We start from the raw sequence: 70045 nt of genomic DNA, 5'->3' as shown, positions 1-70045 counted from the left end.
AAAAACAACCTATAAAACCAATACACTAGAGAGAACCATTAGCTTCACCTATCATCAGAAAGTGCAAATTACGAAATGCAAAATCAGATTGTCAGGCGCTCTCCCTTTCTGCTGGGGGGAGTGTGAGCCTGCCCGGCCGGCGCTGGCAGCCGAGTCAGCCCCTTGCCCGCCCGCCGGGCACTTGTGTGCTGCCCTGAGCCGTGTTGATCAGGGAGGCCCTGCCTCCCGCTGGGCGGAGCTGTCCAGGAAGGCGGCCACAGACAGCCACGCGTGGTGATCAGGTGCTTGAAACTGGCCGGTGCCAAGGGAAGTAAACTGGAAGACGCACACTGGATTGGGGGGACCATACAGAAGTAAACACTCTTATTTGTAAGTATTAAAATGATTACATTTGAGATGATAATATCTGTACATATTGATAATATAAACTATGCCGTTAAAATTCATTTCAGGTCTTTCTTTTTACTTTTTTGATGTGAGTCCTAGAAAATATGAAATTATGTATGTGGCTTGGGCAGTGTTGGTGTAGCCAGGGCTGCCTGGGAGCTGCAAGGCCTTTCACATGTAGACTACAGCTGCTCCCAGGGCTTTTTGTTTTGTTTTAAACAAACAAAGTAATTATATTGGTCTTATCTACATGACCTTTATTGTGTTGTATTTTGTTTTCTTTTATAATGACATATTTATTTTTATTTTTTGTTTTTCTTAAATGCATGGAGGAAATGGTAGTGTAAATAAGGATTATTTGTGCCTCACACAAAGGAGGCTGGTAATGTAGAGCTCCATGGGGCTTCCACAGGCCTGGGCAGCACGGATGGTCTCCCCCTGCCGCTTGGTGAACTGTCAGCCTGGCCCCGTCCACTACCCACAGCCCCGCAGCCCCTGCTCCCCACAGCCCCTCCACCTTGCCCCTCTCAGGCTGGAGCCCTGGCCGCTGACATTCTTGAGGAAGCTCGGGCAGCATCCTGCCAAGCGCAGCAGTGGCTGGTATAGGGCTCTGCAGCAAGGGAGGGGCCCTGGGGCGTCAGAGGCACCGGGACAGGCCATTCTTCTCTCATGTCTCTCTGGAAAACATTTACTTCCCTGAACTGTACTGTCAGCCTGTCCCCGCCACAGGTCTCATGGAACATCTCCAGCTGGACACTCCCATCACTGGCCCAGTGACCAGGAAATTCCACATGACCTGCCCAGTCCCATGGCCCTCTGGGCAGAGCCCCTTGGCCGCCCTGCCATCACCAGTGCCACCCTCACCTTCATGCTGCCTCTAGGGAAGGACTCCGCCTGTAGGCCGCTCGTGCCCGGTGGGGCGGGCGAAGGTCACCTTCCAGAGGCAGACAGCTGCATTTTCTCACTGAGCAGGCATTGCACGAAGCATGGTCTTCAGAACCCCAAATGCTTCTCAGGTTAAGAACAGAAAGGGAGGCAAAGCTGGGCAGATCTGAATGCGTGTTCCTTTTGGTTGAGCACCTCTATAAAGCCTCTGCACGGAAGGTCTAAGTCCTGTTTGTCACGGCATTTCAGTGCAGACGACCTGTGACTTCTCAGAGTGACTTTAAAAGGCCGGTGTGGACTGGTCTCTGGACTTCAGCGGGAGGAGAAGGGGCATAAGGAGCAAATGGGCTGGGCCTCCCCTCCCCCTCAGCTATTATCTTGCTCTCTCCTCATTCAAAACCCCACAGTTTTTAAGAAAAATTTCTTCTTAAGGCATTCCCCACTACCCATGAAAACACAATAAACAAAACCAAGAAAGGATGAAGGTAGCAGCCCCTGGGAGTCACAGTTACAGAAGGTTGAAAGACCCATTTGATTTTCCCACTGTGGGTCCAGGTGTGCAGGAAAGGGGAGGTCTGCATGCAAACTAAAAATAAAACCCTAACTGCTCCTATCATCCCAACCTATGGAGCAGACCCCCGCTTAGCCAAGAGGACCCCAGAGAAACCTGAAAGCTGAGTCCCCAGTCACAAAGGTGGGGGGGCGGTCAGACACACCTCGTTACACCCCCTTCGTTGCGGAGTCTGGACACAACTGACCAGCAATGTTGAAACAGACCATGATGTTGGCAGAATGGACTCTGTAGCAAGAAGACACCAAATTACAAACAGGACCTAGAGCCATTCCATGCAAAGGCTAAGTCCTGTACCCCTGCATTCAAAGAATAAATGATGTTCTACTTGCCAAGGTTCTGTTTTGTTTTTTTTTTCTCCTTTTTCTCCAGCACTTAACACTGGCCTTGAGATAAACAATGTTAGAACAGCTGCATCCATCACACACCAACTGGCCCTGTTGTATGAGCCATCTGCAGCTTCAATGAGACAGGGGACTGATTCCTGGGATCTGCTCCATGGGTGACCCTGACGGCAGACTAGTCCTGGTCAGTCTCACAGAGACTGCTTTGCAACTGCCTTCTCATTCCCATGACATGCAGAACCTCATTGTAATACGTCTCCACCCAAGGTAAACGCGAGATGCAGGTAATGTGGATGTTTACTCACCACACAGAACCCCCATTACACAGGTGTAGGTGGCCACCTGTTCAGCTTTAATCCCTACTCCTCCCCTTCCTCCCTGAAATGCTTTTGCTTTTGGCTTTTAGACAGGGACTGCACTTCCTGGCTATAAGTTACAATCCCGTTCTTAAAAAACAAAACTCTTCTCTCCAAATTTGTAAATTATGTAACTTAAATTCATAAGACACAGAGACACGGCGGGACCCTGTGAGCAGCCGGTGTGGGCCAGAGTGTGTGTGCCCTCACTGTCCAACCAGCTCACGCTCCCTGGGAGGGAAGCTGGGGGCTGAGGAAAGTAAAACAATTTTGTTTTTCTGGCCCAACAGAGATGCCCTGGTTAACCCACTATCCGTAGTAAAGTTAGGATTGAAAATGACTTTGGAGGGTCACCACCACACAGTCAGGGAAGATGGGACCTTGGGCAACAGTCATCACCACATAGTCAGGGGAGGATGGGACATCGGTGACAGGCTCAGGGTACAGTTAACTAATGTTTGTGGGAGGTGAAGCAGAAAACCACAAGGGAACTCACATTAGGGAGTGCAGGACTCCAGGAGTCGTGGGAACAAAGAGAGGCCCTGAGGGCCTGCTGGACACAATGTCCCCGAGGGCTGGGATGAAGGGACCGAGGCGTGGGTGCCCGCCTTCCTTTGCACCCAGTGTTCTTATTGAAGAGTGGACAGCATGGACGTTAGGTGAACTCTTCACTTTGGCAGTGCTTGGGCAGGAAGCCTGCCCAGTCCGAGTCAGGTAGGCACAGGTGATGGGGCAGGAAGGCCCTGAACCGCTGTCAGCGAGGACACAGTGGACAGGGCCAGGGTGGAGACTCGAGGCTGAGGTGCTGCTGCTGGATGAGGGCTTGAACATCTACCGTCTCTTGGTTGAACCCTGCATACATGGCAACTTTGCCCACCTCATGGGCAAGTGGCCACCCGGAAGCACTTGTGCCCAGCTCGTCTCTCAAACCACAGTGGCTCCTCCCGTTTCTGCACTGCGTGACGGGCCAGCTTGGACAAGGGCCTGGTCCTCTGAGCTGTTTTCTTGCCAATGCCAACACTGTCTTCTCCTTCTACCCCCTCTCCAGCCACTGGAACGTCCATTCCATTGCCCCTGATATTCAGCTCCTCCCACCATCCTTCCACGGAGCCCTTCCCACCCCCTTGACATGGCCTCTCTGAGGACCTCCTGCAGGCCACATGTGCTTCAGGGCCAGGCTGAGTTAAGAGGGCTGCAACCCTGACCCTGCTGGCCTCAGTATAGCCATCAGGAACCAGCCACTCGTGGTCATCTGCAGCTATTCTAGCCTTTGCCATCCCTCCGAGCCCCCACCTTCCCACTTAGGAAGCCAGACACTGTCAGCTGGCTGGGCTTCACCTTCCTCAGACATGCCCTGTGACAGCACCTCCCTGGTCACCCTGACCTAGTCCATAGGCACTGCCTCCCACCTCTGCCTCCCGCTCCACCCTGCTCCTCCCCAGAGGCTGCCCGCCTCTCCCACCTGGACCTGTGCTTCCAGCCCCTTCCCTCCCACTCCTCCTCTTGGCCTACAGATAGGCAGCTTCCACCCAGCGCCCTGCAGCCCTGCTGGCCATCCACATGTTACACCATGCCCAGCTGCCCTCCATGCTACCTCCGTGGCCAGGGCTGGCTCCCTCCCCAGCTCAGTGCACGGTGCCTGGGAACCATCACATCTATGTGGGGTCACACCCCTGAGCCCTCCTGCTGTGCCAGCGCCTGCCTGGCCTGAGTAGCATGACCAAGTTGGGCAAAGACACAGGGTCAGGAGCTGCTCCAGCCCGACCCCCTCTGAGCAATCTGGCTGGCAGCTTCCTGGTCCATTCTCAATAGAGTCACACACAGAACTAAACAACCCAAACCTAAGTCTGGACAGGAGCAGTCACCTTGTCCACCCATCAGAGGCTGTAGGACAATGTTCAGTGGCCCTAATTGTAGCTGCACCACAGAGCATCAGTTCCCTCTTCAGCCTGTCCATTTTCACAGAAGTCATAGATATTTTCAGTTGATTTTTACCATCTGATGTGGCAAGGTCATGAGTATCATTTATTTTATTTTCATAATTTCTCTGAAAGAAGAACACTGAAGATGGGTTACATCACAACTTCCTCATAAACAGGAAAACTTGACTTTGAGTCTTAATATTCTCATCTGTAAAATGGGTCCTAACACCACTTACTACATGGAGTCCCCTGGAGGTTGTAGGAGAAGAGCACACAGGTTTCACACATACTGGAGCCCCTCGGAGAAGAGCAGACCCGAGAGGCAGGTGGGGCTGAGTGGTTATGTCCAAGTTGGACAAACAGCAGTAAATTGTGCAAACAACACAAGGCAAGGGGGCTCAGGGAGGGCAGTTAGTCGTGGAGAAGGAACTAAGGAGATGAGAATGTTCTTTCCCTTCTGGTTCAGAGACAGCACCTTCCACAGGGGAGTTGTCACCCTAATGAGTGAATGAAAAAAAAATTGTGTGATTTTTTTTCAAGATGGGCTAAAGAGCATTTGATAAAATTAAACAGCAGTTTATCATTAAAACTCTCAAAAAAAATCTGGTTTACTGAGTACCTATAGTAAACACACTAGGTGGAAAGATTAGCCATATGACAAGTTAGTAACAGGAGCCAGCCTGGTCCGGGTTGCTGTCACGAGCCAGGCGGTATTGTGCATCTGGTGGGCATCTGTAGCCTCATTATAACCACCTCATTGATAAGTACATTGACACCCCTCAGCAACAACCTGGGGGATTTTCTGCGTTATTTTAGAAGGTGTGAAGGTGGATAGCCGATGGAATTCAGGACACAACTAAGATATTGATAACCCCCATCTGGACATGATAGCTTATAAATGGATAAAGGAAAAATGTCCTGACCTTTAGTCTCGTCATTCTGACTCTCACCCTGCAGTGTGAACTGATGCATTGATTTAAGATCTTCAGCCAGTGGCTCGGCACCCATAGCTCAGTGGTTAGGGTGCCGGCCACATACACCGGGGCTGGCAGGTTCAAACCTGGCCCGGGCCTGCCGAACAACAGTGACAACTACAACAACAACAAAAAATAGCCGGGCATCATGGCAGGCACCTGTAATCCCAGCTACTTCTTCCCAGGCAAGAGAATCCCTTAAGCCCAAGAGTTTGAGGTTGCTGTGAGCTGTGATGCCACAGCACTCTACCCAGGGCGACATGGTGACATCTGCCACCAGCACAGTACAGGAAAGGCCTCGGGCCACGTCCGCACTGACGGCGCATCTCCCAGTGTGCGCGAGCTCATACTTTGCAACTGATAGTGCAGTTTCCCAGGTGAAGAGACCCAGGAGGTGTCAGGACGTGCTGGACGACACACCTGCAGACGCAGCATGTCCCCCTTCTCTGGCCATGCCTCACTTCCACCTCCATCCTGACCTTGCTGTACACTCTCCCCGCAGCCCTGGCCATCCCAGGGTCCCAGCAACTTAGAGCTGCCCTATATGCTTAAGAAGGCAATGCTGAGGGCCTTGCCACCCTCTGCCCACCCCGTCCCCAGCAGGCCCATGTTCCTGTCTTTCCAGCCTCCTTTTGAGGATGCATCATGATGGGGGACGGGCAAGTTTCAGGGAGAAACGCTGCTGGTGAGGTAAACCCCACAGCGAGGCTGTTAATGGGTCCTCACCATGCACGATCTGCCTCTGGGAAGAGGATTATTGTCACAGGTAGAGACAATCCAGGTGCCTCCCACCAGAGGTGGGGCCTGCGCAGACACAGCTGTGTTTGGGGAGCTTGGGCACCACCAGCAGCCTCCCCAAATGCACACAGTCAGCAGAAGGTGAGGAAACGATATTGTCACAGCACCTATGTATAGTGGAATAATGCTTCTCTCCTGCCCCTGGACCAGGGCCCAGGCGGGTGGGGACGCTTGGCCACTTTGGACTCCTCAGGGTCCCTCAGGCACAGGGAATGGAGTCTGAGCCCCAGGAGCCACGTGGCCCCCTGCCCTCAAGCAGACCATGGTTGGGAGGTGCTGGTGTTCAGGAATCAAAGGGGTGACCGTGGGATCCAAAGTGCTGGCTTCAAACCTCCTCTATCCGATTCATTGCAGTGAGCTGCAGTTGAAGGGAGCCATAATTTTCATCCCCAAAGTGGGCATAATATTATCACCTATGTCACTTTTGTGAGAAATACACAAAGTAACCTAGACATAGCGCCTTCTTCCCAGGAGTCAGTCCTGGCCATCTTTGGGCACCCTGGGCAGCTGAGGGCTCCATGGGATCGGCCACATGGCCAGTGGCAACAGCTGGAGCACAGTGGGAACCCTGTTGTGAAGTGCCCGCTAAGGGGCAGGACAGGGGCCCAAGACTCCTGGGGCCTGAGGTCTTCCCAGGCCATCTGACCAGCATAGGCAGGAGCCACTGAGCTCCAAACGTGGGCCCAGGAGGTGGAGGGTCAGACCCTGCCCCTTAACACCCAACACACCAGAAGAGATGGGGAGCTTGATGGAGGAGAAACCTGGCAGACGCACCCTACACCAGGCGGTCAGGGCCCCCAGCACCAGCCAGGAGCTGCACTGAGGACCCAATAGGACATGATGAGAGGGGAGCCCTGCTCTAATCCTGACAAAACCCCACTTCAGGACATTCTCCAGGGCACCTGAGCAGTCCTCCCCACGCTGTCAAAGTCCTCAGAAACCAGGGGAGCCCGGTGATGGTCACAGGGGAGCCCGAGGAGACGAGGCTCCTGGGTGGGTTCTGGGACTGGTGAAAACCGAGAAGATCTGAATCAAGCACAGACTCAGCTAGCGGTAGTGTGAGGACGCTGGTTCCTCAACAGTCACAAACACTGACAAGATTGCACCACAGGAACGCTGGCGTGGGCTGTGTGGGAACTGTGCACCATGTCACAGCTTTCCTGTAATCAAAAACTTCTCTAAAATAAAAACTTATCTGAAAAGATCATGGGTAGTTTTCCAGTGATTGCAGTATGCACTGACCCCACAGGGAGGGCCAGAAGCTCTCTAATTTGGCCTCAGACTGCTGGAGAGGGGCTGTAAATTCTAGCCCTGGCCAGGAGAGAAGTTAGGTGAACATGTGTGAGCCCAGAGATGCAGGGGGCTGCCCACTCCCTGAACAGATCCTGGGGGAAGGAGGTGGAGAGGCAGCCACTGGGGAGCAGAGTGGGGACCCCAAGGTCTAAGCTTTCATGGGGTTCAGGGTGTGATATAAGCAGACTCCCACAGGGTATCCTAACTGTTCAGGGAGCAGGTTGACACTGTGGCCAGGAGAGGGTGGCTGTGGCACAGCGGGGGGGGGGGGTCTGTGCAGGGTTGGTGGGGGCAGTTCCCAATAGGTCATGGCCATCTGTCCTATCAGGAGGGTATAAGCAGACCTGAAGGCTCACCATCTGGAGGAACTGGAGGACTGGAGGCTGTGTCCAGGACAGTGAGCCCAGTGTATAGCCTGAGAGGTGAACATGTGTTACAAATGCGTGCAGGGGCAGCAGGCAAGCAGGGTCCCTGAGACACAGTCAAGACCCAGGCAGGTGCTCTGTCAGGGGAAGGCCCAGGATCTGGGAGATAACAGCTGGAACAGCACAAGCATCCCAGGTGGGGCACATTATTTAATTCCAACACCCGAGAGCAGGTCCTATTATCTTGGTCCCTTCACGCTGGAGGGAACCATGGTGGGAGAAGTTGGTTTCAAGTTGCAGGTCACACAGTCTCTGAGGGAGCTCTGAGCCCAGCGGTCTGTGTCCCTGCATCCTGAGAGCAGAGCTCAGTCCTGCTTTTAGGGAGGCTTGCAGGACCCCAGCTATTCAGCCTGGTGGGGCAGAAGGTGGGTTACCCCCGATGCAGCACAGCAGATGCTGACAAGGTCAGGTTGGGAGAGAACAGATCAGACACAGCCTCATTCACTTCACTAAGCATTAGATCCAGCGAGCACCTGTCACAGGCTGACGGCACCCAGCCTCAGGGGGGCTCCCCCTCCCTTAACGCATATCCCTGGGAGACCAGGAGGCAACTCATTCTTTCTCATTGTAACACAGCACAGATCAAACCCTCCTGCCCTTGCAGTGAGCTGTGGTAAAGGGGCTCCAGCTGGACATTTTAAATAAGAAGGACAAAGTGTGTCCAGGAGTCCCTGGCTCAGGCCTGCAGCCATGGACCCAGGAGGGAGGAGGGAAGATGCCAATTTCCTCACCCATGGCTGGGGCTGTGCATCTGTGCAGGTCCCTGGAACATCTCGTTTCTCCAAAACTGCCACAGCTGTCCTCTGTCCTCTCCTGCAGCTCCCACTCCCTACTCCGTGGGGCTGGGGAAACCAGGCAGCCATAGACTCAGCAGCCACCTGAGACGCTGACCCCTGGCCCCTAACTGCTGCCTTCTGATGACTTTAGGCTCTGCCACAAAGGCCAGGAGATCCACGAAGGTGGCCCTCCTATGGCTCCATCTCTGCAAGCTTCAAGCCACACACCCAGGCAGGAGAAAGAGGATCGGACCCCAGGTGCCCTGACCCCAGGAGGACCCTTCATGGGCCTTGCCCCACCCCAGCTCCATGGCTGTGTCTGGGCAGGATCTGCAGGTCTCCTGCCCCCAAACATAGTGTTCAGGTTTAGAACCTCAGCCCAACCCAGGGACACAGGCAGTGGTCACTCCTAGAGTTGAAAGGGCAGGGGTTAGGGCTTGGCGCCTGGCTGGGGAGGGCAGTAGGCAGGTATGTGGTATTAATGGTGAATATTGGCACAGTGAGGACAGTGAGGACAGCTTGGCACCCAGTGTCGATGTCTCTGCCAGGCTCAGTCACCACTCCGGGGCCCTAAGGGTCCTGCTGTCCCATCTGATGACAATAACAGGAGCTCAGGAGGTCCACCAGGTGATGGCAGCCGGAGTAAACAGACCCACCCTCCATGCTAAGAATGCAAATAAGCTTGTTAATCATTAAAAGAGATGGAGACTTTACATATTTTGTATTAACCTGGATTGAGGTGGAACGCATTATTCTTAGTAAGGCATCACAAGAATGGAGAAGCAAGAATCCAATGTACTCAATTCAAATATGAAGGCAGTAAATGAGCTAATACATGGGGGGTGAAATAAGGAGGGAGGATAGGGGAATGAGGGAGCGGTTTGGGTGTCACAGTGTATGACACAACTTTTGGGAGTGGGACACAATTATAACATTTACCTAACAGATGCAATCAGTGTAATAGAATTCTTTGTACCCTCTATGAATCCCAAACAATAATAATAATAATAATAAAAAGAACGCAAATAAGCAAGGTTTCCTTGGGTGTGTTAAGCACAGTGTGGCATTGCCAGGAGGTCTCCAAATGGCCTTATTGCCCCAAATGAAGAACCAGCGACCCCTGGGGCTTTGGCAGCCTGCACAGAGGTGGGCTACCACCAGCCTTTCAGGCATGACTATAGTTGGCTCAATGCCATTTGGCATGTGGGGAAGGTTTGGGGTAGTGGGCAAAAGGCATCCAGATGGCTGCACTTGGCCCCAGGGGCACCAGGGTTTAGAGGCACTTGAACTCCAGGAGCCTGCATGTGGCTGTCCCAGGCTCTCAGGAAATGCTTATTTCTCCTCTCAGGGCCTGTCGGCCAAAGGCTGGCAAAACTGGCCCAGGCTCCGAGAATGGGCTGCAGCCCATGTTCTGAAGTAGACTGTGTCCAGCACCATCAGAGCATGAGGCTTTCTAAGCACACAAGTCAAGGGCACAGTGCAAACCTCTCCTAATCATACTGCACACTGCACCCACCCCTCCTTCTGAGACATGCAGAGTTCTTAGCAAATATGCTCAAGCAAACCTTTTTTAAATTATGAATTAATATGAGAGTACACACGATTAGGTTACATTATTTGGGTTTGTAAGGTAAAGTCTAAAGTCTGTGTGGTAGCTGAGTCCTCCACCCAGGAAGAGTGCCATACACCCCTCAATGTCCCTGACAGGCGGGAACTAAAGGAGCCCCCCTTCTTGAACTCCATTGTATTTTCTCTGCTGAGAGCCTGTACCGCTGGCTTACTAGTTTCAGATTCGCACTGAGCACATGGGCTCTGCTTTCCCACTTAATACCTTTCCTAGACCACATGAGATGCAAGCATCACCTCTGCAGATTTGGGGAGCTGAGTCTCCTAAATGACTCAGGAACTTCCTAGCTCATGCCAAATCAGGGCAATCACCAAACCATTCAGGTAAAAACTTTTTTCTTTTTAAGCTACTGAAAATAATTAGATTTCAGCAAATTTCATCCAACCCCATTCCTTCATTGTATGTTTGCCCACTGGTGGAAGAGGCAGAGGCTGCAACCCACACTTCTAGTCACTGCCTTGCGGGAGAGCTCACGTGGGGCTCAGACTCAAAATGAGTCAGCTCATCCTGCTCTTGGCACTCTGCACCCACCTCCCAGAGCTGAGCTGTGAGGGGACAGCAAATCAACTCCCTGGTCATCCCAACAAGACTCTTCCTTTCGACAGACAGGGATAGAAAAACACAAATGGAAGCATGTAACAGGACTGAACTGGTGCCTGTGTTTGGCTGAGTATCTGTGCGTGTGGACTTTATAAAAGAAATCCCTGGAGAGTGGAATGCTAGCTTGGTATGGTGGCTCATGCTTATAATCACATATAAGGCCAAGGTGGGAGGATCCCTTGAGCTCAGGAGTTTGAGACCAGCTTGAGCAAGAGAAAGACCCCATCCACTAAAAATAGAAAAATTAGCCATCCACTGTAGGTACCTATAGTCCCAGCTACACAGGAGGCTGAGACTAGAGGATCACTTGAGCCCGGGAGTTTGAGGTGACTGTAGCTGTGATAACCACAGCATTCTAGACCAGGCAACTGAGTGAGACTCAATCTTGAAAAATGTTCTGTACAGGGCGACGCCTGTGGCTCAGTGAGTAGGGCGCCGGTCCCATATGCCGGAGGTAGTGGGTTCAAACCCAGCCCCGGCCAAAAACCACAAAAAAAAAAAAAAGAAAGAAAAATGTTCTGTACAAAGTGGCCATGAGCCAAACTTGGCAGTTCATTTCTTGGATCTCTTCTCTCATCTCTGGCTCTCTACAACGTCTATAATTATTTAGGTATCTAGCATTGGATACATCATGATAAAGAACAATTGCTTTGGCTTTCTCAAGGGTATTTGTGTTTAACAGAAATGAATAGTCTGGAAAGATGGCTTATGATATGGGTTACAAGGTAAATACATATGTATTTCACTAGTTTTCATTCCAACCATCCATCAATTCAATTAATATTGTGTTTACTTAGCTACTGTTCTGTGCCAGAAACTCAGCTAGTTACAAAACGGCTTCTGGCCTTAGAGAGCTTTCACTCTGGGCAAACACCTGTTTACAAAGCATTTTCATGTTCATTGTTTTATGAGAACCTCATGAACACGCTGGGCCTAGCATGTCAGTCTGCAATTGTCATAGTGACACTAGGTAATAAATCTCCCCAAGCTCAGCAGTTTACAAGAACAAGTGTTTGTTGTAACTTGGGGGGATCTCCAGGTCAGTGGTGGCACAGCAGTCTGCTCTGGGCTCTGCTGAGTTGGTGGGGAGGCTCCAAGCCAGAGGCTGAACTGTCTGCCACACAGGTATCCTGAAGGAGCTGAAGGAGCTTGGATGCATAGGCCAATCTCTCCCTGGTTTTCTTCTGGTGGCTCCTTCCCCAAACCTAAACCACTTCCACCTTTTTACCCACTCCGTCTTCTTTTTCTGCACAGATGTCATTGCCTTGAGCCCCATGAAGATGATCACATCAGGGGAGCGTCTCTCCTTCCCTGACCTTTGTTTTCTGGGTGGACCTCCAAGTGCAAGAGAGTCAGCAGGAGCTCATGGGCCAGGGCTGGTGCACAGACTCCTCTGCCCACACTCTATTGGCAAAGCAGGTCCTAAGGCCACGACCGACATTGATGGGTGGGTCTCAGTCGAGAGGTGGGAGGACACTGCAAACCTCCTTGCAAGGACTAGAAGAATTGATCAGAATCAATAATCTGATCTCCCACACCTGGAGAAGCAGGACTATCCCTGTTTCACAGATGAGGAAACTGAGTCTCAGGGAGGCCCGCTTTGTTCAGCTGTGTGCGCACTAGTGCACAGCAGACCCGGGTCTGGTGGTGTCTAGCCCAGTGCTCTTTGGTTTGCACTATTTCAACGATATAACTACCCAGAAGAGCTAGATGTGTCGCTCTTCCCAAGTAGGCTGGCTCATTCCCTCCCTACATCCTTTCTGCCCACAGCAGAAAGGGGCTCAGGGGGGGCCACTTCCAGCTGACAAAGCTCGGCTGACAGCCCTGTCCCTTCTAGCACGTGTCTTTGTGAGTCCCTGAATTGCTGTCTGTCTGGGAGGTGGAGGTCACAGGGACTTGGGCCTGGGCGAATAGGGATTTGTCCTGCACTGTCATTCACCTTAGCCCTGGGGCAGGGCGTACAAATGGGCACAAAACCCAGAGCCCCATACCGGTCACCACGTTTACTCAATTAATCTGGAAGCCAATGGAAGTGCTCGTGTTGCTAGGATGAAGCTCGCTATCCAAATTATTTTTCTTCATGCTATAATCCTTTATAGGAAAAGGCCCAGGGCATCTGTCAAGACACGTTAACTCTAAAGCACAGCAGTCTTGAGGAATTTCTGACTCCTCATCATTTCAACTAAAGTGTTTATTTCCTCATGGCCACGTCGACACACCGAGTGTCCCCACGGAGGCAGGTGTGTCCGTGTCCCATCTCCTGCTCTGGGCTCTGCACTCCCTTTCCCTGCCTTCTACTTACCAGGGATTGAGAGACAACACGCATGTAATCAGGTCTCCGATAGCCAGGCACGGTCACTGGAGACAGTGCCCCCAGGTCCTAGTACGAGCCAGTACACCCAGCAACACTTAGGTTCTTTCTTCCTCCCCTCACCCTGTTTCCTGCCTTTTGGGATGGGCTTGTCGGGCTGAACCCTGCACACTCTCCGCAGCGCTGCTGACCAGAGCAACTTTAGAGACGCCGATAGGTGCAAATCCGTACCAGATAACAAGTTCTAACCCACCTGCTTTCCGGCAAACGTTCAGCCTCAGGAAGAAAGCCAAAAACATCGCTCTAAAAACTGAAACAAGTCCCAGATGCCTGTTGGGGCCGGGTCCCCTGGGAGCAGTGAGCTTCAGGTGCACGCACCGACCAGATACGGCACTCTGAACTCCCAGCTTGCACGTGGGCATGCAGCACCCCCCTGTCACCCAGGGCAGGGTGACATTCTCCCAGCGCCTCTATGTTGTACCATTTCTTCTGCTCCCATGATTTCAGAAGACACAATAATCTTGAAATAATTAGCATACTTTTATGTTGTTCAACAAAGAATTAGAAAAGTTTTAATTATTCAAATTTCAACTCAGTTCACTTTCACATTTACCTTTCAAAGGTGTCTATTCTCTGGTCGCTGCTCCTCAGAGGGTAGGTGAGTGCGCTGGGCTGCATCTATAGCTGGGTTGCATTCTGTCACTGGGTTGTATCTGTCACTGGGTTGCATCTATCACTCAGTTGCATTCTGTCACTGGGTTGTATCTGTCACTGGGTTGCATCTATCACTAGTTGCATTCTGTCACTGGGTTGCATTCTGTCTCTGGGTTGCATCTATCACTGGGTTACATTCTGTCACTGAGTTGCATTCTGTCACTGGGTTGCATTCTGTCTCTGGGTTGCATCTATCACTGGGTTACATTCTGTCACTGGGTTGCATTCTGTCACTGGGTTGCATTCTGTCTCTGGGTTGCATCTATCACTGAGTTGCATTCTGTCACTGGGTTGCATTCTGTCACTGGGTTGCATTCTGTCTCTGGGTTGCATCTATCACTGGGTTACATTCTGTCACTGAGTTGCATTCGGTCACTGGGTTGCATTCTGTCACTGGGTTGCATCTATCACTGGGTTACATTCTGCCACGGGGTTGCATCTATCACTGGGCTGCATTCTGTCACTGTATTGCATCTATCACCCGGTTGCATTCTGTCACCGGGTTACATTCTATCACTGGGGTGCATTCTATCTTTTTTTTGGAAGACGTAGGTGCCCAGTTATCTCTGTGGACAGGATTGTGGTGAGTGTGGATGGCAGGAGGGCATTTGATGAGGTCAACTGTTTGCCAAGCCACTTGGATGTTAGACAGGAGCCCAGGAAGGGCCATGCTCTGGACTGAGCCCCACGGACCAGATGGGAAATCAGGCAGTCAGGAGAGAGCAGCCTGATTTCCCAAACCATCAGGATTCAGTCCTAACGGCTGTAAGAATAAAGTTCCCTTCATAGTAATCATTACACAAAAAAGGTAGACAGACGTAACCAGATGTTAACGAGTCAGTTGTTTCTTTTCTTCTACCTCCCTGTCCTGCCTTCCAAGAGAAGCGACTGTGCAGTGGCCGTCCCCTGTGTTCTGAAGATCTCCTTTGTGTAAGGCCACCTGCGCTGCTCAGCTGGCAGGACACTTAGGAAGTGCTGCCTGGTTCTAACTTCAATAAAGCCAGTCGAGATCTTTAATGTTTAGCTATTGTCTTTTGACAGATACCTAAGGACACTGCTGCCGACCCTGAGACCCTCAGAGCAACACAGGAGAGTCCCCACTAACCGCTTTTTAGGAGGTCCCCTTTCTTCCTCACAGAGGCCCGGGGCCATAAGTCCTGCAGGTCTGAGCTCTGCTTTTCTGCAGTAAGCTCCCTGGTCCTTTGGTTTGGGGGTTAGTCGGTGCTGTAGCGGACCCATGGTCTTTTGGTCTGCAGTGACTAACGCGTCTCTGGCAGAAAAGCCACATCTTATAGGGTGACCAGCAGCTGCGAGAGGCAGGTGCGACTGCAGGGGCGGAGCGCTGAGGGGCGGGGCTACTTCAGGGGTGGGGCCCCTGCAGGGGTGGAGCGCTGAGGGGTGGGTCCACTGAAGGGGCGGAGCGCTGAGGGGCGTGTCTTCGCTTCTTCCCTTCCTGCAAGGAGATCTCAGAGCCCAAGGTCTCACTCTGAAAGCCCCATCCAACACGCAGCTGGGATCCTGGCTTCGCAAGATCTGAGGACTCCGCCTTCTGGCTATGTCTGCCTTTGACATGCTTAAGTATTAGACTTTGGAAGCTGCAAAAACCCATAAAACTGGTAAAAATTTTACTGAAGACCATTGAAAAGTATGATCATTTTCGGATGCAAAAGAAAAACGGTTTTTGTGGGTTCTCCCTATTTTTGTGGTGACCCAGACTGAATTGGAAAATAAGTCTGTAGGAAAAAATTCCAATAAAACAAAAATACACTTATGATGGCCTTTATAGGAAACATTCAGGATGAGCAACGCTGCACTCTGAGATTGGTCTTTCCCTCCCATGGGCTATTCCCTTCCTGTTTGTGTTCTTGTCCTGAGAACTTGGTTAGACTTTCTGTCTGCAGAAGGCAAGTGGGCGGGTCTCTGGGCCTGAACATGCAGGTGGCTAGTGGAGGTTGGGAGCCCCCAGAACAGCAGAGGGGAACACTGCAGTTGCACCTGTCTGTGGAGGGCTCCCCAGGTTTGTCTAACTCTTGCTTTCTTTCAACTCTTCTTGGGAGTGGCTCTGGGCCCTGGAGGGGTTTAGTGCAGGCACCCAAATTAGGTGCACCCAGGGAGGCCTAGGACTGACTGCAGAAGCTTCTAAAAAGATTTCAAATGTTTAAAAATTTTATTGCCTCTTTTACAAGGCTATTTAACAAAATAACAAACAAAAAGCTTAAATGATTAAGTGATAAGAACATTAAATCTACCCACCTTTTTCTTAGGTACTATCCCACCCCAAGATCAAAGATGAAGGTAGATAAAATATTTTAAAAGTTAGGTACTAGGGAGGAGCAGGCATGGAAAATTCTTTCTTTGGGATTCTGCTCTGAAGTCATTTATTTTATGAAGACCCAAGCAAAATGGAAAAGACCACCAATTGGTTAAATGTCCTCTAAAATACGACTTTCTGACATTTAGCTGGCTATTTTGAAACTCTCTGTAAAATAAATTTATATCTATGAAGGAAATCTCTCTATATCTAACTCACTAGACACTTTTACAATGGAGAAAACATTGGCTTAAAGTTTTCATAACAAAGCTTACCTTCGTCTAAGGCACTTTTCCCAGCCATTGTCTCCGCAGATCTACATTTTGTACATTTTCTACCTTGTTTCACCTGAGAGTCATGCTTTTGGAAGTGCGAATTTAGGGTTGCTTAGCTAACAATTGTTTAGGGCAGGGGTTCTCAACCTGTAGGTCACAACCCCTTTGTAACAATGAAAATACATGTGGCATTAGGAAGGTTAAGAACCACTGGTTTAGGGCAAAGGAACAGGTAATCGGCAGACGGGTAGTCTAAATGGGGGAGAGAGACTGTTTGCAAATTGGTAATAAGAGAATCTTACGAAAGCTGTAAGATCTGCGTCTGTCTGTATGTCTGTATGTCTATATGTGCTATGTGCGTGTAATATTTCTCTACAAAATATGTGAAAAAGCCTAATTAATTGGCTCAAAGGAAAAGTAAGTGCTTAAATCAAATATATTATCAAAAAACAGAAACTGAGTCAAGTACCGTTTAGCTCATATGACTTCAGTAGAGCTTTGGGTGATAAGAATAGTTTAATGTTGGTCTAAAGACAGAATATTAATTTTAGTTTATAACTTTGACAACTTGTTTTTACACAGTGCAGAGAAGTTTAATATATAGTAGAACCTCTGGCAGTTGACCACGCAAGGGCCTGTAACACACTAGTCAACGTATGGAGGTGGCCGACACGAGGAACAAGGCCTGCTGTGCTGACACGCAGCTGTGTTGCATGTCCAGTCCCTATGTTACTGTATTGGGAGCTGTTAATAAACATGAAAAAGGGCGGCGCCTATGGCTCAGTGAGTAGGGCGCCGGCCCCATATACCGAGGGTGGCGGGTTCAAACCCGGCCCCGGCCGAACTGCAACAAAAAAATAGCCGGGTGTTGTGTCGGGCGCCTGTAGTCCCAGCTGCTCAGGAGGCTGAGGCAGGAGAATCGCGTAAGCCCAAGAGCTGGAGATTGCTGTGAGCCGTGTGACGCCACGGCACTCTACCGAGGGCAGTAAAGTGAGACTGTCTCTAAAAAAAAAAAATAAAATAAAGTAAACATGAAAAAAGCGTTTTATGAGGAAGTATATCTTCCCAGAAATTATAAAATGTATACTTAAAGAACATTGGAGTATGACAGTTCTGAATTGCTTTCTTCCTAGGTTTTTTTTTTTTTTGCAGTTTTTGGCTGGGGCTGGGTTTGAACCCACCATCTCTGGCATATGGAGCCAGTGCCCTACCCCTTTGAGCCACAGGTGCCACCCATTTCCTAGGTTTTTACTAGAAATTAAGGTTACTGAGGGCGGCGCCTGTGGCTCAGTGAGCAGGGCGCCGGCCCCATATACCAAGGGTGGCGGGTTCAAACCCAACCCCGGCCAAACTGCAACAACAACAACAAAAAATAGCCGGGCGTTGTGGCAGGCGCCTGTAGTCCCAGCTACTCAGGAGGCTGAGGCAGGAGAATCGCCTAAGCCCAGGAGTTGGAGGTTGCTGTGAGCTGTGTGACGCCACAGCACTCTACCGAGGGCAATAAAGTGAGACTCTGTCTCTACAAAAAAAAAAAAAAAGGTTACTGCGAGTTAAAAATCTTAATTAACATAAGCAATTATGTATGCAAAACATAGAAAAAATGCAAGATACGTTTTCATAATAAAAAGTATAAAAGGACATATGTTTTTGAAAAGAATAGGATAATTTTCTACAATTTGGAGGTTACTTAAAGGTTGTTTCAAAATACAGATTTAGGAAGAAAATAGAAACAAGGAAAGAAATAGTAGGAAAAAAGGATGCAAAGAAAGTTATGAGAATGTATTTTTGATTTTAAAAAGTTGAAAAAAGATGGAAAATTTATTTTGCATAAGGGAGATGACAGCCTCATTTCCCCGACAGGCCATTCTCAGGTCTCACTGGCATCATAATGATGTTTTCTCAGCCATTGATGTAATTCAAGGTGAACTGCGGTCACCTGCTGTTGCCCAGTCCTTCATCAGCTGTTGTGCTTCCCTGCTCCCTGTCACCAGGCAGGTGCCTCGGAAATGACCCACCCTCACTCTCCAGTTCTCTCTCTGTAGCTCCAGCCTTTTCTGCTCAACTCATGGGAACATTCACTCTGTTTCAAGGCATGAAACGTTGCCAGGTTCTAGAATCACAAATAAAGCCAACTGAGATTTTTAAACTAAATTTGTTATAATTTTGCCTTTTGACAAGGGCATCTGTATACAATTACATTCTTTATCAACTGCTCAATTAATTTCTAGGTATTAATTTCTGGGCATTCTAGGGCATGAGCAACCCGACTGCATGGGTGGATCCCTGAAATGTCACAGCTTCCAAGCTTGAGGCCGGGCCAGCTGCTTCTTCTGTTATCAGTCACGCCACTCTGCGGCTGTGAAGGCTGTTTTAAGATGAGAGCTGGGAATTAGGCTGAGCTATTACTGAAACCATTTCCTGAAGAAAACCTCAGTTTACGGGGGGCGGCGGGGGGCAGAGGTCTGGGTATTCTGAGACAATTAGAAAGTGTAAACATTAAGAAATGAACAGGCCTCCAATCCATAGTAACCAAATGGATCCATCCTTGAGGACTGAGAACTTCGCGAAACAAAGATGCAGAAGTACCCAAAATTCATCAGTAAGGACCATGGGGACATTTATATTCTGAACACAATACTAATATTTGTGGGAAATCTTATTTTACGGTAAAAAAAAAGGGACATTTCACTTAAATGCCAGTTTCTAATCCCCTAACCCGGTTCATCCATAAATTAGAGAGACGAAATGCACAGACTCCAGTGGCACAGCCACCTCCCATGTGCTTTTGTCAGGAGGCAGGTATGCTAAGAATGAACAAAACCAGAAATCCTACAGCGGAGTTTTCTTGCCTCTGGTGAGTAGAAGGTGGTGAATGTCCGGGAGCATCCCTGGCACCTGGGGGCAGAGCCCTCGCAGCCCCACCCTTCCCGCTCTCGGGGAGCACTGTCCCTGGGCCAGCAGCCCAAGGTCATGAAGACACTCACACAGCTTAGGGACAGGCCCACGAGCTGGGGATGGCCAGCGGCCAGTGAAGAGCTTGCGGGGTCCCGCCATCGGCCCTGCTGGCCGCGTGGGCCCTGCCCAGGCCTCCTGCTGTCTGCCCCAAACCCTGAAAACACCTCCCTGATTGACCGTGGAAGTGTGTCCCATCACTCTGTTTGCTCATTACACAGGAGTTTCTGTGGTGCAGGTGGCCTACTGAACAGCAGGGCCATAGGTGGGATGAGGACAGAGCACACAGGTCTGTGCTGTCTCAGGCTCACTGGCAAGGTGGGCTGTCCTTGCTCACCTGCGAGCTGTGTGGTGACCTTCCCTACTCTCCCCTCACGTGCAGTGTCACTTCCATACCTCTCGCCCTGGCCGCCGAGCCCTCCATCCTCCTTATCATGGCCATCAGCTGCCTCTGCAGCACCGTCCTGCCCACTCGGGTATCCCAGCAGGTTCATTTCCTCCCTCCTCATTCTTTCCCCGGGAGCGTCTCCACCTGAAGGTGGTTATCGTGGGCCAGGCGTGACGCTGCTGCCGGGAGAACAGGTCTGCTCAGCTGTCTCAATGACGCTGGAGGCCAGGAAGCGAGTGGGGTGTTCCCACTAAACATGACTGCAGCTGGTTTCCAGTTGCGTGAGCCCAGAGTGTGAGCCTGTGTCGCCTGTCAAACACCAGTCTCTGTCCAATGTGCTTGGAGCTCACCTGCGATGCTGGGCCACATGAGATGAAGCCTCCTGCACCAGCTTTACGTGAAACCATCACTCACCTGTGGCCCCCGGGTAGCACATGTATTCCGGAGTCTGTCTACATTTGTAACTGTGGCCACCATGGTGACCACACCTCAGACTACTGTCCATAGTGCCCAATGTGTCCACAGGTCAAAAGACACATTATAGCGTCCAGCTGCTGTCCTCGACTTCTCCATTGCATCAAAATGAGGACCTGTTTTGCCTGGTTCCCTCTTAAGACAGGAAAGGAGCACATGGTTGGCACCTCAGGGAGCCTGGGCTGAAGGAGCTGAATTTACCATGACAGTGCCCAGTGTCGCTGTGCTCAGGGATACAAGCAGCCTCTCCAGCTATCCTAAAAACGGAACGCCTAACGGTCTCCACATAATCTATTTCTGATGTCAGGGGAGCTTTGGGAAGCAGGACGGTGACGGGTGGGACATTTCGCAGGACCCCTCAGGCCCTACTCACAGACGGCTATTGGCAAAGACTGTGCTAATAAGCTGAGTCCAGACTTACTGAGTCTGAAATAGGATTATTTTAAGCCAAGCATGGGTGAAATACGTGATTATATTGTACCATCTCGGGTTCTTGGGAAGGGGAGGGAATTACTCACCCAACCACGGACCAGCATAGCACCGCCGCCATGGGAGCCGTTTTCCTGGGCCACGTGGCTGGGCCTCCTGAGACACTGTTACTTCCCACCAGTGACAGCCCTGCTCTGTCTCTGGGGACCCCATGTCTCTGTGCTGGCCCCGAGGAGCCTCGCACTGGCCCAAAGGCTCCTGCAGACGGAAATCTGACCTGGCGGGTCTCTGCAGTTCGCAGGGAGCAGAGAACCGTGGGCCTCACTCCCATTAGCAAACAGAAGTGGGAAACATAGTTATTGGGGATTTGGGGCAAATACCCTGCTTCTACTCACGTAAGCCAGGGTGATGGCACGGTGCTGACTTCCTTTGCCGTAGTCAGTCAGCCAAGCCATTGCTGCCCTCCCTCCTTTTCTTCCCCTGGGTGTTCTGAGGGGAGGATTCACGCTGACGTGTTCAGAAGGACAAATGGCTGCCTGCAGGTCTCCCTCTGCAGAGCTAGCAGATTCCAGGCAATTCCTTATATGACCTAACTCGAGTCCTGGCCACTGCTGGAGATTCCAAGTTCAAAGGAAGGTGCTCAGGAAGCCCCGTGCTTTTGAAGATTCATTAGTTATTCATTATTGTTCACTTTAATCAAGAATCAATCATCATCTCTATTTCAGGTCCCTCTGAGAAGCTGGTCAAACTGTCACTTGATTTACCCCCAGCTCCTTGGCTGCCCTGCTGGATTTAAGTTTCACTGCCCGATCTGACTGTTATCAGACATCCAGAAGCTAACTACACATGCAGGGCAGGGGGTGAGGGCCGGACACCCAGCTTTGCTTTGCTGGTCACCCTCCAAGCAGGAGGCAGCCCCAGCTGAGAACGGAGAAGACTGACCTGCTGCCCTTGCCTCAAAAGGCCTGTCTGTAATTCATCACTCACACACCTCTCCCTCAGCCATTCTCTCTGCTCCCTCACAAGGTCCTATAAAGAGGCATCTCCCTTTATAGGGGAGGACCCTAAGATGCAGAGAAAACACGGCCTTGGACACACTGGTCTTCACGACACTGGACCCAAGGCTGCCCTGGAGCCATGTAGCTTTGGGGCAAGACATGGAAGGGTCCATGTCCACCAAACCCACTTGCCTTCTATCCTGGGTGCTAGAGGCTGGGGATTGATACCATTCCCTGCCTCTTCTGCCCGGCACATGATAGCTCCAGAACCTTCTGAGGAAGCAAGGGCCTCCTTGTCCTGCCTCATTCACCAGCGAAGTGGGGAGGACTTGAGGATCTAGGAGAAAAAGGCTGAAAGTATGGAGACGGGGAAGGTCCTGAAATGACCCTGTGGAACATCGCTTACCACCCAGGAGCGCTGGCTCTGACTTTTTCTAAGGCAAAGTTAACTTCTGCTGCATTAAGCCATGGAGGACTGTGGCTGCTGGAGTTGCTCAAACACACACAGCCTGGTTGCTCAACCCTTTGGAATTCCAAAAGGCAGGAATAGTAAGACCTGCCTTGCTGAATCCAAGCCAAGGTTAAATATGTGAAATATTTGGGCACTGCTGGACCAACTCTGGCCCTTGGGAGGTGCTTAGTAAATATTTGTTTCTCTGTTTGAACAGGGCCCTTCTATCAGTGCAGGAAGCACCCCAACTTGCCGTGACTCACCCGCCTTCTGCCCTTGAGGCTCTTTTCTGGCCGTGTTGCCCCAATTCTGTCTGGAATAGGGAACCAGAGTTGGAGCACCTGGCGACTGGAGTGTGAGCACCCAGCCAGTGGGGCCCACCTGTCAAGGCTGCACCTGTCATTATAATGAAACCTCCCCTGCTGGAGCCAGACAGAATTCATGTCCCTGTAGCAGGTTGTCCTGTGTCTCTGCCAATCACAATTCTGCCAGAAACCTGCTCAGTGCCAGTGCCTCAAAGGGAGCCAGGACGTGGGCCAGGGTTGGAGGTACCTTCTGTCCCGAGGAAGCCCAGGCACATTTGGTCTCTGAGATGCGCCATATACCCTTACGGGTCCCAGAGCAGGGCCCCATTAAGGGAACTGATTGGGAAAGGGGGAAATGGGAAGGTCTGTGCCACGGGTGAGACCCCTGGGGCCTGGCCGCCCATAGAGAAGAAACTGAGGGTTCGCATCGCACCCTGCGAGGAACAGGCCCAGCTCCACGTGGTGACCACAGAAGTGCGTGTGTGGACACATGGACATTGGACTCGCACACGGCCCTCTTACCAATCACTCACTCCATCCTGGCACTTGCTGGGTACCTCACATCACCTCCCAGGACACACACTGCACACCCTTTTGGGGCAAAGACCTTCAGGAGCCCTGTTGTCTGGTCAGGGGCTGCACAGCTCTAAATCAAATCATCTGGTTCAGGTTCATGGTGAGACACCACCAAGGGCCAGACAGTGCAGGGAGTGCTGTTCTCTGGGGCTCGCTAGGTCTGAAGCCACCTGGACCCTGTCCATACAAGTGCTCTTTGCATCCACCAGGCAGGAGGTGGAGATTCAGGGGAGAGGTCTCAGCCAAGGGGGAAAGTCTACCTCTTCTCCCCAATCAATGTGAATTTTGAAACAACCTTTTTGTGCTGGGACACAGAAACAAACTTTCAACGTAAATGTGAATCCATTGAATATTTGCAAATGGGCATATAGCCAGAAACAAACTTTCAACGTAAATGTGAATCCATTGAATATTTGCAAATGTGACCCTTTTTTTTACTGGTGGCTTGTATAAGCTGGGATAGGCAGCCAGAGCCCAGTGTGACAGAGAGGTGAATGAGGAAAGACCCCCACAGAGCAAGGTGAGCAAGCCTGGGAGCTGCGGGTTGCGGGGGCTGGAGTGGGGGATGAGACAGACTGTGTGGGGCCCTGTGGTGACAACCAGTGGGGCGTGGGGGCATGCTGGGGCTGGGGGTAGGGGGGCAGACGGACAGTGGTGAGGACCAGTACACTGCCCGGACTGGGAGCCCCAGAGAGGACTGGTCTGGGTAGAACATGCAAAGAGCAGGGATTGCAGTGAAGCCCTTTGCACAGTGTCTCATACCTCTGAATAAAAAGGGTGGGTGTGTGCAAAGCTGCAAAGTACAGACTGAGAGATTTTGGTGATTTTTCAAATAAGATAAATGTTTCTATATTTGCATTTACCACTGACATTGTACAAAATAAGTTGACTTCTAATTTTTAATTTCCCTTCTTAGAATGACTTTCAGTAGCAAATAAAAGAATACCGTGACAAGCAGAGAGAGAGACTGCAGGAGAAAGCGACAGGCTTTATAATTTCGTCCCTTAATGGCACCTGCTCCCCCTGCTTTTTGTACAAGGGGCCCCATGTCTGTATTTTACAGTGAGGCCCAAAGTTCTATATCTGGCCGTGAAGAGAGCTAAGAAGGGCCAACAAAGGTCATCTTCCCCGTGGTGTGGCCTGGGGGTGTCTGCCCGCTGATCTCCACCTGTGGCATTGGTCAGTGAGGGGGTCCCGGGCAAGTGATCATTTTGCACCTCTCCTTTCCATCTTTAAAGTGGGGATGATGACAGCCCAGGTGGCAGTTGGAGGCTTTGTGTCATGTTCTCACAACAGAGCTTGTCACAAGTTTGTCCTCTCCATGAAATGGGAGTCTCTGGGGCAGGGACTGGGAGGCAAACGTCAGCACCCTCGTGGGAGCCAGGGCTGGGCAGTAAGGCCTGTGGTGTGGTCATCCTGGGCTCTCCAGGCTGCTGAGGGCCTGCTGTGGTCTCTGCTGATTGACCGCTGTGGGTCCTGGCAGAGAGGGGAGGGGACACCTTGTCCAGTTAGCTCCTGCTGGTGGGCACGTAAGGAAGGAGAGAGCGGAGCTCTTCTCTTATCTGCGTGGTCTCACTTGTCTTCAGCTCAAACCATCCTGATGCCAAAGCGCTGAAGTGCACATGTTGGGGGTGGAGACTCGCGGGCCTTCTCTCTGCTAGAGCTCACTGCATCTGGGTCTACCGACGCCGCAGGGCTTGGAGAATGTTCTGTGCATGTGGACAGGCAGGAGCGACAGGGGACATGCACATTGTATGGGGAGCTCCCTCTGCTCACAGGTGAGCTGCCCTATGCCTGGGACTTTACCCAGGACATGAGTGCAGAGGTGACGTCACTAAGAGTGTCAGTGGGGACAGCAGAGCACCAAGCTGAGCCAGGGTCCTTCCCAGAGTAGGGCCAGGTGCTGTCCAGGTCGAGCCGTGGGGCCGCCCTGCTCTCTGCCTCCTTCTCACCCAGCCACACAGGCCAAATGCTCTTCCCCACACCACTGTCTCGGTCACCAGCGAGGCAGGTCCTTTCTGTCCCTTCCTTCCATGCTTACATGTTCTGGGTGAGCACAGTCTCACAGTGACGGCAGGGGGTCCCTTCTGTGCACAGAGGAATGCAGTCTCAGGAGCTGGTCCCTGACATCAACTCAGGCGCAGCCCACCCTAAGCCCCGGGAGTTCCTGCCTCACCCAGGGTGTGAAGGTGCTGGGAGGCTTCATTTGGAGCTCGCCAAGAGCTCATCAGACTCTGATCCTGGTACTGGGTCTGGCAGTGGGAACCATCCAATATGGCCATCAATTTGGGTGTGTCACAGGATGAAGATTCTTCCTTGAGTGGACATTCTGAAAGGCACAGACTGTTGTAACCCCCTCCAGCCTGCCGGTAGCATCAGGCTGACGGAGAAGCCACAGCCTCCCCCTGCCCTGCCCTCCCAGCAGAAGGATCCCTCATGTGCAGGGGACACACGCCCTTGGTTACAGGGAGGCTCATCCTGTCTTTTCCTTCTTGGTTTTCCTCCTGCTGCTGCCCAAGCTCCTGCCACCCATGTTGGGCCCTTTCCTTTTCACTGAATCTTAACCAAGGTGGGGCTCAAAGAACGACCCTCGCCAGCGAGTGCAGAGTCACCTGGGCGACAAAAACATTTTCCTCAATGATGCTCTTAGCTGATCTGCAGCCATCAGGTCTTGGTTCTGAGATCAACCAGGACAGGGCACCTGGGGCAGGGTGGACAGGCCTCCTTCAGTGCCGGCCAATGGTGCTGCCTGTGTGTTTGTGCCAGGACAGCTGCAGGTGCAGGCCTAGCACCTCTTTCTCCTTGTTTCCCAATGGGTCTCCTGGTTGCTCTGTTAAAACTCTGTGGGAGTGTCTGGAACCCCCAGCCTAGGGAATTCCTCTTGGGCCAGCCCAGCCTGTCACTCCACTGCCTCTTCCCCGCCCATTGGGAGAGTCCAGGGAAGGAGGGTCACAAACACAGGAGGCAGGGGCTCCCTAAAAGGCCTTTGGCAAGGCAGCTTTCTGCTTGAACTAGAGTCAGTCCTCTTCAGATCCTACTATTTTCCAGATGATTCTTTTTTTTTGTTTCAGTTCTAGTATTTTTTATTTTGGAGAGCCCCTCCCCAGGGGCTGAATCCACCCTGCTGCATAGCTCCTTCCTTCACACTTGGTAGAGAACATCTCTGTCTTGATTTATTCCATGGTTTTGGTAGAAAACGTCCTCCAGTAGTTTTTTATAGAAGAATGCATTGAGAGTGCATTCCTGCCTCCCTTCCTTCCTTCCTCCCTTCCTTGCTTCCTCCCTTCCTCCCTCCCTTCCTTCCTTCCTCCCTCCCTTCCTTCCTTCCTCCCTTCCTCCCTCCCTTCCTTCCTCCCTCCCTTCCTTCCTTCCTCCCTTCCTCCCTCCCTTCCTCCCTTCCTTCCTTCCTCCCTCTCTTCCTTCCTTCCTCCCTTCCTCCCTCCCTTCCTTCCTCCCTTCCTCCCTCCCTTCCTTCCTCCCTCCCTTCCTTCCTTCCTTCCTTCCTCCCTCCCTTCCTTCCTTCCTCCCTTCCTCCCTCCCTTCCTTCCTTCCTCCCTTCCTCCCTCCCTTCCTTCCTTCCTCCCTTCCTTCCTTCCTCCCTTCCTCCCTCCCTTCCTTCCTTCCTCCCTCCCTTCCTTCCTTCCTCCCTTCCTTCCTTCCTCCCTTCCTCCCTCCCTTCCTCCCTCCCTTCCTTCCTTCCTCCCTTCCTCCCTTCCTTCCTTCCTCCCTCCCTTCCTTCCTCCCTCCCTCCCTTCCTTCCTTCCTCCCTTCCTCCCTCCCTTCCTCCCTCCCTTCCTTCCTTCCTCCCTTCCTCCCTTCCTTCCTTCCTCCCTCCCTTCCTTCCTCCCTCCCTCCCTTCCTTCCTCCCTCCCTTCCTCCCTCCCTTCCTTCCTCCCTCCCTCCCTTCCTTCCTTCCTCCCTTCCTCCCTCCCTTCCTTCCTTCCTCCCTCCCTTCCTTCCTTCCTTCCTCCCTCCCTTCCTTCCTTCCTCCCTTCCTCCCTCCCTTCCTCCCTTCCTCCCTTCCTTCCTTCCTCCTTTCCTCCCTCCCTTCCTTCCTCCTTCCCTTCCTTCCTTCCTTCCTCCCTCCCTTCCTTCCTTCCTCCCTTCCTCCCTTCCTTCCTTCCTCCCTTCCTTCCTTCCTCCCTTCCTCCCTCCCTTCCTTCCTTCCTCCCTTCCTCCCTCCCTTCCTTCCTTCCTCCCTCCCTTCCTTCCTTCCTCCCTTCCTCCCTCCCTTCCTTCCTCCCTCCCTTCCTCCCTTCCTCCCTCCCTTCCTTCCTTCCTCCCTTCCTCCCTCCCTTCCTTCCTTCCTCCCTCCCTTCCTTCCTTCCTCCCTTCCTCCCTCCCTTCCTTCCTCCCTCCCTTCCTTCCTTCCTCCCTTCCTCCCTCCCTTCCTCCCTTCCTCCCTCCCTTCCTTCCTTCCTCCCTCCCTTCCTCCCTTCCTCCCTTCCTTCCTTCCTCCCTTCCTCCCTCCCTTCCTTCCTTCCTCCCTCCCTTCCTTCCTTCCTCCCTCCCTTCCTTCCTTCCTCCCTTCCTCCCTCCCTTCCTTCCTTCCTCCCTTCCTCCCTCCCTTCCTTCCTTCCTCCCTTCCTCCCTCCCTTCCTTCCTTCCTTCCTCCCTTCCTTCCTTCCTTCCTTCCTCTCTTCCTTCCTTCCTTCCTTCCTCTCTTCCCTTCCTTCCTTCATTCCTTCCTTCCTTTTGCTCTTCCCTTCCTCTTCCTCTTCTTCTTCTTCTGACAGAGTCTTCCGTCTTACTCTGTTACCGTGGGTAGAGTGCCCTGGCATTGTTATGGCTCACAGCAACCTCAACTCCTCTTCCTCTCAAGGGATCCTCATACCTCAGCTTCCTGAGTAGCTGGGACTACATGCCAGCAATGCCCAGCTAATTTTCCTATTTTTAGTAGAGACAGGGTCTCACCCTTAAGCAATCCTTTTGTAGCTGCTTGCTATGTGGGCTCTAGACTGACTGATGCCATAAATACTCTGTTTCCCCGAAAATTAGACGGGTGTCTTATTTTAAGGTGTGCTCCCAAAGATGCGCTAGGTCTTATTTTCTGGGGACATCTTATCTTTCCTGTAAGTAGGTCTTATTTTCGGAGGATGTCTTATTTTCGGGGATTCAAGATGATTCTTAAAGTTATCCTGTGAAAGCAAGTCAGCTTCCCTGAGCTGGCAGTCCTCAAACACGCCCTTTCCTGGTGCGTGCAGATGCACGGCAGTGAATGTCCGTTCCTGATGTGTGCAGACGCCCTGCGGTGAATGGCCTCTCCTGGTGCGTGCAGACGCCCTGCAGTGAATGCACTTTAGGACCCCAAGTGCTCTGCCCACCTCAGCAGGGCCTTCCTGGTGCATCTGAGTGAACGTGGCCCTTTGTGCCTCATCGGCAGCCAGTGGTCGGTCAGCAGCTCAAGGTCTGTGGAGGCTGCACTTGGAGCAAACTCACCAGCCCAGGGGCTCCCACTCGTTTCTCCCCCCGCTCACCCACCAGCGCTCCGGCCTGAGGGCCAGGGACCACCACGCTGGCTGAGTCTGCCCCTCTAGTGCAGGTGCCATGTCCTCTTGAGTATCTGAAAGTAAATCTTGAGCACAGGATTTGCAGCATTTGCAGATGCCGCAAATGCTGGGACTGGGGCAGGAGAGGAATGCAGTCACAGGAAACACGTGCCCTCTGCTAGTCTCCCGGAAAGGGGACCTTTTCTTTATGCTGCTGAAGAAGTCTTAGAGGCTTGAGCAAGAGCATCAACAGGGCCTGGGCTTATTTGCTCGGAGAGCTCTGTAGCACAGAGCACAGGCCGCTCCACCTAGCTTCACAGGTGGCGTGGGTGAGGGCAGCTTAGCACTTGGCACCTAGTCCTTTCCCCCACCCCCAGGGAAGACCCCACCTTCTAACACCATCACTTTGAGGGGGAGGAATTCAATATACATATCTGGGGGGCACCAAACACTCAGACCATTGCAAACTCCCAGGTGGAGGTTTGACCTCCAGGGTCCCCAGTCTGCAACTCACCACTGAGGCAAAATGAGGTGGCTCCTTCACTTCCTGGAAATGGGGAGATGGGGCACGCTTCCCATCAAGCAGCAACGACCGGAGGAACCAAGGTCGATTTTCAACCCTGTGATCCAGGACCACTGGCTTCAAAGTCACCTGGACGCTTGATTAAAACGCAGACCCTCCAAACCAGGCTCTGGTGCAGAGCTGCTGGACACGGGGAGAATCTGCCCTGTGAGGAGCTACCTCTGCCCGTGACCTGCTCTCTGACAGCTGAGAACCACAGGCCTAAGGGTCTAGGAGCAGAGACAGACAACTCAACGTCCCAGTGCCCATTAACTTCGTTTCCAAGGGAACCTGTGCTGATCAAAAAGAGGGCAGAAAATGGATGGAAGAGAATGAGTGAAATGGAAGTTTTAATATTGAGGGCATTATCATTGTTTTTAATTTATAAGTTGAGATTTCCACAGGGGGAGCTTCACGACAAAAAGACGAGGCTGATGGCCACGACCTTCCCCAAGGCAGGCCCAGGTGTACCCCAGGGACCCCAGGGACCCCAGGGGACAGTCAAGGCTGCCTTCAGCAAAAGCAGGTGCAAGAACAGTGCCTGCCCACTGAGAGGTCCAGGGCAGGAGCTTGTCTGGGAGGGCCACAGCCCGCAAGGGAGATACGAGAGCAGCACGGAGGCTCCTACTAGGGGAAGGAAGGCATCAGGAGGCCTGTCACTCTCTAGGGGCAAAATGCCAAGGCTTCCCAACCTGTCCTTGCCTTTCCTGGAGGGTGTGCACTCTGGAAAACAAGTTGGTTTAAGTGATACAGCAGACCTCAGAAAACAGTGTTGTTATTCTCCTGTACACAGTTGTTTGTGTGAAATTTTAGAATTTGGCTCTTGCGTGCCACCATTCAGCATCTCTCCTTCCACAGGGAGGTGACTTCAGGAGGCAGCTAGGGAACTGTGATTCATCTAGTTTCCTTTCAATCTCATGTGCTGTCCTCGGTGGGTGAACCAAGGTACGTCCACCTGCACCTGACTGCTGCCCACTCACAAGCCTCAGCTGGGACCTGGCAGAACAGGCTGGCTCCCAACTCCCACAGGGAAGGAAAGAATGTCCCTTAGGGCTGGGGCCTGCAAATTACAAGGACAAAGAACAGGTTAACAAAAGAATGCCAATGGAAGCTTCTTAACTCTGCCCTGGGGGAAGAGCAGTTGGAAGGAGTCAGGACTCAGACTTACGCAACATCTCAGGAAAGCACAGTCACTTTCAGAGAAGTGACAAGACGAAGGACAGGACTGGGCTTCTGGAGGTGACAGCTGGAGGAAAGTCTTCGCAGGGGAACTAAAGGAAGACGGGGCCGGTGAGTAAGGTTTGCTGTGTGGAGTTCAGGAACTGTATTGTCCCTGGTGCTGTGGCTGCAGCCACCCCCTCCTGGGACAGGAAGTCAGGGGGAGGGGCCTCATTCACAGGGGTCCGTGTCCTTGTTCAGGCTGACGGGAGGGCAAAGAGCTCACCTGCATCTGTTTTCTCTCAATTGCCTTCAACTCAAAATAACCCTTACTCCAGAAGGGCAGATTCTGGGGTACTGTACTCTGAGCTCCTTCAGAAGTAAGACAGGGATGTATTCAGCTGTGAGTGACATAAGCCTAGCTGGGAGTGGCCTGGCAATGCAGAGCCTCAGTTTTCTCAAGAACAAGAAGCCAGAGGCTGGCTGCCCTGGGCTGGTAGGGGCTCCCCAAGTCACCAGGGATGCAGACTTCTCCCCTGCCCAGTCCAGAGATTCTTTGCGACTTGAGACTCTTTGCAGCTTCAGCCTCAGGACTGCATCAGGAAGAGGGAAACAGTGAGAGGACAGGCTGGGGAGCCTCTCTAACCCCCGCCTTTTATAAGGGTTCCTGGAGGTAACGGCTGGTGACCACCCTTGCTTGCACAGCAACTCAGGACTGTGCGTATTTCGTCTGGACACATCAGACATCCTGAGGCTCTCTCTGTGTGTGAGGGAGGAAGAGTGAGTGGATTTGAACAGACACCTAGCAGTGCTGGGTATGTGTTTTGCTGCGTTTGGGAACCTGAAGCTCATGGTCACCAGGCAGGCTTCCCAAGCCCCAAGCCTCCCAGGGGGTCAGGCTACCCTCATGCACCTGGCAGCCCTGGGGCCTCACAGTGGCAGAGCTCCTGGACCCTCCTGCCGTCCCCATCCTGCCACAAGGCTTTGGGAGACACGATGTACACAGAGCTCAGCTGGGAAGTGTGGTCTGTCTCAGGCACTGGGCCTGCCACCGTTCCTTCATCTGCAGTGTCTGCCACCAGGCCCAGAGCGCACCATTCTTCCCTTTTGCAGGCAAGAGAATGGACACAGGGACACTTGCTAATGGCCGCACAGTGTGTACAGCACGACCTGCTCGCGGGCCCAGAGCTCCTGTGTTCTCAGCTGTGTCTGCCCCTCCTCTCAGGCGTTCAATTTATTCCAGGCTTCATATGCAGCTGGAAATGTTCACGGGACCCTACTGCTCTTTCTTCTTGTCTCAAGTTTAAATGAACAATTCCATGAGTAGCATTCTTTAGAATTTAGATTTGTCAATAATCAGGAAGAATTTAGCTTTGGCTAACTTCAAAGCAGAAAAAGATTATAGGATCCATGCACTGTCTGGGGCTATCCAACAAGAAGAGACAAACAAATACAACTCGTTCATTACATGCCTTCCAGCAGAAGGGGCCACCTGGCCAGTCGCTCTGCAGCTGAGGGCCGGAAGCGGCTCCAGACATCTCTAAAGGAAGCCACGTGCTTCCTGGTGGGCGTCCGTCACCTGCCCTGGCTGCCCTCTCGGGGCAGACTGATGTGGCCCTGTGGGCACAGGAGGCAACTTTACTCTTCCACAGAATTACAGAATTCACAACACAAATGTCACCCAAAGAGCTGTAATCTCTGGGAAAAGCTGCCATCTGTGTGATTGGCAAAACGTGTCTGTTTAGTTTTGGTTTTGGTTTTGGATTTTTAATTCATTCTAGTGAAAAAATTTAATGACTATCTTCGTGCTGAATTTTGTGTGCTTGAGCACACAAAAAGATTATTAATCGAAAAAGGGTAAAAGTGATCTCCTTACTGGAGAGTGCCATGAATTAGAGACTCGGAAAAATACTGTCTCTCAGTGAAAAACTACAGCTCTGATCTCCGAGCTGTTCGTTGTCTTTGAACTTGGAGAACTCCCTGTAATTATCAGGTAACTGGCATTTGTCTGCGTTGTCCTTCTCAGTAGAGATTTTAACTGGCTTCCTCCCCCGTGGAGAACCCAGTTTTCCCTCCATTTGCAATTCATTTCTTTACTTTAATAAACTGTTTTCACTTTTCCTTTGAGCCAGTTCTGACATCTGCCTGGTTCCCTCTTACCTATCATATGTGTAAAATAAACTCTTTACTCGTGTTCATGATTTATGGTACAAATCATGATTTTACTTTTTCTGAAAATTATCTTTTAGATAATGTGCAGATACAGTGTGTGGAACATGCTGTACGGTTTACATTCTTGATCCACCACTAATAGTCTGCAGTTTGTGAGTCACTATTATAGAATAAGGGCCTTCAGAATCAGAAAACATATTCTATTCCTGATTACTTCTGAGAACAACCAGAATGAAGCGTGCAGCACTCATGCTACACCGGAGAAAGCATGCGTGTATTTTGCCTCAAGAAGGGCAGTGCGAGAGAAAAATCAGCATTTAGTTAGCACCGACTGTGTGCCTGGCAGGGTGTGGGAGAAGAAAGAAGGCAGAGCCTGGGAGGACAACGCAGCTGATGGAATGAAAGGGCTGAGGCAGCGGCCTCGTGCCTGCTGGTGGAATTCAGTGTGAACTCAGTGGCGTCCAGCCGGGAAAATAAGACCACATGAGAAACCCAGGAGACAACATCAGACAACCAGAATTCGCTGTGAGGTAGTGTAATAACAACGTTCTCAAAGAAATCCGTGAACTCAAGAAAACCTGAGCTTTGGAGAGATTCCAGTGGCCTCATCTCTTCAGCTCCTGCACTGACCTGTCACTAATGAGTTTGTTCAGTTTGTGATTTCAAAACCCAATCTCATGGCTCAAAAGCAGAGAACCAGGCCTGGCACCCAGCAGAGCTGACCTCCTGCCTGGGGAGAGGCTCATCCGCCCTGCAGGACCCACCCAGACGCCCCTCACAGCCTAGGTGGAGGCTAGGGCAGAGAGTCAGGGGACGGGTTTGCCTGTGGGGGAGAAAGGGCCGTGCTTTGCGGAGAAATCTCTGAACCTGAGACACCAGGGTCCTCATGTTGTCAGGCCGGCAGCTTTCCATCTCACACAGTCTGTTTTTTGAGTTTTCACTGCTCTGTCTTTGTGGTGTCTCTTCAAAGAGGCCTTCACATTTTTAACCTGGTGAGCAGAAGTCTTTTGCCTTTCTGGTCCTGCTGTTTCAAAGGGCAATTTAGAAAGAATTAATGGTAGCCCAATCTTGGAGAGATTGTAACAAGGCCCCAGGGCAGGCTCCACCTGAGGATACCGGAGTGACTCCCTCTGTGCCCTGTGGGCTGAGCCCCAGCCTGAGCACTTCCAGCCGCACTCCAGCCAGAGCACCCTGGGAACCCCACCTGCACACTGCCCACTGGGATGAGAAGTCCTGGGAGCCACAGGCTGGAGCTTGCAGGGAGCTCGCCACTGTCACTGGCAAGCCAGCCTGTAACCCGCAGGCATAGAGTGGAACGCCATTCATTGTAAGAGCAGCTGACGTGCCGACCTCTACTGACTGTCTCACACAGACACGTGCTTTAGCCGGAGTGGCACGTCTATAGCCAATGACAGTGACCTCCGTACTCTACTCTACCTGCCTCCGAGACCCTTCTCTGAAACTTCCCCTAAAACCTCTCAACTTTGTTGGGATGTCTTCCCAGGTTCATCTTCTCATCTGGTTTTTAAGAAATTTTACGCAATTATGGATTTTTCTGCCTTAACAGCTTTAATTTTGCTCAGTGATCTCAAGCCCACCAGTGCTGATGGGAACAGAGCAAAGGACAGAATTCGCACAGCGTCTCCTGGCTGTAGGGAAAGACAAGGCTGCGAATGGGACCTCAGGACACACTGGGGTGTACTTGGCTTCAGATAAGACACAAAGGGTGGGACTTGGGGAGAAAGTGCCACCAAGCCGACACGGGGCCTGTGCAAGCACGAGGCATTGATGGGAGCAGTGAGCATGAGCCTCACAAGTACAAGAAAAGCATTTTTTTACATTGTAATTTTTCTCTGTGCCAAAGGTATATTGCGAGTAAGTGGTATTATGGTCTCAGAGCTTAAAAATATAAAACTTCTCAGTCCTCACTCTGATAAGATGTGAGTGATAAATGAATAAACTGTCCCTCCAGTGAGACCCAAACAGCAAAGCCTCCTAGGAAGGTACAGTGGGACCTGGTGGCCTCACCCATGGCAGAGGACACCTCCAGGGCTCCCAGTGCTGATGGGAACAGAGCAAAGGACAGAATTCGCACAGCTCTCCCAGGTCCACCTGCAGGACAGAGCCCCTCACCTCTCTTGGGGGTCCCCCACCAGGTGCATCTGAGCACCCGCCCCCCCACCAGTACTCAGACTATGGCGGATCCGCAGCTCAAGCCTCTAGTGGCAAGCTGCTTCTTTCATTTCGAAGAGTTTCACTTTGGAACTGTCAAGAGTTGAGGTTCCTTTGCTTATGGATAGAATAGCAAAAAGCATGCTTTTCTGTCAAGGAGAGACAGTGGTGTTGAATCAGGTAAACTGTCTGGGCAAGGCTGACCCATCAGCCGGCCTTTACCCTGACCTTGCAAACGTGCCACCACCTCGGCAAGAACTCAGCCTCCTTTATTGCCTTTACAAAACCAGCAGGCAAACCAACCTCCTTTCCAGAGGTTCCTGCAGATGTAGAAGTCACTGTGATTGCCCAAAGGATGTCCCAGAAGGACATCCCACAGAGAAGGGCCCCAGGATGTCATCTCACTGAGAGGGGCCTGAGTCCCAAGAAAAGGATGTCCTAGGGAGAGGAGCCCCCGAAGGCCTCGTCTGCTGTCCCTCCCACTCCCGCAGCCCTGTCCTCTGAGATCAGACCACGGGCTCCCGTAGGAAGAGCAGGGTGGAGGCCAGACTGAGCTGAGCTCCTGAGGATATGAGGGCCCTGAGACCCTGCATGGGAGCAGGGTTCCCACACTCACCATGGCCTAGAGGGACCCTGGGAAGGGTGAGTGTCAGACCCTTTCTGCAAGTGTGTCTGGAGTGGGCGGCATCTCCATAAAACACTCTCTGAGGTTTGCATCTTCCTGATGTCTGTGCAGAGGGGAGATTTAGGCTCCAGGGTTAGACTCTGGGAGGACCATGGGGCTGCAGAAGGGTGCATGAGAGGTGAGGTCCTGCCGCTGATGGGGACCTCTTCTTCTGTCTGACATGATCTCCTGCAAGTCCAGCGCCACAGCAGGCTGCTCAGAAGCTGGCTGGGCCGGCAGCTGACTGCAGTGTCCCCATGTGCGGGCGAGAAGGTGGGCCCGAGCTGCACACAGTCTGGGCAGAGTGCTGTGACCTGTGGCATCATAAAATGAGACTCTGTCTCCAAAAAAAAAACGAAAGAAAGAAAGAAAGGAAGTGAGAGGGGAGGTGGTGGGGCAAAGAGGAGGGCTGCAGGTGCATCGAGAGAGGATTTAGAGATCAGCCTCTGTTCCTGCTCACTCCTCATCCCCTGCGTCTCGGACCTAGAAGGACCAACATTCACACACCCCTTAATTTTTGTTCTTTGATCGTGTGTCTGATAGATAAAGGAGACAGGGAACAGAGAGAGACCCTCGTCATGTTCAGCGAGAGTCACGGCTGTTCAGTCTCGAGAGAGTGGGGTCACAGGAACGAACTTCCAAAGAGCAGTGTCAAGGTACAATGTTAGAAATACGGTAACCTGCAAAATTTTCAAAGATAAATTGCTTCTTGTGGGCATGAGGACATTTCTGCAAATGATTTTATAGAGACAGAATCTTGAAGAACATTAAATCCCTTCTGGAATGTGAACATTGAGTCAGGTTTCTCTTACACTGGCAGAGTCTACACCAGAGGTCCTCAAACTTTTTAGACAGGGGGCCAGTTCACTGTCCCTCAGACCGTTAGAGGGCCGGACTATAGTTTAAAAAAAAAACTATGAACAAATTCCTATGCACACTGCACATATCTTATTTTGAACAAAACGGGAACAAATATAATCACACTGCCTCATGTGGCCCAGGAGCCATAGTTTGAGGACCCCTGGTCTACACATTCTACGAAATCCAGCCCTGCCAGCCCCTCAGAACAAGCGTCAGGCACCTGCAGGACCCTGGGGGCAGGATGAAACATCCCCAGACGTAGGCAGGACCCTCTCAGACGTCCTGCTGAAGGGCCGAAGCCTTCCTCTGCGTATCTATTTTCCAACTTCATGTGACATTTTCTTCGTAGACCACAAGGATCAAAGCTGTGTGCAGTCCCAGCCACTGACCACTGGCTCAGTGAAGGGCATGTTGTGGGTGTTCAGTTCATAGCTGTTGAGTAAATGAGTCAAGAGACTGAGTTTCTGGGCTTGGTGCCTGTGGCTCAGTGGGTAGGATGCCAGCCATATACACCGAGGCTGGTGGGTTCAAACCTAGCCCAGGCCAGCTAAAAACAACAAAAAATAGCTGGGCGTTGTGGCAGGTGCCTGTAGTCCCGGTTACTAGGGAGGCTGAGGCAAGAGAATCGGGTAAGCCCAAGAGTTTGAGGTTGCTGTGAACTGTGATGCTGTGGTACTCTACCGAGGGTGACATAGTGAGACACTGTCTCGAAAAAAAAAAACAAAACAGAGACTCAGTTTCTGAAGAACAAAAGCAATGTGGTGTAACAGAGAGAGGCTGGGAATTCTTCCTCTTCTCTAAGTCCTTTCTTCCTTGGGTTCCCTGGCACAGTGCACATTGTCCAGCCAAGCAACTGTCTGCCAGCTTTGGGGCCAGTGGAAATACACAGCTGACGCCACATCGTTAGCCGCACACATTGGGTAAGAAAAGCCCAGGATATCGGGGATTACCTGGAAAGGCAGGCTCTTGTCTCCAGTGTCCACACACAGCCAGATGTCCTGAGAAGAGGCCTACCTGTGCCCAGAGTGTGGACCCACCATCTGGGACCAGACACTGGTTGACACAACTGGGTGTGCTACCACCTCGGGACTGTGTAAGGGCATTCAGAGGTCTCACTGCAGAGTCCCCGGCGCCACTTGGACTGGACACAGCACTCACAGCCGCACGCCCCAAAGCAGCCTCTTGCCAGAGGATGGTGCTGTAAGCACAGAACTCTGACCCACCCTTGTGAGTCACAATCCTCCCCAGTTCTCAAAGCACATCACCAGCCTGATTTTCTGCTCCGCTGAGTCAGTGTGACCCTCCCATTTCCTTCTCACATCGTGCTGGCCTTTGGGCCCTGCTAGGTGGCACCATAGCAGAGGGGCAGGATTGAGAGGGAAGAGGAGGTGTGTGGCCACCTGACCCAAGGGAGGCAGCTAATGACCGGGGGCAGAACACTGTGTCCAGTCAGTCACACTGGCTGCCACCAAGTGCTCTCCCTGTGCTGCGGAGCTCAGGCCCGGGAGGGTCGCCGGCTTGTTTTGGTCACCCTGTGTCTAGTGTGTAGAATCGGGGACACATTTGCTGAAGGGAGGTCACCGCCTGCAGTTCTGTGTGCCGAGGCTCATCCACACTTCCTGCGTCTTCCCAGCTCTTCAGAAACAGGTCAGGCCAAAAGGACTTTCCAGCCAGTGGGGAAGCGAGCCAAGCCCAGGTGGGGCCTGGGAGGGGCTGGCGGGCCCAGGAAGGGCAGGGCAGGAGGTGGCTGTGGCCCCCTTGCAGCTGCAGGGTTCCTGGTGACAGCCTTCGATGCCAGCATTTTAGAAACCACTGGTGGGCCCAGGTGCCTGAGAGCAGCCTCAGGAAAAGAAGCTGCCCAGAAAGAAACTGGTGTTTTAGTTGAATTCTTAGAGTTCTTTGTAAGAAAATCTCTTTATAAAAGTATCTTTTCCTTCACATTTTTATTCCATTTAAAATTAGATACTCTTTCTAAAAATATGGAAATAATATGTATGTGCACCAAACAAAAAGAGTACATATACCCCTTTCCTCCACAAATTCTGCTGCCCAGGGAAGATTTAAGGGGCGTCTATGTAGACACCATGAGTCTGGTGTGTCTTAAATATACAATGTGTGCACACACACACGAGTCTATTCATGTCATACACACATACACACATGTGTATGACTTGTCATAGAAATGAGCTCATACTAATAAACACATGTGTATGCAAAAAGAACAAGAAATAAAATAAAAAGAAATGAGCTCATATAATTTTTACTTTTGAAAAGAAGTAATATTCAGTACGGTCTTTGTGAAGTATCCTCACTTAATGATTTTGAGCACCTTCCCGGTCTGTCTTCTTCACAATGTGACCAAGCCACGGCAGAAGCTACCTTTATCAAATATCCATATATTTGATAAAGGTAAAGTAAAAAATATGTTAGAGTCATCTAATCTTCAGCATCAAAAAAAATCATGTAGAGCCACAGATACCAGGAATCAGCATTTCTACACATAATTTGAATATGGACTTTAATGAACCAGAGAGAAAGAAGATGAAAAAAACAGCTACATTAAACAGAACTATTTATGCAGAAGAGTCCAGCTGAATACCCATCACTTACATCTAGGGACAAGATAGCTGCTTCAGAGACCTGTGAAGATGGTTTAAATGGAGCCCTTGTCTGCTCATTGAGCAGCACATAAAGTTTGCATAAGTACATCGATTTCTTTAATATTGGTGGGAAAAAAGCCATCATTTTCTTACAGAGGAGAATAGGACGTTTCTAAAAGGAAAGAATCATTCTTTCTAAATCTTGAAAGCTGTCAGTTTTGGATATGTAATCTCTCTCTTTTGCCATCTTTCATTTACCTAATTGTTTTCTTATTATGTTTTTCTTAAATATAATGTTTGGGTATTGGTAGCAAGACAAGAAGTAGGCTATTTGACCTGACTGGAAAAATGGCTGGTTTTTTTTTTGTTTGTTTTTTTGGCCAGGGCTGGGTTTGAACATGCCACCTCTGGCATATGGGACCGGCGCCCTACTCCTTGAGCCACAGGCGCCACCCATGGCTGTTTTTTTTATTACCAGGAAAGAACTGTGATCATCATCTTGATCTTTAGCTCCAGTATCTTCCCAAAATACGACATTAGAGCTCAAAGAAAGAATAAAAGTGGTACTTTAAATGTTTATATCCTATTACTTATAAAATTAAAAAATGGATAATTAAAAATAAATAAGTGAATGAATAAATAAATAAATAAAAGAGGAAACCATTAATTAGACTTGCCTTAGTTGAAAGCAATCTTAGTTTCTGAGCAGGACGTTTGCTGATGTCAAATGTGATTCTGTAACACTCGGAACCCATGGGGCACTTGGCAAACTCAGCGGTAGCAGACAGTGGCACCTAGTGGCTGGTACAGCCAGGCACATGACGCCCTGGCTCCCCACATCACTCCGTCAGCTCTGGCAGACGGTAGCTCTCACTTTCCTGCCCAATAAATCCATTCGATTCAAGCAGATCTGCAAAATTATCTTTTTCCTCAGGCTGTTAGGGTTTAGATGTACCTTTTGAATTGTTTATCCCCACAACTCTGCAGCCCTGGTCTGGGCCGTGGGCTCCAGCACACACGGCTAGTGGCTGAAACCAGTGTCCAGCCAGCTCCAGTTTTCCCGAGTTTGCCCTTCTCTTCCTTCATCCAGTCACAGGTCTGTAGGGACGTTTAAGCTGGGAGCCTGGGCACTATGGGGGCGTCCCTTTGCTCCAGAGCAAACCACCCTGTGACCACATCTAAGGCCTGCCTGGTCACAGAAACCATCGGGGGGCTGGGAGACACCTCTTTAAGAAGTGTTTTATTCTACCAGAGAGCAAAGGCAGGTGGTAAAATACACCGTTCAGTTTAAAAAAATCTCTCTTAACGTAGACAACGCAGGCACCTGAGGGGAGACAAGTGCAAAAGCAGAGGTGGTCAAGTGATCACGTCAGAACTTAATTCCCAGTGGAAGTGGGGCGGCTGGAGCCACAGGGAGGGTGTGGCTCGGACAAATGGAAACAGACCCCTGGGAGTTTCTTTGTACACAACATGAAGCTCCTTGGGAGACACAGACCAGAAAACGCTCCAGGAGCCAGTCAGCAAATCCTGGAAGAGGTTCTGTTGAGTGTCAGCCACCGAGAGGGCGATAGCGGGTGGAGAGGAAAACGCAGAGAAGCTCCTCTGAACCCAGGTCCCGTCCACGTGATCACTATAAACCGAGTGTCACCAAAAAATAGAAAGGGAGGTCAAGTTCACTGAGTGATAACAAGGTTAGAGTGAAAGAGTTCTTGTTCCACAAAGTGATTCACTTCTGTAAATATTGCTCCACTTGCATTTTCTCTGGAAGTCAAAATGTCACCTCAGTTAATGAACATTTATTGATAATTATCATGTGTCAACGACCATTCCAGAGGTTTCCAAAATTATTAGCTTCTTGAACTTTTGCAGTACACCTTTTTTGAGAGAGAACTGTGGTTGGGGGGTGACACAGGCCTGGGCTCCCCCCCGCTGAGACGTTACGGCATGAGGCTGGGAAGGTGCCGACACCGTTGGTTTCCGTGGACAACAGCCCCACTGTGCCAGTCTCACAGGTTTTGCTGGGCTGTGCTGTTCTTGTGTCTACATAAACATACTGCTCCATGCTTAGTCAATATGAAAACCACTACTTTCATAAAACCTTTCATTGGAATAAGTTAAGCAACAGGGCTTTATGCTGTCTGCCACTGGCCATGAGATCCAAGCAGTGTGGCCACCCCATGTCAGATTAACCGATGCTGTGGGATTTGCCGCACAGATCCAGACTACTAGCAGGTGGAAAGGACTGACTCTGCAGAACTTTGGACGCCATCTGCAAACACCAGGTTTTACCAACACTTGAATAGGAAAGTGACTTTTCTTACTTTATTAGCTGTGAGGTTTGGGGTAAGGTGCTCAAAGGTCCAGAACTGCCTTACCCAGCACGTAGCCATCAGCCACATGTGCCCTTTAGACCTTCGTTTTAATTAAGCTGAGATGCAATTATGAATTGCATTTCTCAGATACACTGGTCTCGTTTCCACTACTCTAGACCCTCATGTGGCTGATGTCTGCCTTGCTGGTGACACTGCCACTGACCCAACCCTCTAAAGTCACTCACCGGTTCTGGAGCACAGTTTCCTGTCTTATCACGGCTCTAAGACTAATAATTTTCGTAGCACTGCTGTAGGTGACATGAAATGGTGCACATAAAAGTGCTCTGTGCACTGTGAAACACTGCACTCATGGGTTTTTTAATTATTGCAGTGTTATAAACCACTCAGTCTTTGCAATACTAAGACTTTGGCCGTGTGATCATCTAATCACATTAGCTCTTTTTCAGAAGTTGGACCATGTGTCCTGAAATTGACATTTATGCTTTATTATTAAAGGCTGAAGCCCACATTCTATACCACCATCAATTTCTCTTAATGTGGAAGATACCATTATACATGCTTCTACAATACACAACTTATCATTTTACCATAAGGACTGTGTCTATTAGACATTAATAGGAAAAGAGTATAATGACAGAAGAGTTGATAAGAGCCCTAACCCTTTGCCCCATGGAAAGTGGCCGTTGCGGCTGACAGAGAAGGTGAATGAGTAACAGGCTCCCTTACGCTCCCCGTGGCTGGTGACAACCAAGCTGGTTAACCAGCAACAGCTTGACAACTAATAGCAGAGAGAGATGATGGGTCTCCTGGGTTCAGGGTAGTCCTCACCTGCTCTGTTGTTTCCTCTTAGGGAGCTGCGAGTTTACCGTCCACTGATGGTCGACACTTCCGAGCAGCGCAATGCACAGGAGACTGAAGAACGTCCTTGTGGTCTCTTTTGGGTTTTTGCTGCTCTTCACGGCCTATGGAGGGCTGCAGAGTCTCCAGGTGAGTGTGGACGGTCCCCACATGGCCGTGACTTCTGGGCTTCTCTTGACCTCCAAGAATCCTAAGGTCACGGATGATCAAGACATGGAATTTCTTTTTATCCCGATTAACCTAGTATTTCTTCTTCCCCCAAATCCCCCCCCCAACAACAAACAGTTGTTTATATACCCAGCCCCCATTGCAGGGCCCCTCATGTCCCAAGAGGGTCACACCCAGCACTACACGGGATGAGGGCAGCAGAGTCTCCGGATGGCTATGTGATGAGACTCTCTCTGCCTTTGGGTGAAAAGAGACACAAGGAAAATCACTGTGAATTCTATGCCTCCGTGCACTTGATTCTGTGGTCGGGGGCAGTAATGTGAATTTATGAAATCTCACTAGACCTCATAGATTCTAAGTTTGCTTTAAGCAAAACTGTGAACTTTGACAACATTGTTTCTGCACATTTGATCACGGGTCTCTGAGTCCTTATAAATACCTAACAACATTCTCTGAAAGACTGTGGCATGTGGGGGAGGGCAGCACCTGTGGCTCAGTGGGTAAGGCGCCAGCCCCATATGCTGAGGGTGGTGGGTTCAAATCTGGCCCCAGCCAAACTGCAACAACAACAACAACAAAAGACTGTGGCATGGGGCATGTGTACCTGGGAGTAGAGTGACGTATTCTCCTGCAGTAGTTACACTTTGAGTCCAACCTTTAACTGGGAATAAATCCTCCAGGGATTCCCAGGGCTGGGCAGAAAATAGGGCTTTTACTGCTCCCCCGGGCATGTTCATCACGCAAGGTCAGCCCTGTGGCCTGGGGCTGCTAGGTGTAAAGCATTTTTGAGTTTATGATGAGCAGTTGGTGTGGTCTTACATGATTTGTCAATTAGGTGCCTACTGCGTGCACAGTGTTGAGCCAGAGAAGCACACCCAGGCCCTCAGAGTCAGAAGCTTCTTTTCTCGCTGTGGCTGGGAACAGACTTTGGACTTAGAGGTTGGTGAGGAAGGTCATGTGCAGGTGTGAATTCTCAAGTACATGTTTGTTTTTGGCTGAACTCAATTTGGTCCTGTTTCTGATTAGGCTCACTGGGGATGCAGTGACAGCCTTTGTGCCCCTCAAAGGCAACTTGAAGGAGAGGCCTGACTGTCCCTGAGGCTTTGTGTTGTTGTCGCAGTTTTAGTGTGGGGGACACCTGCTTTACCGTCGTGCTCTGGTGGGATGTGGTCACTTGTGCTTCCTGGGAGAAGAGTTTCTCCGGGGTGTGGGCTGTCAGTGCACTCCCCACAGAGGACGTCCTGCTGGTCGGCTCAGGGCTGGCAGTGACAGGGCAGAATTCCTCTTGTGGCTTCGGCAGCTGCTCAGCCAGCTGACCGCACGTCAGCCTGTGGATTTGGAAGCAGAGGGAGGAAGAAGAAGGGGCTCTAGGAACTGCCAGTGGTCCCTTCTCTTAGCTGGTGACCACAAGGCTACAGACCAATGAGGGCAGCAGCCACCTGCCCCTGCACTTCCAGTGCCAGGGAGCCTCATTCAGGGATCACTTGGGTGGCATGTGGACGTACCCCATGGCTGTGGCTGTTGCATCAGATGAGACGGCCATCCTCTGCCCCGGCCCCTGCCAATTCCTCCTGGTCCTGCAGGTGAAGGAGACCAGCAGTGTGAGATAGCCAGGCCTTCACTCGGGCAGGACCCAAGCGCTGGGAAGAGTCTCACTGCTCACCTGTTCCAGCCTTGGCCCCAGCCCTGACCCAGCCAGGCGGTTGTGTCCACAGATCCAGAATGTATAAGCGTGCTTTCCCTAGGACAGTTGTCCTTGCTGTCAGGACTGGCTTAATCAACACAGATGTATGGACAGAAGAGACATCCTAGGTGGCTGCCTCCCACCAGGCGGAGGAGCCCACCCCTCTCAGCACTTAACTTCTCGCCAGCACCTCCCTCTCTACAGCACCTCCCTCTCTCCAGCACCTTCCTCTCTCCAGCAACTCCCTCTCTCCAGCAACTCCCTCTCTCCAGCAACTCCCTCTCTCCAGCACCTTCCTCTCTCCAGCACCTGCCTCTCTCCAGCACCTCCCTCTCTCCAGCAACTCCCTCTCTCCAGCACCTTCCTATCTCCAGCACCTCCCTCTCTCCAGCACCTCCCTCTCTCCAGCACCTCCCTCTCTCCAGCACCTTTCTCTCTCCAGCACCCTCCTCTCTCCAGCACCTCCCTCTCCCCAGCACCCGCCTCTCTCCAGCACCCTCTTCTCTCCAGCACCTGCCCCTCTCCAGCACCCTCTTCTCTCCAGCACCTCCCTCTCCCCAGCACCAGCCTCTCTCCAGCACCCTCTTCTCTCCAGCACCTGCCCCTCTCCAGCACCCTCTTCTCTCCAGCACCTCCCTCTCTCCAGCACTTCCCTCTCTCCAGCACTCTCTTCTCTCCAGCACCTCCCTCTCTCCAGCACCTCCCTCTCTCCAGCACCTCCCTCTCTCCAGCACCTTCCTCTCTCCAGCACCTCCCTCTCTCCAGCACCTTTCTCTCTCCAGCACCCTCCTCTCTCCAGCACCTCCCTCTCCCCAGCACCCGCCTCTCTCCAGCACCCTCTTCTCTCCAGCACCTGCCCCTCTCCAGCACCCTGTTCTCTCCAGCACCTCCCTCTCTCCAGCACCTCCCTCTCTCCAGCACCTCCCTCTCTCCAGCACCTCTCTCTCTCCAGCACCTCTCTCTCTCCAGCACCTCCCTCTCTCTAGCACCTTCCTCTCTCCACACCCACCTCTCTCCAGCACCTTCCTCTCTCCAGCACCTCCCTCTCTCCAGCACCTCCCTCACTCCAGCACCATCCTCTCTCCACCACCTCCCTCTCCCCAGCACCCGCCTCTCTTCAGCACCCTCCTCTCTCCACACCCGCCTCTCTCCAGCACCTCCCTCTCTCCACACCCGCCTCTCTCCAGCACTTTCCTCACTCCAGCACCTTCCTCTTTCCAGCATCTCCCTCTCCAACATCTGCCTCTCTCTAGCACCTCCCTCACTCCAGCCCCTGTCTGCTACATCTGTCCAGCTTCCTTCCCAGGCCCCAGGGAAGCTCCACATCCCTGGGCTTTCCTCACCTCTACGTCTGTGCTCCTCTGGTCATTGCCTGGTCCGTGTGGGCTCAACCAGCCCCGCTCATGCTGGGCAGCTTTCCTGGCCAGATGGCAGGTGCCTGCTGCTGGTCTCACTGACACACTGTCAGCCCCTGTGCGTCCCCCAGCTCCTTGAGGAGAGTGAGGGTTCTAGTTTCCTCCTGCATCACCACAGCCTCGGTTGTCAGTGCCAATGTGCTTTCTCTAGAACTGTAGGGATGACGGAGTTGTTTGTACAAGGTCTTAGGAAATTCAACACTCATGCATGTTTGCTTTCATGCATGTGTTTTGCAGATCACTGTCTAACACAGGTGTCCTCAAACTTTTTAAACAGGGGCCAATTCATTGTCCCTCAGACCGTTGCAGGGCTGGACTACAGTTTTTTAAAAAAAAAAACTATGAACAAATTCCTATGCACACTGCACATATCTTATTTTGAAGTAAAAGAACAAACGGGAACAAATACAATTCACACCTCCTCATGTGGCCCGCGGCCGCAGTTTGAGAATGCCTGGTCTAACACATACACGGACGAGTGTCTGAACATGGTCATTCACACAGGACAAGACATTTGCTTTTAAAATTATGTTCCTGCTGTGACTATTGAGATGTGTCTTTCCCTCCTAGTGGTTCGCAATCAAGCTCCCCTATAAATGGCAAACATGCCCAGCAGTCTGCAGCAGCCCCATGGGAGGCAAAGACATCCCAATCCAGAGAAACACCGCACTTTCCGTTAAGGTGCGTGGAGGCAGTAAGGTCATCAATACACACACATTTAACGCAAAGTCAGGAAAACAGAGGCCTGGGCTACACCAGCTCACTCACTCTATACTCCTGGCAACTCAAGTTATAAGTAAAATTTCCAGAGAACCCCCCCTTCAGAGGACAGTGCTCAATTTCCATCTCCCAACCTGATTTAAGAACATCTTTGGCAGAGGCCATTCTTGCCTTCAGTTTTAATTAACTGAGGAATATTATTAAGTACCTGCTCTGGACAAGGCACTGGGACAGATTTTTAGAAGCAGAGTGTTTTCCCTGCCTTCATAGAGATTGTCATCCAGTTGTGGTGACACTGAGGGTGACCAGGACATGGGCAGCGAGGTTGCATTTCTGGTTTAGAGAGAGATTCTAAATCACTACACCAGATGAGGGTTGCAGGGATAGGTGTGTGGGGGCAGGCAGAGACCTTCATCTGGGCTTGGAGAGAGGGCACAGTCAAAAAGCGGGGTGGTGGGGGGGACGAAGAGGAAGGTTGGTGTGACGGGGCTGTGCTGAATGAGGAGTGAGTCTGGGGGCTGGACACACCAGTGGATGGAATGACGGGAAGGGACATCTTGGAAAGTGGAACTCGGCAGACCTCTTGTTACAGGACGTTCTGTCTTGTTAGGGAAACCCAGTAGCAAGGAATTTCAATAGTACTATGAGCTGGACTGTGTCACCCTAAGTTATACATGTAGAAACTCTCACCTTCCAGGACCATGTGTGAGACTGTTTGGAGATGGGGCCTGCACCAAGGTGACCAGGTTAAGACGAGGTCATTAAGGTGGACCTAATCCCAGGTGGTTGGTCCTTACGGGGAGTGATCAGGGCATAGACACACAGGTGGATGACCACAAAAGGCTGTCCTCACACCCAGGTGGGAGACTGTGCACTGGCCCTGAGGTCTGCTTGGTCATGTCCTCGGGACTCTAGTGCTCTGAGGAAAATAAGTTGTATTGTTTCCGTGACCCAGTTTTTGACATTTTGTCAGGGCAGCCCTAGCAGGCTGAAGCACAGGAATCAGAATAATTGGGTTCGGCTCGTTAGAGGTGGCTGAGGTCCTGCTGTGTCACTTAAAGCACCGTCTCTTGGCCAGGAGGGGCTGGTGTGCGTGGGGCTCTTGCTTCTGTATCCAGCGCGTTGTTGACATTAAGGGGTAGTTTCCTAAGAAATGGGCTCTGGTTTCTGCTGGGGAAGAGACCCCACCTGAGGCACTCTGTCCTCCAGGGTATAACCAGTGGCCTGGAGGTGCAGGCCCCCCGTGCACCAAAGGGTCAGGCACAGGTGGGGTGCGGCACACAGACACCCCTCACCCTCAGCCACCACCTTCCCTTCCTTCTCCCCTCTTATGAGTGCAGTTAGAGGAAGAAACGGTTTTGCTGAGTGTTCTCTCTGTAAGTCCCAACATTGTCCTGGGCCTGCTCGTGACAGCTTGGCCCTGTTTCCTGCTGGCCCCGCGAGCACCTCAGCCTTGCTGCAGGCAGCGCCCCCCCCCCCCTCCCGCTACCCACGGACGCAGGCCACCTCTCCAAGCTGCCCTCCAGCCCTGGGCTGAAACCTCCCCTCCCTGGAGTCCCCAGTGCTGACTGCTGTTGTTGGGCTCTGCCTGCAGTGTCCTCCCGTCAACCATAGAAACGACTCCCAGGGCAGCTGCTGGCAGGTCCCAGAACGCGAAGCGCCCTGTCCCCGCCTCTGATGGTCGGTTCTATCCCCACAGAGCAGCCTGTACAGCGAGGAGGGCCTGGGCGTGTCGGCGCTGAGCACCCTGTACGGCGCCGTGCTGCTGTCCTCCATGCTCCTGCCGCCTCTGCTCATCCGCAGCCTGGGCTGCAAGTGGACCATCGTGGTCTCCATGTGTGGCTATGTCGCCTTCTCCATAGGAAACTTCTACGCCAGCTGGTGAGGCCGCCCCGCGCGCCCTGCACCCTTCCTACCATCCCCGTTTCCGCCCGAGGACCACGTCGAGGATTATTGCTATTTTCCCACTGAGGCTCCTGTGTCCCCTGCTACCTGCAAGTCCCTGTCCCAGCTTCCTCCTGGAATCTGCCCTGGGCCTCAGCTTCCTTCTCCATGCCAGGGAGCATCTGTGGCCCAGTAATGACAGAGAGAGCCTAACACAGACACAGGGCGAGTCTCACGGAGACTTGACCAGGACAAAAGCACCAGGCCGCCTGCAGCAGCTGGGCACGGCCAGGCTGGCCTGCAGGGACCTGTCTGAGGTCCTCAAAGATCAGGCTTCAAGGCCTTCAGCCCGCCCTGTCCCCAGGAGCAGCTCCCTAGTGACACTGAGCTGTAACTCAGGACATGCTGGTCATGAGGCTTCCCCTTCTTCCTTTCCTGTAACTGTGGCGTTTTCTCACAGACTCCCTATGGAGAGAGGCCAGGTGGCCAGCAGCCCTGGGAAGCTGCTGGAAACGCCCAAGGCCATGCAGCCTCCTTTGCGCTCTTTACTTTGTGGCTTTAGTTTCATCCAAATGCAAGAAACCTCGCTGATGTGAATTTCACATTAGCAAATGAACCAAACCAGAAATGGCTCTGTGCCCGTTTGTTGGGATCTAAATGCAGACAACCAACACCTACCGGTGCTGGCGGCAGGCGGGGCAGTGGCTTTGCTCCCCACCGGGCCGCGGTGCCACGAGGGGTGCCCTCTGCCCGCAGGTACACTCTGATCCCCACCTCCATCCTGCTGGGGCTGGGGGCCGCCCCGCTGTGGTCCACACAGTGCACCTACCTGACCATCATGGGGAACGAGAGTGCCAAGAAGGAGGGGAAGCTCGGCAAGGACGTGGTGAACCAGTACTTCGGCATCTTCTTCCTCATCTTCCAGTCGTCCGGCGTGTGGGGCAACTTGATCTCCTCTCTGGTCTTCGGCCAGACGCCCAGCAAAGGTAAAAGGGAGGGGCCGGCAACATTTCCCATTAGAGCCGGGTCTGGCGGTGGCCACTGGGGCACCTGCGACTCCGGGGATGCACCTGCCTGGATCCCATAACGTGGGCTGGAGAGTGAGGCCCCACACGTGTGACCCTGGACTGCCTGCAACCCACTCACCTGTGCTGCTGTCCCGTCCCCCACAGCGGCAGGGGAGCCCCAGGGAAGGGGCATGTGGGAAACCACCAGAGGGATTGGGGTTCATGGAGTCACAATGTTTTTTTTTAAACTTGGATTTGTTGGACTTCTTTTCCTGCTAAGTCGATCCACCTTTCCCCCCTTAACTCACATGGACAGGTGGATGGTTAATCCACCCGCGTCTTGCCCAGACGTGACAGCAGGTGTGTCCCGGCCTCCTGCCCATGTCCTTCATGCCCAGGTTGAGGGTCAAACTAAGGGCACAGGGAAAAAATCGCATCAGTCCTTGCAGGAAACCTCTCCCCATGTGGTAAAAAACACTGACCGTCCTAAGGGTCACCTGGCTCCTCCGGTGCCATCCTATGTAAAATCCACCTTTGGGGACCTCTGTAGCCAAACACTTTCTCTCTTTTTCTCATATAATGTCATCACTGCTAAGTGCATCTGAAGAAGGGCAGCCCAGGGTGAGCCCTGATCCACAAAAACACACCAGGGACGGGGGTAAAGTTCAGCCCCTGGGTCACGACTGGTATGAGGTGGAGCAGCCGGGCCGCTGAACCCAGTCCTCCCGCTGCGCCGCCGGACGTAGGATTTGAGGCCAGGAGGCATTTTGAGAGCTGTGCGGGGCCTCCCCCCTCTTCAGGCCTCCTGTTTGCTGCTTCCCTCCCCGGCCTAGAGGATTCTGTGAGGTCGTGTGTTAGGAAATGTGTGTTGTATAAAGAAGACACCAGCTGGCGTTTTGGGTGTGCTCTTACTGAGTCTTCGGTTGTACATGTTTTATCCTTTTAGCAGACCAGAGGGCCCTTATTAGCCTTCAACAACAGAAAAGTTAAGAAATACCTGCCCAGAGTCAGGGAGCTGGTTAGAGACGAGGGAGCACCAAGCATTCCTGACACCCAGTTGATGCGCTTTCTTCTTTTTGACTAGTTCTGAGATGTTAAGTAATTTTGGTTATGTCAGGAGAGTAACACAGCAAGTAACCAACACGAATTTCCTGCAGTTCCTCCCTGAGTCTTGGCCTGACACTGATCTGGTTCTCTCCTCCCAGCCAAGGCATCTTAAAACCAAGGCTACAGACACCTGCCCAGCATAAATACACATGTGCAGAGACCCCTGGTCTTTGACACTGACCTCAGAGTGTCCACTGTCCTTCCCACAGACATCTGCATCGCATCTCCTCATGTCACCTTTTGCTCTGAATCCACAGAGTCCATTTCGGAGGAGCAGCTCACATCCTGCGGGGCCAACGACTGCCTCATGGCCACCAGGCCCAGCAACAGCACCCAGCGGCCCTCCCAGGAGCTGGTCTACACCCTGCTGGGCATCTACACAGGTATGTGCCCTGGGCACAGCAAACCAAGCCCCCTTCTGGGCTGGCAAAGGCCATCTCCCGCAATGCACTTGTTTTTCATTTGAAAAATCTTTGTGAAATGTGGGGGCTGGAGTAATGGGGACCAGCAGCACCTCTGGGTCTGGCCAGCACAGTCTGGCACTGCCCTCCAGGTGGGCACTGAGGCATGTCAGCAGAGGCTCCTGAATTGTGGACATGGGGGGCCGTGGCTCCCAGGCAGGACACAGTCTGGTGAGAACTGTGCTCTCACACGGCACCAAACTACAGCCACTTAGGCCTGAGGAGGGTTGTGACCCAGCACGTGCTCCCTGCCTGGTACAGAGCCGGGCACGGTCTCAGGTCACCACACGGACTCCGCTCAGCTCTTGTGGGCAAAGGCACTTGCCAGTGGCTGGGGCCGCAGCGGGATGCAGTGGGGCGTGGACCCTGAGTCCTCACACTTGTCTCCCCATCTCGCTCTCCCGGAGCCTCACAAGCTTTGTGCATCTCCTCTGCTGAGCCCCCTTCTCTCCCAGATGTTTGACTCGAGGTGTGGTTACCTGTTCGCTGTTCCTCTTCTTTCTGGAGAGGACAAGTGTCTGACCTATGACTTAACTCTTATGTTCAAAAGGTTGTTGCTACTTTGTAAAAGATACATTTAGAGGGGTTTTGTTAATGATTTCGAGAGAAGTTTATATGTACTCTTTGTCATTCTTGAATTTTGGAATTCATAAAGGCCTTGGAATGTATTTGAAGAGCAAAGGTCTGTACGCGTCAGCTCTGGGGAGCGGAGCCCGCACCCTGCTGGAGATCAGAAGTCCAAAGGTCAGTGGTCTCCAGGGCTCCATTGCATAGGACACAGGCTGCCGCAGCACTCAGGCCCCTTCACCCCACTCCATCTCAGCTGGCTAAGCGAACTGAACTCTGTGGGCTGAGCAAGATGGGAGCCTCTGTGGTCCAGAACTCCACTGTCAATGAGCTTAGAGTGGAGCGAAGGAGGCAGGAATGCACTCTGCCGACCGAAGCCTGATGGAACAGGAGCTGTGTTCAACGTTCCCGGCCGACGCATAGCTACGCCCTTCTGGATAACTCTGTTCTAGGAAAGCTTCCAAGGGAAGGAGCTCCCTACACTGGGCCCAGAGGGAACAGTGTCTCTGTGACTTCTAGGTCCCCTAGTCCCCCCTCCACATGTTCTGTGCCCTCCCCAGCAACCAACACCCACAGCACGCTCTCTGGTGGCCCCAGACACTCTTCCATGCTGCAGGCCAATCTCAGTTCACAGTCCAGCCACCCAGGAGAGTCTGGTCCAGAAGTGACGTGAAGCCCAGACTGTGCACCTGTGACCTGAAGAAGCCTTCCTATCCTGATCAAGGCCTCCAGGCAGGATCTGTATGTCCCCTTCTGTCAAAACAAAGCCATTTGCCAAAAAAGAAAAATACGGTGAGCCAGGAAAACAGACTAAAGGAACAGGCACACACCATCACCCAGGGCAGGTGTCCAGGTGCCTGAGCACCGTGCTCATGGCAAAGTCTCCTGCAGAGAGTGAGTCTGTTGGTCACAAAATGTCACCCAGTTTGTGTCCCCTCAGAAGGTTCTGGGTCAGTGACCTCTGGATATGCACATATTTCTGAATAAAAGATAGGGGCTCTGTACACATGACCTTGCAGCCTCCCTGTGGCTTCTCGTCCCAGGGATGGTAGTGTGCAGTTCAGCTGCCCACAAGGCAGGACTGTGGAGAAGAGGCTGTCTTTCAGGCAGCTGGAGGGTGGCTCTCAAAGTGGGAATAGCCACCGGCTTACAAGCCCATCAGACTAAAGGAAAAGAAGGGTGACCATAAGATGACCATGGGGAGAGCTGATCAGGTGTTCACGCAGGGTCTCATAAAGTTTATGAAAATGTTCGTTTTTCATGAAATGGGAGGTGGCTGTGTTTAGCCAAGGTGGGAAAGTAGCTAGACAGCCAAAAGTAATGCTTAAAAGTACATTAGCAGCCCTCTGGGTAGAAACTCATCAACAGGGCATTTTCTGAGACGGGTATCAGGAAAGGCTTCGTCATGTCCTTTTGCGTAAACATCCCCACGCCTGCCATCCTGGGCCACAGAGATACAGCAGGTCTCTCCTAACAGGTCACACCAAGAGCCTGCTAGGCTTCAGACATAGAAAGTAGAAAATAGGTCACGTCGTCTTTAAAGGAAGACTGCTCTAAGCCGTCAGAGTTGGAAATGAGTCATCGAACACTGTTCTGGAAGGTCCTGGCCAGTGTGAGGAGGAAGGGGAAGGATCTGGCTGCCTGGAAGGAAGCTGTGCTGCCCACACCACATGTGCTCTCACTGCAGGTGGGAGGGGAAACAGCAGTGATGCAAAGAGCACAGAGGGCCCACGAATCCCTCCGGGAACAGCAGGGTTTCCACGGAAGGTGACGACAGCTAATGAGCGTGAGTTCTCCATGTAGAGAGAAGGTGGATCAGATGACCAAGTGAGTGGATGTAAAGATGGAGCTTCCATCGTTAGAGCCACAAGACGGTGCAGGACATCCCCTCACGGGCGAAACAGGCAGCTGAAGAGGCTTTTTATAATCCTTTCACTTGGTTCAAAATGCAAATACAATAGCCCCCCCTTACCCCAGTTTTGTTTTCTGTGGTTTCTGTTACCCACAGTCGACTTCAGTCTCAAAATATTAAGTGGAAAATTTCAGCAATAAATAATTCATAAGATTTAAGTTGCACACTGTTCTGAGCAGTGTGATGAAATCTCATGCTGGAACGTGGTCTCCAGACTGTCCCCTCTGCCAGTCACTCAGTAGCCATCTGGGTCATCAGATTGACAACACATACTGTGTATAAAGACCAGTGCTACCCGCAGTTTCAGGGACCCATGGAGGACTTGGAAGGTGTCCCCTTTGGGCAGAGTGGATGAAAAGTCTCCCTCCCTGCTGTCCTTCAGCCCCCAGGCCTGTGCCCATAGAAAGCCCATGTCTGCTTTGCTTCTTGGACACACCAGTGCACACACAGGCCGACCTCCACATCCTCCTCATTGCAGACGCTGCATATGGCTCTGTACCTGCTCTGCACATGGCTCTGCACACAGCTCTGCACCTGCTCTGCACCTGCTCTGACAGCTCTGCACACAGCTCTGACAGCTCTGCACACAGCTCTGCACCTGCTCTGACAGCTCTGCACACAGCTCTGCACCTGCTCTGCACACAGCTCTGCACCTGCTCTGCACCTACTCTGACGGCTCTGCACACCACTCTGCACCTGCTCTGCACATGGCTCTGCACATGGCTCTGCACACAGCTCCACACCTGCTCTGCCGCTTCCTTTCTACCGCCTGTATTGGGGGTTCCTCTAGCTCAATATGCGAAGAGCATCTTTCTTATTCCTTTGAATGCACAATGCTCCCCTGCAGCTGGGATACACCTTGGTGTCTTTAACTGGTTCCTACTGAAGAACTTCCAGACAAATAGGTTTGGGGTGAACAGAAAGTGCAGCAGAGGCACCGTTCTAGGACCTGTCACCCTGAAACGGAGGCTGGCCGTGCGTAGAAATTGCTCCAAGGTTTAGGATTTGAGAACACAGTTGGTGGTTAAGGACGTTGAGAACATCTGGGGTCTCTCTCTGGTTTTCTGTATTTTAGAAAGTGAAGACAATACTGATCTATCTATGTGGGCAGGTCTCTTATGAAAGCCTGGGAGTCCTGTATCAATCACGCACCCTGACATCCAGGTCATTTAGCCCCGTGTGCCTGTTACCACCTCGGACCCGGGTTTCCATGAGCCCTGCCTCTCAAGAGGAGGATAGGGCCCCCAGTCCCGTGCACTGAAGCATCTGTCTTCTGTCTCCCCAGGAAGTGGCATCCTGGCCATCCTGCTGATAGCTGTATTTCTCGAACCCATACAAGACGATCGACGCGACTGTGCAGAGGAGAAGCAGCCACCTTTCTGGTCCACTTTGCTGTCAACTTTCAGGCTGTTTAAAGACAGACGCCTGCGCCTCCTGGTCCTGCTGCCGCTGTACAGTGGGTTACAGCAGGGATTCCTCTCTGGTGAATACACAAGGGTACGAGAGAAAACAAGACCCTGTCAGGCCATGCCTGGTGCCACTGCCGTGCCCATGTGTGCACCTGCGGGAGCAGCAGGGTCCAGCCACCCTCCCCAGGCCCAGGCTGGGGAGAAAAGGGGCTCCTGTGTGCTAAGCCCTGCAGCAGCTGAGTTTATGACTCAAGTCGCCAGCTTCTAAGTGTCTCCTTACCCAGGAAAGGGCCAGAACTATCAAATAGGCAGCTGTTGCCGACTCACCTCATAGAACTATGAGTCTATGTTAGGCTCAAAAATAGGGAGAGACATTAAGTCCATGAATGACACTGACCTTCCTCATCCTCTAGTTTTCAAATTAAGCCTTACAATCTAGAAAGCACTACTCTGCCCAGGCTCTGTCTCCCCGTCCACCCCACCCTCTTCTCTCCCAGGGGAGAGCCTTGCCTTCCTGTTGCTGACCACAACATGTGTAAGTACACTGGGCACTCGGTGATGGCTGACCCCTGGGTTTGGCATACTCAGAGTGACATGTGGCTCCCTGCAGAGGTCTCTCACTGGTTTGCCTGTCAGGGTGGTGTCCTGTCTAAAGCTGCCCTATAGTGAAGTTTTGCCTTAAAACCCACCTCTCAGTAGGTGAGAGCTGAGTGGATAGGAGGTGGGCAGATGCCGTCAAGAGCCAGACTTGGGTTGGACGGCTGCCGTGTCCCACTGGGCCTGCCCTCCCAGGTGAAACCCCCTGGCGGAGGACCCTCCCTGGCTCCTCCCAGTTGGTGCCACCAACTTGGCAAGAACACACAGGCCGAGTCACACATCCCTTGGTGTGAGCATGACCCTGCCATAGCCAGGGCCTGGACTTTACCTGGCAATGCCACTTCCAGGACAGTCTTGATGGAGGGTCTCCCAGGTTCAAAACAGTGAAAACAAGATGACAAAAAAGTCCATTTGTTGTTCCAGACACCTCCCCTCCCCATTAGACTTTATGCCCCACATGTGGCTGCAGTCATGGCCTGGTCATCCCCAGCCCTCTGCGCACCTGTCTTCCGTCCCCACCAGTGACAGCAGCATGTTGGGGTGAGAGTGAGAAGGGCTGCCCAGCCACTTGCTGCAGTGGCCAGGGGGTCTGGGCGCTTTCCTACCTTCTGGTCTCTTGAAGAACTTCTCTGCATTTTCCTCCATCTCCTTCTGACTGTTATCAGGCCTAGAAAGACGTGGTCAGCCTGTCTAGCAAGTCCACGTCAGCCTCTGCATGAAACCGCTCACATGCCTGGACCCAGGGCAGGGTACACAGGGAGGCATTTAGTCCAGATGTGCCCACACAGTTTCCTTTGCCCAGAGAGAATTTTCTTGCAAACACCAGCATTGTCCTCTGGCCCTGGGGGCTGTGAGCCACGTCAGCACATCTGCAGTGGCTCCTGGGGGGCTGTGCCTGGGCTCCAAGAGTGTGCATGACATGGCCCTTCCTCCCTGCAGTCCTACGTCACCTGTGCCCTGGGCATCCAGTTCGTGGGCTACGTGATGATCTGCTTCTCAGCCATCGACTCGCTGTGCTCCCTGCTGTACGGGAGACTCTCCCAGTACACGGGCAGGATTGCCCTTTACCTGCTGGGTAGGTGGCCACTGCGCGGCGCAGGGGGGTGCTGAGAGGGCGGCGTGAACCTGCCCCACAGGGAGGGCCTCCCACAGCACAGGCGTCGCTCCTGCCGGTGGCGCACTTCCCCCGCCCCAGGCACTTGTGCCATGTGGCCAGAGAGCAGGTGGGGCCCTGCGGGGTTTTGTGGAGGCACAAACAAGGGACTTCAAGCCAGTCCTGGGGCCTGGGAGGTGGGGCCCCCGGGGGACACCCCTCAGCTGAGGCAGCTTTGTTCACAATCATCCAGTAATGTGTCAGGTAAAGAGGGACCTCTGGAGCCACTGGGCTCCATCCTGCACTCAGACCCTCTGCACTCTCCCTCTGGGAGAGAGAGACAGTGAGCAGCTATTCGTGCCTGTGAGGTGCCCATGTGATGGGTGAGCATGAGCAGACTGGGAGACAGAGAGAGGTGAAGTGACTTGCCAGGGGCCACCCAGCCTCGTGGAGCACAGGCCAGACCACTTTCCTAGCTCCAGAGACCCTGCGCTCTCTGCTCCTGCACAGTGTGGAGAGGTCATAGATGTCCTTGTCCGTATAGTTAGAGACATCACAGTGTCTGCTGGCCACTAGGCCACAAGTGGGAGCACAGGAATCCCCTGCCTAGGTGGTCCCCAGTCTGTCCAGAGGCCCTGTGGAGACGTGGCCAGCCCTGTCCTTTATGGTCTCTCCACAGGGGCTGGGTCCCCCAGCTCTGCTCCCATGCAAGGCCCTTCCCTTTGTCAGCCCGTGTGAATCCTCGCAGCTCAGGGGCCCCCACAGGCCACACAAGGTGGCTGTCCCTCCACTCCCGGAGGCCGCCCTTGTGGCCTGCCAGGCTGGGCCACACCCCACAGGGCAGATGGCAGTGTACACACAAGTCAGCTCACAAGCAAGCATTGGAGTCCCCTGAAGAGACCACTTTGGGGGCACTTTAAGGAAAATTCATTTGGGCAGGAGATAGGTGTGGAAGGTCTCACAGACAAGGGCATTTGTGACAGCACAGTTGATGCTGCTGAGCGGCGGGGCCACAGCACTCACGGCTCCGGGCTTCCCCTCTGCCCCCAGGTGCAGGCACCCAGATGTCCTGTGCCATCGCCCTCCTGCTGTGGAGGCCTCACCCGGACCATCTGGCTGTGTACTTCGTGTTCCCCGGCCTGTGGGGTGTGGCAGACGCCGTCTGGCAGACGCAGAACAATGGTGAGTGCCTGGCATGGCCACCGCTCCTCCACAGGTCTCCCCAGCGTGGCCGCCCACTGCAGAGGGCTGAGCAGTGTGCCCGGCCAGGGCAGGTGAGTGGGAAATGAAAAGTGGGGCCAGCGTCACCCTCCGGTCAGCACTGCTGCCTCTGAGCATCCTCAGGTCTATAATGTAAAGAGGCTCCCCTTGTGGCAGGTTCTCCTCAGGGAGAACTTGTCCAGCCTGGCACAGGGCCTGTCCTTACAGGAAGGGTTCCCTCATGACTTTCAGTGCTGGTCAGAGCCTTGCTGAGCAGAGGCACCTGCCCCCAGGCACCATGTGTGGGGCTGCGGCTGTAGGCTATGCAAAGCACTCTCAGGTGTGGGGGACACAGTAGACATGGACCCAACCATGCCACAGGTCGCTAGGATCCGTGTCCTGCAGGATGCTCCAGGGCTGCAGGGACAGCAGCGGGTTTCCTGGGAGTGCAGCATGGGAGTCGGCGGGGAGGGCAGGGCAGGCTTGTCCTGGGGTTGCACCTGAGTCCAGTGGCCTGGAGGGACTGTGGAGGAGAGACAGGCCAGGCCTAGGCATGCAGAGTGGCTTGCCTGGGAAGGGGCCAGCGGTTCCAGTGAGGAGTGACGGGTAGCCTTGTGACACTCTGGTGCTCGCTGACCAGGGAAAATCACTGCATGACTCAGGGACAGGCAAAGGGACCAAAATAAGGGTCCCACAGCTGCACGGGCCATGGGGCGGGAAGGAGCACATGGCGAGGAGGCCCGGAGGGAGGCGCCTCGACACCGGGGCACTGGGCCAGGCTTGGCGTCCTGACTCCAGGAGGGAGAACAGCTGGCAAGTGGAGGATCCTGCTTTGAGAGAGAAGTGGGGGTGCCCTCAGGAGGAGGATGCCTGCCCTGTGGAGACTAAGCAGAATGAAGTTTCCTGCAGGACAAGCAGGCAGCTCTCTTGCCATGGGGAAAGGAGTTAATATCATTCATCTGATGAAGTGAATTTTCCCGTGGAGTGAGTCAAGGGTGACCACAGCAGACAGCACCTACCAGGTGCTCACTGAGGGGCAGGGACACCAGAGTCCTCTGAATAAAAGTGTCCACTCTAGAGCCCTGTGGGAAGGCACTGCCCTGACCACACAGCATGGGGAGGCTGGGCGGGAGGGGCAGAGAGCAGGCGCCGCTCCGATGGTTGGATGTGGCAGGGCTGAGAATTGAGCCCCAAGGGCTCAGGTCAGGCCCACATGACTGAGTGTCCCGCAGCCCCCCAAGGTGACACCAACAGCACACGGGGGTGAGGCCTGGGGCAGCTGCTGGAGGGTGGAGGGATCCCGGCCAGAGAGGAGCAGGTAGTGTGTGTCCAGGGTGCCACGGTTCCCTCAGGGTGCTTGGTGGCCACACACGGGCCAGAGGCAGGAGTGTGTGCCGTCAACTGAGGCTCCACAGAGGGGCGGAGCAAAGGCAGCAAACTCAGAAGGCAGGCAGTTCGTCTCGGGGGGCGTGCAGCCTCTCTGTCTTGGGGGAGGTGGGGAGATAGGACAGGAGGGCTGGTGGTGTCCTGGGCCAAGAGGGTGCCAGACGTGTTGGAATCATGAGGCCCATCTGGTGGCCTGGCAGACAACTGGAGTCCCAGACAGAGGTGACAAGGTCCAGGGCATGGTGCTGGAGGTGGAACTGCTGACGTGGAGTATGAACCCTGGGCGTGATGGGGAAGCCTGCTTGCCAGGAGTGCCCGATGCTCCCATGGTGGTGGGAGAGCCAGTGCCAGCGAGCTCCTGGGATCAGGCGCAAGGCAGGGTGAGGGAGCAGCAGCCAAGCCGTGAAAGGTGCCGGCGGTGGCAGGAACCTGCAGGGAGGAAGCTCGTGCCTGGACGTCTGGCTGGCCGTGTTCTCTGCGGAGAGATGAGCTGTGGGAGTTCAGACAGGCCTATGAGGGAGAAAGGGTGGAAGCAGGGGTGGGGTGTGGAGGAGAGCAGTCAGGACTATGTGTTTCATTTGTGGTGAGGATGGCAGATGTGGGGTTAGTGTGGAAAGAGACCCCACTTAAGGCCCAGGGGTCTGAGATGAGAGATCCAGGGTGCTCTCAGGAGGGATCCTCTTCCCTCCAAGTGATGTCACCAAACTGCCCCTATCCAGAAAACACTAGGGACCAGAAACTGGTAAAACAAGTCCCCTGACCGACTGGGACAGGTCAGTGTTGCAGGGAGGGGCCCAGACGCCGTGAGTGACAAGGACGTGTCTCTGCAGTCACGGTGAGCACTCCGGGCTGCTCCTTTCTATACCATCTGTTTATCCCAAGGCTGAAATCTTGCCTGGGGACAAACCTCTACTGCTGGATTTAGGAGCTGTGTTCTGGGTCTCTTCTCCCGCCTCAGTACATAGGTGGCTTCAGTGAGGTTCTGTGTCAACCGGAGGGTGTAACTTTGGCCTGGTTTGTCTGGTTCAAGGTCAAAGGCCTGGAGGGAAAGATTGGAACTCTCTGAAGGCCGGGCTGTGACACTGCTTCTCAGAACAGATACTGACTTCCTGGCGGGCAGATAAATGAGAACTCATGGGGCCATATGGGCAGCCCACAATTACAAACAAATGTGCGTCACGGAACCTGCAGGAACTGCATCATCACCAGAGAGTCTGTCCTGACGTCCCCCAGATGCAGGACAGGCCCCAAGTTTTACTGAGCACCCCACAGGCATGTGCCTCCTGCTGCTAAAATGCAAACTCTGAAGTCCGGAATTTAAAAAAGCATGCACATGTCAAAATAGACCGCTGTGAGGCTGTTTACCCCCAATATTCCATACAGCAACTTCCTTGATTTTTAAAACGGATGCAGTAAAAAATAGTTTCCTTCCTCCCTGAGACATATGACTAATTACCTTACCTCTCCCTTCCTTTATAAGGACTCAAGATACTTGTGAGCAAAGCCTTTATGCAAATTGTGGGGAAAGTTACCTTTGGTCCAATATATAAATGAAGTTCAAGTCCAATGACCAAGTTGAACAAAGACTCCCTTTAATGAAGGGATGAAATTCTGTGTTTTTGTACAGGTAAAAGGCAATTTTTTTCAAAACCAAAACAGTTGTTGGGAAAAATGTTCTCACATACTTGAGAATTTCCTGAGGAATCCATACTCCCAGTCACCATTAGGGAGCGACTAATACAGAATTCTCTGCTGGCTGCCCCACCCAGCTCTCAGAATTTGCCACCCTGCAGCAGAGCAGGTCAGCAAAGTCTATTCTCTATAACAAAACAAAACAAAGGAAGGAAGTTTTGTGTAGCCATGTCCACGTTTCAAGAACAGCTCTCACTTATTTTTTATTTTCTAAATAGTAAATTGGATAACTATTTTCCCTGAATGTGTAGTTTTCTTTTAAGAATATATGTGGGCCGTATACTTTCCTGATATTAATGGGACTGAACAAGATTCAATGAGATTTGTCCAGCTCACACTCGGGTCAGCTGACTTAACCACCTGACCCCTCCTTCCTGGGGCAGGATTCTGGAATTTCCTCCCCTGGGACTCTGGATTCCTCAGGCTTTGCAGAGCATGTCTGTGCCAGCAACTTGCCCGCCATTTATATGCTGGGACATCTTGAAAAGGATGGTGCAGTTGCCATAGCAACCCTCACGCACCAATGCCTGAAGGGAAGATGCAGACAGGCAGGTCCAAAAAGCACGCCTTTGTCCAGGGATTCTCTCAGTGACATCACCTCTGCCTAAGAGGGACCACACCACCTCCTCCAAGGCCCTCTCGAGGGAGGTGGCCCACTGGGGACCAAGTCCCCCGAAGCCCCTTCTGCACTCTACAAGCCTCAGACTGTTCTCCCCTCCCTGTGGCCACTGACAGGCCTGTGCACAGCCTCCCTCCTCCTAACCTCCCCCTGACACTCCCCTGATCCCGGTGGCCCATGTCTATGCCTCTCACTCTGCCAGGAATATGGAATTTAAAAAATTAAAAGAAACAGCCACTGTCCCCAAGGTCCCTCTGAGATTGAGGTCTGTAACTGTTTGGGGAAACTGCACCCTGCAGAGCCAGGTTCAAGCCCTGGGGTGTCCACACACCTGGACCCGCTTGTCTCCCATATCTGATGGCTTAGCTCAGCTTGTGAAGAGGACATTGGGGTGGCCACCGCACCAGGGTCAGCCCAGAAGGACATGCTGTAGATAAATCTCAGGTGCCCCACATCCCCTGAGGGGTGGCCCGTGGTTGGCCCACAGGAGGTCACGCTGCAAAGCCAGGCCTCTGCCACAAGGTGGAAGCCAGCCTGCGGGGACACCAACTGCTGCCCCAGTACACATGTCCTGCTGTTCCAGCTGCCTCCTCTTACCTCCCGCTGGATTAGGGCCCGACCCCCAGCCTGTTCTATCTCCATTACCTCTGCAAAGACCCCATCTCCAAACACGGCCATGTTCTGAGGGCCTGGGGCTGAGGCTGTAACGCTGTGTGAATTCAGGGGAACATGATTCCCCACAGCACACATAGGCTATTTTCTCCCCAAGCTTCAGGCAACCCCCTATGTGAGGGTCTCCAGTAGCAGGTTCAGCTGTTTTGGTCAGTGCCACCCTGGGGAAGGCACAGGTGGGACCCGCCCTGGGGAAGGCATAGGTAGGACCCGTCCTGGGGAGGGACAGGTGGGAGGGTCGTCTCTGATAGGAATGAAAAGTTCCAACAGCAGGAATCCGGTCTCTGTGGTGGTTGTCTGGATATTCTGAGACTGGGATCACTTATCTGATGAGCTGTTGTACACTCCAGTGAAGGTCCCTGAGTGTCTTTACCAGCAGGTCAGCACTCTGGTTTCCGCTGCTTCTGGCTGCTGGGGCATGGCCTCCTGTGGTGCCACTTGCCTCTGGGCCCTGCTGTCCTCACTCACAGCAGGTGGCTCCTTCTGCGCAACACTCCTGGGTTCCGTGTTTCTTATACTGGTGACAGTTCCTCCCTGCCAGGTAGAGAGGGTTCCACCTGACTTAGTGTAACTCACAGGGGAAAGAATCCTGGTTTTGCTTTTTTTTTTTTAAAGCCCTGATTTTGTGGAGAGAACCAGACAGTGGGGGCAGTGGAAGGCGCCCAGGCCTCGCTCACACGGCCCTCTCTCTTGTAGCTCTGTATGGCGTACTCTTTGAGAAAGACAAGGAGGCCGCCTTCTCCAACTACCGCCTGTGGGAAGCGCTGGGGTTCGTCATCGCCTTCGGGTACAGCACGTTTCTGTGCGTCTACATCAAACTCTACATTCTCCTGGGAGTGCTGACTCTGACCATGGCGGCTTATCTGACCGTCGAGTATCTGGAGTACAAGAACGCGGTGGAACCACTTTCTCCAACACAGTCAAACCCAGGGGAGGAAGGCGAGACACAGACCAAGATGTGAACGCGCCCGTCGGTGGGGTGAACTCAGAAAGTACCTGAGCAAGAGTTTGACTCGAAGACGCCTCAGGCTGACAGTTGATTCTTCTCAACTATTTCAGCAGATACTATACGATTTCCCTTTGTATGTACATTTTCTGCTCTAACAAATTTTAGTCCATCTTATTATCTATAGAGATTGAGAGTGTACATGAAGATGTCAGTTAATTTAAATTCAGATACAAACAATGTTAGAGGGCGATCAACCAAAGAGACTTAACTGGAATCAGAGACTTACCCTTGATTTTGTAGATGTTTTTAAGAGTCGGAAGACTACTTAAGATAATGAAGTCTAACACCTAATTTTACAAATGGCTAAACATTTAAACTTCTAACACCATACAGTTTACAAACAGCCACCTAGCCAACTGAAAAGCCAGACCAGAGTTTACATCTCTTAAACTTACAGAGTCTGGGTTTCTAAATAAAGGCAATTATTTTACAGACTAATCTCCTGTCCACATACTTGTATTTTAAATACTCATATGGAAAACACACACACATCGTCACCACCAAGTAAGCGGTTTGGCATTAACCGCTTACTCTGCCCAGTAAATCATGGGAAGTCATTGAGAGTAATTTCAAATGGGACACACCTTTTAAGACCATCTGTGTGATGGCACTGGCTGGAGAGTGTGCATGTCACGTGCTGTATTCCTGGCTCACAATCTCTGCCCGTGTCCCCATCTTGTTCCCCATCTTCTGGCACCCTCAGCAGCTCTCTCACCACCCCTCTCTGCCCCCTCACCTCTCCATGGTGCTGACTCCCCTGCCTGATCTCTGCCCAGTGCCCCTCTCTGCCCCCTCACCTCTCCATGGTGCTGACTCCCCTGCCTGATCTCTACCCAGTGCCCCTCTCTGTCCCCCTCACCTCTCCATGGTGCTGACTCCCCTGCCTGATCTCTGCCCAGTGCCCCTCTCTGCCCCCTCACCTCTCCATGGTGCTGACTCCCCTGCCTGATCTCTGCCCAGTGCCCCTCTCTGCCCCCTCACCTCTCCATGGTGCTGACTCCCCTGCCTGATCTCTGCCCAGTGCCCCTCTCTGCCCCCTCACCTCTCCATGGTGCTGACTCCCCTGCCTGATCTCTGCCCAGTGCCCCTCTCTGCCCCCTCACCTCTCCATGGTGCTGACTCCCCTGCCTGATCTCTGCCCAGTGCCCCTCTCTGCCCCCTCACCTCTCCATGGTGCTGACTCCCCTGCCTGATCTCTGCCCGGTGCCCCTCTCTGCCCCCTCACCTCTCCATGGTGCTGACTCCCCTGCCTGATCTCTGCCCAGTGCACCTGCTATTTGATTTCTCCTTCACCCTGAGATGCTTCTCCCCCCATTTCTCCTTTGGTTGCTGCTCCCAGGGCTGCTTCTAGCCCTTCTGTGAAGCTGCTCTCTCATCTACATTTAAGTCTTAAGTGTATTTTTATGTGCGCACCCCTCCTGCTGCAGCTAGAGCCAGAATTCCCAGGCCTGGCAGGTGCCCAGCATCTGTGGAGCAAGAATGAGCCCCTGCGTCATCACCATCGCTCTCTCCTCCAACACACCTGAGCCGGGGGGTGGATGCTGGCGGCTCTGGAGACAGCATGGTGATCAGATACACACATGGACTTTTCTTTCTCTAGCTATGTCAGCCAAGCGAGGAGACAGGCAGTGAGCAGATAAACACAGAACTGCAGCCTCCACGGGCCAGTGTTCCACGGCCTCTCAAAGGTCACGTGCCCCAGCCGGCAGAACTTGCCCCCCAGACCGCCATCTCTGACTGCTGGCCACACCCTACTGTCGTCCACTTCGACTGTGTGGTGTGCCTTCTCCCCCACCTGCCCACTGACCAGGGAGTGGGGCCACCATCCACCCACCCATTTCCTGACAGTGGGTCTGTACCCCCTTGTTGTTGTCCTCAGAACTAGATGCTCAGAGACACAGAGGCAAACACTGCACACAGAATGATTATTATGAGAGGGAGACCAAGGCTCGCTCAGGCCTGTGGTGACTTCTCACATTTATTGGGTGTTTTTATACACAGCACTAGACAAAAGAAAAAAAAGGTATAGAAATAGAAGAAGGAACATCTAATGGTGAAATCATAAAGACTGCTAAGAAATTCTGTGTTCAGCACACATGCTGCTGGACACACACACAGCTAGTTCTAAATCAAGACCCTTTGCTCAACACTTTGCTGAAGGCTTAACCACAACGGCTTCTAGCTGTCTTGTTCTTGATTGATTAGTTCCCTGAAACTTAAGAAAGAATAGTTTGCTAAAAGGAGAACAGAGCAGAGCACTTTTCCTGCGACTCCCACAGGTGCCCAGCCCCCAGCTGCAACCGTGCGAAGCCCTCCAGTAACTTTCCTTCCTGCAAACATTTAACTGATTGTTCTTACTAGCCTGGGCATGTCCACAAAGAAAGAAGTTTTTCCATCTTAGGGCAACGTTCCTCAGGGAGCACATGAGGCCATGTCACTTGCTTTGGTTGGGGGGCCAGTACCTGTCCACCCCCTGCCCTCTCAGGTCTCCCAGGCCTGGCCGTCCTTCCTGCAGGGCTCGTCCTCCCCTTCTCCCAGGCCCCAGGTCCCAGGGCAAACCCTTTGACAGTTCTTGCTACAGAAAGGTCACAGTCTTAGCTCTCGATAGTGATAAGTGGTCCTGCCCTAGATGATGAAGTCCCCCCGCCTTGCCAGCCCTGTATTCGTCTTAGCCAAACTCCACTCTCCAATATTTCTCTGAAGTAAAATTCTTTCCCTGGGCAGCCCTTAGCTCACTTGAATCATGTTCAACCTCCCAGACATTTCAGGAATAACCACTAACCCCTCAAGGTCTGCAGTGATCTTCATCCTGAGGCCAGGGCTCATGTCCTCCACTCCCATGGCACTTTGCTTCCCTGCGGCCACCTGCATCCCCAGCTGCTCTTCCTCACCCCCGAGGGGGGGGGGCACCTTCCCAGTTCCTGTGACACAGAGCCTGGGTCATCTCAGAAAGAGTCAAAGTTCAATGAATATTTGGGCAGAAGGCTTCCACCTCAGGCTGGGGACAGGGAACGTCCCTCCAACCTGGAGGTGTAGGAGCTGGTGAGTAAATGGTGCTCCTGGGTGCAAACTGGGTTTAAGTCGAGTCTCATTGGAGGTGGCCTTGGTTTCTCGGTCTGCTCAGAGCATGCTAAGCCTGGAAGACCCTCTTTAGTTAGGAGACTCCCACATTCTGGAGCAGCAAGGCCCCTGCAGAAATCCTGAAGGGGATGGGCCAGACCTAGGGCACGGAGGTGGAAGGCACTAAGGTGTGAATGTGAGGTGTGAAAACTCTGGGGACGAGTCCAAGTCAGAGTGTGGAGTGCCAGACTGCTAGTGATGGCAGGGTTTAAATTATATATATAACATATGCCACAATATTATACCATATTTTCTATTTTTTTTTTTTTTTTGAGACAGAGTGTCACTTTGTCATCCTGGGTAGAGTGCTGTAGAGTCACGATAGCTCTTAGAAACCTCAAACTCATGTTCTCAAACAATCCTTCCATTTCAGCCTCCCAAGTAGCTGGGACTATAGACACCTGCCACCACACCTGGCTAGGTTTCCTATTTTAGTGGAGACAGGGTCTCACTCTTGCCAGGCTAGTCTTGAACGCCTGAGCTCAAGCAATCCACCCACCTCGCCCTCCCAGAGTGCTGGGATTACAGGCATGAGCCACTGTGTCTGGCCTATACAACATTTTTTAAAAACTAAAGATATATCTAAAAGAAAACTTCAGAACATGTAATGAAGAGAAAATGGGTGTGTCAGCAACGGGGTCTGGTCACTGAATCTGCTGGCCTAAGCTTGCAGGCAGCTGAGGCAAAGCCAGAAACGTGAATTACCCACGTCACCATTGATCATGGGAGGCTGCCAGGCTCCTGGTGTGAGGGGCTTTCCACATGGCACTTGTGGTCTTTAGTAGGAGCTAAGGGCCTTCCCAAGAGCAGTTCTGAGAACATGGTGCAGCCAGGCTGGCTAAAGAGGCCGACCTGCAGCTTTCAGGTAGATCAGTGGAGTCATTTTTTGTGGCATCTCACATAAATCTAGAACATTCTACTCCAAAGCCTCTGTCGAGCCAACCTGGGAAGTGAGGGAGAGCCCACAAACTACTCACCACAGTGAGAGCAGAGAGAAGAAGAAAACAACATCCATCTTTCCAGCTTCACGTTCAAATCAGAAACAATTATTTTTCCTGCCCAAGTCTATTTCTAGGCTTGGATCCAAAAGGGCCTCTAAGCCCACTGGGCCCAACTCCAGCTACTTCCAGAATGTTCTCTCAGAATTTCCTGCCCACCTTCTCCAGCCCTGGGGGCAGATCACACCAGCTGAGAGGACACCTGACCCTGGAGGCAGCAAATTGTGAATTTGGGACCCAGCACAGAGCCTGGGGGCTTTGATGGAAGGAGTGACAAGAGGTGACTCATTCTTAGAAGGACTGTCCTGGCTTCCAGGGGGAGACACAGGGCAAAAAGGAGGCAGGTCGGGTGAGTGAGGACGCTGTTGAGTCACTCCTGTAAGGAGCGGTGATGGCTGGCACCGAGGTGGTCACGGTGGAGGTGGGGCCAGTGGGACGTGGCCAGAGTGGGGATGTACTTGAAAAATAGAGTCTGTGGGGCACGCCAGCAAGGCAAGAGGGCTGAGGAAAGAGCCAGAATTTATCTCCACGAGAGCCTGACCACTGGAGTGGTCATTCACTGAGATGGGAAAGCCTGACAGAGGAGCAGGTTTGTGGGGCTGAAAAATCAAGTATCTGGTGCTGGGCATGTTCGTTTGGGTGCTGTTAGATGTCTGGTGAGTGGCAGTTAGATGGACGTGATTGGGCTCTCTGCTCCATGGGATCTGGATAGATCCAAAGTTGGAAGTCATTGCTATGTGGTCATATATGGGAAGAGATGGGGACCAGGAAAGCACAGCCTGAGGCCTGAGGCCTCTGGCCCTCTAGGCTTTACAGGTCAGGAAGGGGGTAAGCCACAAAACTGTGACCAGTGAGAGGAACAAAAACTTAGGAGCTCCTAAAAAGACCAACTCATCTATGGCCACCACCCTGAACGCGCCCGATCTCGCCTAAGAAGACCAACTCAGCCCCCATATCAACTCGGCAACAGCGTCGACTTCCACTGGCACATCTGGCTGGACACACACTGAGGCTGGGCAGCAGTTTGGGTCCTGTCATGGCCTCCACCTGGGTCACTCAGTGGAGTTTGGGGGTAAAGACCTGACTCAAGGTGTTCAGAGAGAACAGAGTTGTTAGACCTTCCTGGGGGCTCCCCAGAAAAGAGGCAGGGCCCAGAGCACCTGATGGAGGTCAAGGGTCGTGCCCAGGGGAAATATTCGGGACTGCAGAGATCCCCACATTGAGACAATTGCAGTTTAAAGGACTCATGTGAGAGTGACAAGAGAAGGTAGAATGACCATTCAGCTCAGTGACACGAGGCTGCGTGAGGAAGTGGGGCTGGAAATCGGTGTCCTGATTGCAGTCCAGCACGCTCTTCTACTAGAATGCCTGTTAATGGTGGTAATTACAAAAGCCCTTTGTCAACTGTGATGTATGTGCTTGACAGTTGCATTGTACCGTAGTATGCATACAGAAAGCACACAATTATGACAGCGCCCTCGTGTCCCGGGTTACATCTGAGTCCCACAGGGGAGGCCTGAAAGCCCAGGTGGCCTGTACACAGTGTTCTCCCTGCACATGCACACGCGTGCGGAGGTTTAATTTGTGGTTAGGAATAGGAAGCGATTAACAACGACCACCACTAATAAACTAGAATAAGCTCTGACGAGCGAGTCTGCGAACTCGGCCTGGGACAGGTGCTACACAGCTCACTGCTGAATGTTGTACAGTCACCTTAGAAGTGCTCCCCTTGGGAAGCTCTGCACTGACACCAATGCCAAGTCCAGCCTTCAAGCAATTTTGGAACTCTTTTTCTGGAATGGCAATCAGAGCTCTTGTTGAATTAGCCTTGATGTCCCAGATATCATCAAAATGTCTTCCTTTCAATATTTCTTTATATCAGGTCAAGAAAAAAGTCACTGGTGGCCAGATCAGGTGAGTAAGGAGGGTGTTTCAATACAGTTATTTGTTTACTGGCTAAACACCCCTCACAGAGAGTGCTGTGTGAGCCGGTGCATTATATTGATGCAAGAGCCACACCTTTCTCGTGACAAGATTTTCAGGTGAGATTTTCCTTACTGTCTCTCTATTGATGTTTACTTGGTCTGCTGTGCTTCTCACAGTCAGACAATGGTTTTGATGCATGATCTGATGAATGTTTGCAATGTTTTCATCAGTTCTGCTTGTTACTGGTTGTCCTGTCTCTCCCCTCAGAAAAACATTTAATCCACTTGTACACTGACACTTTCTTTATGGTATTATCCCCATAAACTTGAACTAACATTCTCCTGACTTCACATCCACCCTTGCCAAATTTAACAAGGAATGAAATCTTTATTATTCTAATTCAAGCTCTGACATTCTTGCACCAACACATAAAAATACACAATAATAATGAACTCCACACATCAATATGAACACAGCTGTGAGACACAGATATACCAAGGTCATGAGACCTTACCTAGCTGTTTGTATAGTGTTACCAGCCTAAGCACACAAGGGTGAGTTCAAGAACTTAATCATCAGCTTTTGTGCTGTGATAAAAGCTACGTGAATGTGGTCAATCTTGCTCCCTGCCTCTCTCTCCCTCCTCTCCCCACTCGATAGCTTATTGTACTATACTCACCTATTTTCAAACCACAGAAAACAAATCTGTGGCTCAGAGGGGACTACTGTTTACCTGTATGGTTTGACACATTTTCACAAACAGAACACAGTTTCATGACCAACCCCCAGGGCGAGGCACAGAACACAGCCCCCACCGTCCACACTGCCCTCAGAACCCACCACCTACGCAGCTGAAGACCTCTGGAGACCCAGAACAAACCCCAAACCATTGACTATCTAGTCTGTATTTATAAACTGCTAATTCAGATGACCCCTGTTACCTCCCCGGCCATGGAAGTAACTGACAAGACCACCTTCATTTTATGCTCATGAAAATACTCCTAGTGGGAGAACGCAGGTACACTTTACAGAATCTGCTCCCATACATGGCTGGACAATAACAATAAATAATGAGTGAACACATCAAACAAAAAAAGAAAAATGCCTTTTATGTTACATATTTTGAATTCCTCTTATTCATGGTTTGCTAATTAGAAAATCTGCAACGTTTCCCTTTTGCTAGTAACTTAGCCAACATCTTTAGGTGTGGTGTCACACAGGTTCTTATTAGGGACAAGAAGCAATTTATTGACAATGCCTGCACTGAGACAGGAGGCGACAGGCCAGAACACTTATCGAGGAGGCGACGGCATGCCGGAAGCTAATGTGTTATGTGCTGAGAGCCTGTCATGTTGCCCACAGCTCCAGGGGTGGCTCTCTGAGCCACA

General features: G+C 52.2%; 1 protein-coding gene and 1 long non-coding RNA gene across 5 annotated transcripts; one reads left to right on the top strand and one right to left on the bottom strand.

The window, feature by feature from the left end:
• Positions 1 to 30376: 30376 nt before the first annotated feature.
• Positions 30377 to 63045, top strand: UNC93A (unc-93 homolog A). 4 transcript variants are annotated; one of them, XM_053592715.1, is made up of 10 exons: positions 30377 to 30483; positions 42004 to 42140; positions 47698 to 47879; positions 48639 to 48868; positions 50254 to 50379; positions 51113 to 51201; positions 54222 to 54433; positions 55882 to 56017; positions 57086 to 57217; positions 62301 to 63045. In XM_053592715.1, the coding sequence occupies exons 2-10, from the start codon at positions 42029 to 42031 to the stop codon at positions 62564 to 62566; spliced, it is 1485 nt and encodes a 494-aa protein (XP_053448690.1). In that variant the 5' UTR covers positions 30377 to 30483; positions 42004 to 42028; the 3' UTR covers positions 62567 to 63045. The 4 variants fall into 4 exon arrangements, with proteins under 4 accessions (XP_053448690.1, XP_053448691.1, XP_053448692.1 ...); XM_053592716.1 differs by lacking the exon at positions 51113 to 51201 and having other exon boundaries at positions 30388 to 30483; XM_053592717.1 differs by lacking the exon at positions 30377 to 30483 and having other exon boundaries at positions 41886 to 42140; positions 54222 to 54419; positions 62301 to 62461.
• On the bottom strand, positions 43358 to 43926 carry LOC128586686 (uncharacterized). Its single transcript, XR_008380278.1, has 3 exons — positions 43843 to 43926; positions 43685 to 43756; positions 43358 to 43507 (listed from the first exon to the last, which is right to left on the bottom strand). It is a non-coding gene; the product is annotated as an uncharacterized LOC128586686 (long non-coding RNA).
• Positions 63046 to 70045: the final 7000 nt, after the last annotated feature.

This window comes from Nycticebus coucang, chromosome 5 (genome assembly GCF_027406575.1).
Source record: "Nycticebus coucang isolate mNycCou1 chromosome 5, mNycCou1.pri, whole genome shotgun sequence".
NCBI classification, from domain to species: domain Eukaryota; kingdom Metazoa; phylum Chordata; class Mammalia; order Primates; family Lorisidae; genus Nycticebus; species Nycticebus coucang.
Note: the sequence above shows the minus strand (reverse complement) of the source record. Positions and strands in the feature narration are given on the sequence as shown.

Excerpts from the sequence above, each read along its gene's own strand:
- UNC93A (XM_053592715.1), top strand. The coding sequence starts at position 42,029 with ATGGTCGACACTTCCGAGCAGCGCAATGCACAGGAGACTGAAGAACGT. Across the intron at positions 56,018-57,085 it reads GATTGCCCTTTACCTGCTGG|GTGCAGGCACCCAGATGTCC; the intron begins GTAGGTGGCCAC and ends CTCTGCCCCCAG. Across the intron at positions 57,218-62,300 it reads CTGGCAGACGCAGAACAATG|CTCTGTATGGCGTACTCTTT; the intron begins GTGAGTGCCTGG and ends TCTCTCTTGTAG.